The 72,089-nt window shown below is 46.3% G+C and overlaps 2 protein-coding genes across 2 annotated transcripts; one reads left to right on the plus strand and one right to left on the minus strand.

Moving 5' to 3' along the window:
• Positions 1 to 25,201: 25,201 nt before the first annotated feature.
• LOC125540214 lies at positions 25,202 to 30,193 on the plus strand. The gene is made up of 6 exons (XM_048703791.1): positions 25,202 to 26,079; positions 26,402 to 26,476; positions 26,997 to 27,232; positions 28,969 to 29,692; positions 29,782 to 29,936; positions 30,013 to 30,193. The coding sequence occupies exons 1-6, from the start codon at positions 25,315 to 25,317 to the stop codon at positions 30,047 to 30,049; spliced, it is 1,992 nt and encodes a 663-aa protein (XP_048559748.1). The 5' UTR covers positions 25,202 to 25,314; the 3' UTR covers positions 30,050 to 30,193.
• An 892-nt stretch (positions 30,194 to 31,085) lies between these two features.
• On the minus strand, positions 31,086 to 33,668 carry LOC125540215. The gene is made up of 2 exons (XM_048703792.1): positions 32,296 to 33,668; positions 31,086 to 31,430 (listed from the first exon to the last, which is right to left on the minus strand). The coding sequence occupies exons 1-2, from the start codon at positions 33,516 to 33,518 to the stop codon at positions 31,421 to 31,423; spliced, it is 1,233 nt and encodes a 410-aa protein (XP_048559749.1). The 5' UTR covers positions 33,519 to 33,668; the 3' UTR covers positions 31,086 to 31,420.
• Between the last annotated feature and the right edge of the window lie 38,421 nt (positions 33,669 to 72,089).

Here is a 72,089-nt window from a genome sequence, read left to right on the forward strand (position 1 = left end):
CTCCTTGGACATGAGCACTTCCACCCACATGTATCCAATCGCGTCATCAACAATGAGGAGGAAGTACTTGTTAGTTGTTACTTGCTGATGTCGCCGGGCCGGGGTGATCGGTCCGCACAGGACTCCGTGTGAGAGCTTCAGCCGCTCCTTCGCGTGGTAATCCATGGCGTGCAGGAACGGCGCCCGGTGCTGCTTCCCAAGGGGGCACCACTCGGTAAACTGCTCGATGCGATGGACCGCAGGGATGTAGACGGCCATGGCCTTGGCGGTGAGGTCGTGCAGGCCGTGTCCCCTATTTGCAGCAGCAGACCGACGACTCTGGCAGGATGAGGAAGACGGGGTAGAGGCGGTTGGGCATCCGCCTCACACGCGTGCACCATCTGATGGTCTTACAGGCTCATGACATCCTCTCCGACCACCGTCTTCACGCTGATCTTATACAGCTGGCCGATGATGATAATGTTGCTTCGGAGCCGCGGTATGCAGTACACCTCCGTCAGCACCTTGTGCTCGTCGTTCTTGCAGACGAACAGAACAAATTTGCCCGCGCCCTTGAATCTCAAGGACAGAGCCATCGCCAATTTCACCATATATACCGTTCACATGCTCGTCAAGGGTGGTAAAAATTGACCACACCCCTGTCATGTGATTGCTAGCGCCGGTGTCGAGGTACGACCGATCGTTAACGGACGACACAGGGATGACGCGCTCCTCATTCAGGACACTACAACACGGTAGTAATTAGGACTAGGAGGCATTAATAAATGCCTTTGAAGGCTGGGAAAATGCCTTCAAAAGTCTAACAGGGCGTTTCTGAACAATAAGAATCACTGCCATAGCCGCCATTTCAACTGTGCATGACGCTGGGATAGCTGCACCCATGGCATGCCTTCCACTCATCTTCGGTAAGGAGCAGGCGAGCGCCGTAGTTGCCACTCTGGGAAAAGCGCTCCTCGTTCATGAGTAGACGCCCCGTTCATGAGTAGACGCCCCCGATGGAGATGGCCACCCGTGCCCGTGCGTATATCTCGCTGGCACAACACGCGGTGTTTCCATGGCGCGCTCGTCGTTGTCCTTTGGCGGGGATGACGTGCATCTTCTCCGGTGGAAACCGACTGGAGAATCGTTGCCAGTGTTAAACATTGTAGAGGAGCATGACGCAGGGATCATTTCAATTGACATGGAGAATCATTTCAAGTGTGCATGACGCTGGGAGCCTGGGATCGCTGCTAACATAGCAGTTTGGGCCTCTTCAAGAATCATTGCAGTGGCATCCCAATTCGTTGACATGGAAACGTTTCTCCCGAAGCCGCCTCAGAGCGTTGGTCCATCGTAACAGTGATATCGCCAGCCATCACCAGCAGCAGGGCCCGGGGATCCTCCTGTCCTTGCACGGCTTGCGGCATTCCCTGACCTAGTGGCACTTGCCCGCACACCGCTGCGACTTGCCACGACCGCCAACCGTCGTCGTCATTCCCACCGCTACCTTGTCGATCGTTGCCATTCCCAACGCTACCTTCGAGCATGCAGTTGCGCGAGTTCGCATTGGTCTTTCTGTCCAGCCTCTTGCCACCACCGGAAGACCTTGGCACGCCTTCCACTCATCTTCGGTAAGGAGCAAGAGAGCGCCACCAGCGCACTTGCCACCCTGGGCAAAGCGCTCCACGTTCATGAGTAGACGCCCCGTGATCTCCTCGATGGAGAGGGTTCTCCTCTCCTCATGTCCACGAGTGTCTCCATGGAGATGGCCACCTGTGTCTGTGTGTATCTCGGTGGCACAACACGCGCTCGTCCAAGATCTCATCCGTGAGCAACCACAGATAAGTGACGGGCCCAGAAAGTCGTAATGTGAAATCCTCGATGCACTCACCATCACTGAACTCAAGGTTCTCCGTGTCCCGATGTAGCTTTTGCGCCTTGGCCTCCCGAACACGCTCGGCGAGCGCCCACACACATATCACGTGCACATCGTTCCATGCGTCCTTGTCATTGTCATTGTCCATGGCATTGTTCCGATTATGTACGCCAGCTCATTCTCTAGATGCTCATTTGGACTTACTTTTATTTTTATTTGAGAACATCAGCATATTCAAGTTTTATTGACAACAAATATACTACTACAAATCTCATGGCAAGTTAGTATAAAGTTGAGTCATCTATTTTAAAACGGAGGGAGTAAAAGTTAACCTTGCACCGCCGAAATGGAGCTTGTTTCTTCACACACTGCAGATAGAACTCGACAACCATGGTCGCAATACCACAATTGTCACCGGTGTACCCATGGTCGCAATACCACAATGGGCGAACCAATGCAACCGACCGCCGCAACGCATGTGAAAAGCGCGGGTTGGCTTGCGTCCACGTGAGATGAGGACTTGGTGAGAAGAGAAGGGTTGAGGAGGTGCATCAATGAGGTGATGGGTGGGGACGAGTACAAGAGGAATGTTTTTTTAAGTGGATGTAGGAGCCAGAAGGCCAAACAGGATATGCAAGAACAAAGGAGCTTTGACAAGAACATTGCAGGATGCACGCCCCCTCGTGTCACTCCCCCCGCGAGCGACCGAGGGGCAACCCTAGCCGCCGGCGCCTCAGACCCCCGCCCCTCTTCTCCCCTCGCCATCGCCGGTCCGCGCCGTCGGGCAAAGCCCGGTATGTGCTGGCAGCGGCGGGGGCCCATCTTCTCCTCGCGCGAGGGCTCGGCGCGGGCACGCATCCTTGGGTGGCGGCGGCGTGTTCATCCGGGGCGTGGCAGCGCGTGGGTAGGTCTAGCGGCGGTGTGCCTCGTCCTGCGCGTGGAGGGCCGGACATGGTGGGGGCTACGGGATCACCCGGAGGCGACAGGGGCGACTCCAGTGTTGGATACGTGAGCAGCAGGTAGGGCGGCGTCCCTTGCCTGTGCGGCGGCGGCCAGATCCATGGTCGGCATGGTGCTCTTCCCCTCGGTGGAGTCTATGCCTAGAGATGGGTGGACAGAAGCCACGGGTCTGGCGTCCCGTCCAGATCCGCCCCGGCGTGGCAACCGGTGGCGCGTGGAGGACCGGTGAGGGGCGGCTGGAGGCTCCCTACCGACGGCGGCTTTGGTCTTCACGGCGAAGCTCCGTTCGGTTTCAGTCAGCTATGAGCTCGGGGGGCCGTGATTTCCGGTGAAAATCGCGCCGACTACGGTCATGGCGGACGATGGCGGCGTCTATGACATTGTTCCCTTCTTGAGGCATCGCTGTTGTAGGTCATGGCGCCCCACTCGTGATGCTCCGGGGGAAACCCTAGATCTGGGCCTATCGGGTCGGACGATGATGGCACCTTCGATGCCGTTGTCCCTCCTGGGGGCATCATTTTGGAACACGTGCTGGCTGGAGGGGACAAAAGGAGGAGCGGTGTTACATCTACTATAAGGCCGACGGCGGATCTCGGCGGCATGGCATCGCGGAGGTTCGGCGATGGGCGCGTCTGGAGATGGACTCGCGCAGAAGGAGGAAACTGTCTGGCGTCATGGTGGCGTTGATGGCAGAGAGGCCTGGCAAGGTCGGTGCATCAGCTCTGCTCTGAGGATGGACCGAGGGAAGATGGAGGTGACGGCCCTTGCAGCGTGCGGTGCTCACTGGGAGTATGCCAGACCAGGGTGGGACCCAATTCAGGTAGTGGCTTGGATGGGACACTCGGCTTTAGATGTTACGTTTTGGTGTGATGTCTATTTGGTATTAGGCCCGGACATTTGGCACACCTTCATCAAGGGGATAGGAGTAGCAACAGCGTTGCCAAGATGGTGACTTCAGGCTTATTGATGTACTCCCCCTCTCCGCCAAAGAGTGGACGTTTAGAGTCCAGCGTTTTTCCGAAAATAACTGTACGTCTACGTTATACAGAGTACTTTTGCATTTGCCCCCTGGTCCATGCATCGAACGTCACTCCAGCGCAATCACTGCATGCAAACTCCCCCAATCCTCTTCCTCTCCGCCAACTATCTTCTCCCTTCTCATTTATTATTATCCAAGAATCAAAGCAGTGGCAAAACTGATGGCACCTTAATCGAGTGGTGGGAGGGCTTTTTTGCAAAATCTTTAATTTGTCTTAGAATATGCAGAAGTTCACTCTTTGGCGGACGGAGGGAGTATCACCTTGTATGGTCTTTGTGAATAATTAATAATATGGCAGCATGTATCGTCCACATGCAGAGGCCGAGGGTACATCCTCCTTTTAAAAAAAAACAATAACATTGCAGATTTTTCAGCCAAGTATTTATTAAAGTAAGACAATTTTTCAATTAGAGAGATCTTTCCAATTTCCTTAGCCCACACTGAACGTTAAGAGATCCCTTGAGTAGTTAAATTGATTGCTAAATCGATCTGTATAACAAAATGGAGCAGTAGCTGAAAAATCATTGCTGTAAAATCAAGTTACTTTAATCTTGAGAAAAAATCAAGTTATTTTTGTTGTAAAATCAAGCAGTTGCTAAGAACTACTACTTGTTGTAGATAGGAAGGAGAGAGTGCAGCGTTTCTGCACCAAGGCTCAGTTGCACCTGCCGATGAACAGTAATACAAAAAATAGCAAAAATGTTCAAAAAAATCTAAAAATTTTACGCATTTAAGTTCAAAGAATCTTCTAGGTGCGTGCAAAGTTTCATAATGTTTGGACATTTGACAAGCTCGTGGCAAAAATAACAAATTCGGCTTGTCAAAGAAACTTTCAAAAAGTGCACTGTGTAGACCGAATTTTGTTTCTTTCACCATGAGCTCGTGAAATGTCCCAACACCTTGAAATTTTGCACGCACCTAGAAAATTCTCTATCTTTCATGTGTAAAAAGTTCAGATTTTGTTGAATTTTTTGCTCTCTTTTTTCGAATGTACTGTTCACGGGAGCAAAAGAGCCTGGGCACCATTATTAATTATCGCAGAAATGAGATCAACTCATTCCATATAGCACTGTTGTGGGATCCAGACTTTTGAGGCCTGAATTTGCGATTTTCTCGCGTGTACCTAGCAGAGCATGTATGGAGATAATAAATTAGCACATGTTGGTTTACAGAATCATGCAGGTCGTTCATATGTTCCTAGAATAAGTCAAAGGATCAATATGCAAATAAATGGATCCTTAAGTCAAAAAAAAAAATTATCGGTACGCTTCCTCTTTGGCATGTCAAGAATCAATGCAATGTGAAATTAGAAATCAAATAATATTGACAAGTTCAAGCAGACATGCAGGTAAGGCCCGAAATAAAATGGTACCTCCTGAAGTTCAAGGACATATATAATCAAAACAATACATGCCTAAAGACCATAGAGTTCTGATGATAATTGATCTGCATGGCGATCAGGACGACATGATCCACAGAATACAGTTAAAACATGCTGCCACAATCAAAAAGTTGCAAGGAGCATATACTACAGGAAAGAGGCAAGCAAGCTATCATCAGTCCATAGTATTTCTGATTCTCATCAAAGATCAGACAACGAATTTAACACAAAGTCTGCAATGTAAGTACCACCAAAATCAGGTACCAAAAGAAGCAAATACAGATATTAAGCTATGTTGCGGATCTGCACCGCTGAGAAAGGGTCATCAAAGGAGTAATCCGTCCCTCTCTTGAAGCTCCAGGGGCTACCTCCTTCAGGACCTGTGCTCCCGAGAAGCACCATTTCGCAGGACCTGCTGGCCATGTTGTTAGAAGCTTCCTGCGCTTGAAAATAAGCATTGTTCTTGTCACCATTTACAATTTTACGATCTCTGGAGCGCTGCTAGAAAGCAGTTTCCTCTTTACTCCAAATACCATTAAGCTCATTTTTAATCTCCTCCATCCTATGCCTATCCACGTCATTGATTTGATTTCTCTCCGAAAAGACATCAAGAATATCAAATTCGAGCAGAAGCTCTCTCTTCTTCTTCTTAATACCTGCCTCTATGTTAATGCTCCAGCCTTTAACTTTCTTCCTAAATAATCTGCTTTTATTCATCCAATTATCCATGGCCGTATTGCCAGATACCGGGGTGTTCCAGATTTTGCGTACTAAATCTTTGAAATCAGGTTGGTCAAGCCACCATTTTTCAAACTGGAATATCTTGGGGGAGGTAATCCTCCGAGCACCAGTGTCAATAAGTAGAGGGGCATGATCACTCCCAACACGTGGGAGAGCTGTCACAACAGACAAAGGAAATTTGGTATCCCACGATCCCGAAGAAAAAACCCTATCTATAGTAGCAAAAATAGGATTATTCTGGTTATTACTCCAAGTAAATTTCCTATTGGCGCTCTTGATCTTCATAAGGGACCATTTATTGATCCAATCATTAAACAAGTAGGAAAACTGGTTATTAATAACCCCATTATTTTTATCGTCAGCCGATCTGACCAAGCTGAAATCCCCTCCCAACAAAACTGGATAAGTGAGGCTATCCACAGTATTATGGAGCTCAACAATGAACTCGAGCTTCTTATCATTGTAAGCAGTGCCATAAACAGCCGCTAAATGCCAAACAAAACCATCACATTTATTCTTAACCATAGCCACAATACAAAACTATTTATTAATAAAGCCTATCACATCAAATAAATCACTTTTAAGACCCACAAGGATCCCCCCAGCAGTATTCACAGCCGGCAAAAAATGCCAAACAAATTCCTCCTTACCAAAAATATATCTAAGTACATAGTTATCAATGTTTTCTTTCTTGGTTTCAAAGAAACACACAAAATCCAGACGATTATTATTAACAAAGTCACCTAGGCACTGATTTTTCCCAGTTTGGCCCATTCCCCGAATATTCCAAAAGGCCCCTATCATTTAATCTTAAAATGATGCGACAAGCCACAAGGCTTTTTTGTGTTCAGGACATGGCTTTCCATTAATGGTCCAGCAGTGCCATCTGAGCCATTAATGCGAAGGTCACTGTTATTAGATTCGACCTCATCGACCCCTGTTTCTAAATCAAGATTCTCAGGGAGAACAATCTCCGGATTATCATCAGCAAATTTAAGGCAACGATTTTTCTCCTCATCTATCATATCCCTGACAATATCTACTTGTTCTTCAATGTTACTACCAATGTATAAATCAACTCTCCTAGTGTTAGAAACCAGAATATCAGGGTCAAGGACAGCAAACGATTTACCTTTGAAGGTAGTAGGGATTTCCAGATTCTTCCTCTTCATGTACGCAGCTGCTTTGTCCATGATCTTAACATCTCCATGACGCCTAGTTGTTGGTTTGTTTGCGAGAACTGGTCCCCAGACCGGAGATTTTTTGACACTTGGTTTCTTCTTCTGCACTGATTCCACACTTTCCAGCAGAGATTTTTTGACATATCCCATTGCCAAAGCCAAATCATCAGGTAAACACTGCATTTCATCCACTAGTTCTTCCTCCTCTTCATCAATCTCAGCCATTTCAAACTTGCTTAGTTGTGCAGAGCAATATTCCATATGTGCTGACAAGGGATCAGGTCTTCCAGAAGAAAAGGTTTTTGCAGGAGTGGATTCTCCATTCTCTGTCTCTTTCTTCTTCTCAGGAGTTTTGCTCCTAATTTCTTCCACAAAATCCTCATGAATTGTGTCCAGCATGTTGGGAGGGTGAAAATCCACTGCAGAATCAGATCTCTGTGGGTTTGACTGACTAGAGCTTGCAGCCAAATTATTCTTGGAAGGAAAATTAGCCTTGTCCAGCTCATCAATAGGTTCCCCCATGTCTTCTTCTTGATTTTTATCCTTGCTAGTCATGTATTCATTATTGTCTTCTTCCTCTTTCTCCATATTGTCAACATCTGGGTCTAAATCATCTCCATCAGAGTCCTCCCCCAGTTGCTCAAAACCCTCCACAGTGAAGAACAGAATGTATAGCTTCGTTTTCATTTCCACTAACCTCTCAAAAGGAATTTTCCTGGGATCTCTACAAGCCACCTTAACTCTTATATTCTCATAGAAACTCTTGAATATACCATTCCAGTCCATATCTACTAGGATCCCAAAACAAGCTGTAATCTGGGCAAACACCTTCCATGCACACCACTTTGGAGGAATCCCTTCAATTTGAACCCAGGCCTCAGTAAGTCCTCCAAATTCATCCAACATCCCCACCCATTCACATATCTTAACAGAAACACCATCAATTGGGAGCTCAAATGCAGGAAACTCAATCAGATCTTCCACATTCTTCCAAGGTGGAAATCTCAGCAAGAATTTCTTCTCTCCCAAGTCCCTAATCTGCCAAGGCCATTCTTTATTTTTACAGAAAATCCCTTGAGCTGGATCAGCAACTCCGAGGCAGAAACCTCACCCTTAACGACTTTGAGAACTGCACAATTCTTGTAGTTAAGCCAACTTAGTTCAGATGCAGTAGGAACATCAATGTGGTAAAAACCAAGACCAGCCGCTGCGCTACCAAAGTATGTCGCTGTAGGATGTGGTTTCGCCCAGGCAGCACAGTTATTGACATTATGGCCTCCCGCGCAAATAAAGCATTTCTTCGGTTCAATGCAGTTCCCTACATAATGCCCCGGCCAACTACAATTAAAGCAGGTCATGTCCTTGTACCTTGGATCCAGCGCTTGAACTGTAGCAGCAGGGGGAGGAGGTGGAGCTGGGACTGTTGCATCGGCTACTTGCTGTTGCTGGATCCCCCGCATCGCCTGTTTGGGGGGCTGCTCCCTTGCTTGACAGCGCCTGCCACCGTAGCCGCACCTCCGACAGGCGGGGCCGCAACCTTCCCATCCTGAAGCGCAGGCTTCTTCCCTGGTGGCGGCCGGCGTTGCCGTTGCCCTCCTTGCCCCCGCTCCATCCCTCCCTTGACCACCTCGACAAACGATTTAGGAAAACCTAGCTTTTCGGTGGAAATTTTGAAGATAGTAGGAGTCGGATCGAATCTGCTCACCGCCCTAATCGGGAAACAATCTTGTGCTGAGAAATTTCTATCCCTAAACAGATCTTTCCTAACCCAAAACAATTTGGGAATTGCAAAGCTAGGGTTTGGTGGCGCCTGCTTCTCAATATGTAGGCGCTGGCAGCGACTGGGAGAGGGAACCACCCATAGCTGACCATAGAAATCCGCCACTTCCTCCCCGTCCCCGCTTACAGAAGCAGGAAGCGTATTTTTACGACCCGTTTTCTTCCCAACCACACGACCCGAAATCAACGGCGGTGGTTCAGTGATCGGCCCCGTTTGTGGGACCACCGGATTCGAAACCAAACTCGCCCCTCCCGCAAAAGCGAGCTCGTCGGCGGCGGCCTAGCTCACCGGAACCGCAGATTCACAAGAATCTCTCACTGATTCAGGAAAAATAGGAGTGGATACACATAAATTCTCACAAGGGACAACCCTATTTTCCTTAACATTCAATTCAACACCCAACTCACAACCAGATCCCGAACGAGCATGAGAATTGGGTCTGAATTTCCTCACCTTATCAGTGAGATGTGGGATCTCCCCGCGGTCGCCCGGCCATGGTGGAAGGTTGAGGAAGTGCGCCTCGCTCCTTCCACGCCGCGCCCGCAGGTTGGAGAGGCCCTGCGGGGCGAGCACGCCAGCTCCCCACGAGTCAGGGGACCCGCGGCAGGACGGTCCCCGGCGGCAGGTACTCCGGGGGGATGTTGGCGATCTGCACCACCGACGGCGGCCGGATGTTGAGGCGCGACGGATTCCTTGTCCTGAATCTCGCCCACTTCGCCGCCTGCCTCGGATTCGTTGACTCCGCTCCTGGATGGCCCAGAAGATGAGCTCGTAGTCCATCCCTCCATCGTTGCCGGTGAACCGCGCGCGTTCCTCGAACATCGCGTGCTGGATGACCTCGATGAGGATCGCCATAGGATCATATCACTTTCGGTCCATCCTCCCCATAGGACGGCCTGACCTCCTCCTTGTCGGTAGCCCCCTTCTTGTGCAGCTTGAGCCACCGACGCTCCTTGGCGACGTGCAAACCGATTGGAAGTGTAAGCGGGTGTGTGGGGGTAGTTGCAGTGCGGGCGATCGAGGGGGTTTGGGTGGCACTGGAATGGATGCGGTGTGAGCGAGGGAGAAGGAGATATTTTTTTTCCAGTAAACATGCCTCGGCCTCGGCCAAGTAAATATAAGTGGTGGCCGACGCGAGTAAGAAAAGTTCAGTCGGGGATCACTAGGTCGGTTTAACCCCTTAAAACCAATTTTTTACTCCTATAATCGGTTTTGAGGGAGCAGGAGGTCATCGCGGCGGACAGGAGCTCCGGTGAGCCGGCAGTGGTCGGGCAGGCGGAGTAGGAGGACGCGCGCGGACGGAGACGAAATGACCGTGCCCGACGCTGTCGATGTGCTCCAGGTCAGGTCAGGTCAGGTAGTAGTCGAGCTCGAGAGGGGCCCGCAGTAGCGTGCGACAGATCGTGTCGTAGTAGGCTGAGACGCCGAACCTGTCGCCGGCGTGCCCAACGAGCAGAGGAGAGGGGAAATGTCACCGCGCGCGACGGGCGGGCTGACACGGTGCGTGGGTAGAGCGTCACGGCACGTGTGTAGCCAGTGTGCTGGGATGGGGTTGGCAACCTCCTCACCTCACCTCACCTCACCTCACGCACGAGAGACAAGGCAGCAGCGGTGTCGAGACGAGACGCCGGGGTAGGGTATAGGGTAGGTGGATAGGCTTTCTCCGGCCGGCCGGCGATGGGCGGTTGTAGCTAGCTAGCCTGCGGTGGTGACAAGGCAAGGCGTGCATGGGTGAGGAGCACTCGAGTGCATGCAAGACCAGCATGCAGGCATGATGTCAGCGCCAGACCTAGGGTGGGTGGGGCGTGGCCCAGTCGCAGAGAGGAGCGGCGCATGGACGGCCTGAGATAGGTCCGAGGCTCATTAAAATCGGCTGGCTTTGTGGAGCGCGGGGATCGAGCGCGCCATCACAGGATGCGTCTCGTGTGTCACTCTCCTCATGTGTCTATCCAGTATGAGTCCACAGGCAAGCAAGATGGAGAAAGGTGTGTGCGTGTCGTCTCGAGCTGAGCCCGCGCCGGCGTCGCGCGCACCACCACCCGCAGGCCGCAGCACGGCAGCAGTCAGCGGTAATGCGGTATGGCCGGCCGGCCGGGTCGCACGCCACGCCACGGGCAGCAGCTAGCGAGGCGAGGAATGGGGGACAAGACAGGTCGGGATGGGATGGGATGGGACGGGGACGAAATCACTATTCTGACTCTTTGAACGAACTTTGTCACAAAATGAACTCGACGTGAAAGTATTTCACGATCTGACCCTTTTAGCAACGCCATAGCCCGCGGCGTTTCTGCTCAAAGAAGAAACGCCGAGATAGCTAGCGTTTCTGATCAAAGAAGAAACGCCGAGGTAGCTAGCGTTGCGGACCAGGTAAGAAACGCCGAAGGCGCTAGCGTTTCTGGTCATCATAGAAACGCCAAAGAACCATGGCGTTGCTGCCCTTTTTCATGTGCATGTGAAACCTGGATGAACAACCTAATTAATAAGGCTAATTAATTATGACCAAAGTGGGCAGCAACGCCATGGTCGTTCGTGTTTCCATGATGGGCTGCAACGCCAGCGCCTTCGGCGTTTCTTACCTGGTCCACAACGCTAGCTACCTCGGCGTTTCTTCTTTGGTCAGACACGCTAGCTACCTCGGCGTTTCTATATTGGACAGAAACGCCGCGGGCTATGGCGTTGCTAAAAGGGTCAAATCGTGAAATACTTTGACGTCGAGTTCATTTTGTGACAACGTTCGTTTAAAGGGTCAGAATAGTGATTTCGTCCATGGGATGGGCGGTTGATTGCTGCGTCTAAACCTACGTAGAGTGTACTCCCTCCATTCTACAATGTAGTGCTTCCTCTATACCCGTGCTTCAACTTTAACCGTAAATTTAACTACCAAGACCGATTGCGGCGGGAGCAAAAGTTATATTAGTGAATTCGTATTCGAAAGAAGTTTTTAATTATGTAACTTTTTCTTCCGCCGCAGTCGGTCTTATTCGTTAAATTTATGGTCAAAATTTAACCTCAGAAAGCGCGGGCGCACTATATTTTGAAATGAAGGAAGTATATATTATTACTAGCCACTAGGTGGCGATGGCGTAGGCGTACAGAACCCACCCACCCAAGTGTTGGCATCCTTGTCTTGTTTTCGGCTCGGGGATGCATGGCAACACCAAGACCCAGGTCGTCTCATCCATGTCCATGTGAGGCTCGGCTCCTCCAACAGTGGAGTGTGTGTGTTCCGACATCCTCTTGGCCTGTTGGATGGATGGAGTGTTGAGGCTCTTCTTGTATCGTCGGTTGACTTGTGCGCCTACTCCTGCTTCGCCTCTAGCTTCCTCCATGCATAGGCACAAACCTTCCGGTCGCTTGAATATTTTAACTTCCAGTTATATGCAGGGACTCACAGTCACAGGGAATCATTTTCTCCGTAGCAAAGGTCCGTTTGAGGCCAACTCCACCGTGCTGCGACCCCAAACGGACGTCTGTTTTGTCCGGATTCTGTTCAAGTTTGGGTAGAGATTTGGGGTCGTGTCCGGGTGTGTCCTGGGATGTGGTGGCCGTGCACCCACCGCGCGGACGCATCCCGGCCGCATCCTGTCCGCGTATTATTTTTTTGCAAGTCCTTAACTTTATTTCATCATTTATTTTTGGTACATGAAAAATGCATCATCACATTTTGACTAGTAAAGCAAGGCTAAAGAAAACAAGAATCACAAGAATACATTTTAAAAGATACCTAATTTCCATAACTGCTTCCTTGAGTTGGGTTAGGGTCTTCTCGATGCACTCGTTGTTGATCTGTGGAGGAGGGTCGATCTGGCATCCTCCTTTCTTCTTCAAGCCAGAAGGCTCGATGTGGCATCCTCCTTTCTTCTTCAAGCCGGAAGTCGATGTTGCTTCCTCCTCACACCTAGTCTCGTGTCTAGCCTCTAATCTAGCAACAAGTGTACTTGTCTCATTTACAGCCTCTATGCTAGCTAAAAGTGCACGAACATGTACTAAATTTCTCTCTATCAATATGTCAATGTACTCTTCTTCCCAATAACAAAACTTGCATCCGTTCTACACAACAAAATTTGAAGTTAGTACAACTAGTTAAATCTAGAGCACAAACCGAAGCTAAAAAAAGCGCATACCCCATCGTTTAAGCACTTGATGAACACCCATCCGGGATGTTCCGGCGTTGTAGACACGCGGCGCACGACCATCCTTGGGCAGTGGTCGCACTTAATGAGTGGCAACGGTGCGCCGGCGAGCTTTTGGGCAAGCACCGAGCCCGGCCGACCGCCATTCGTGTATCTGCCGGCGGACCACCGACAGTGTAGATCCGAGCGGCTAGAGGAGGAGCCACTGCCTGCATGTGGCTTTGCGGCCCTGCCAGGGCCTTCCGGCGAGGTGCCCGGCCAGTCCATGGCGCGGCCCGGCCTCCCACAGCCGGCCGACCTCAAGACCGACCGGATCCGCCCCAAAACCGGCCGGCGGGTGCGCAAACCAGGTGGCCGTGGTTGGGTAGCTCGGCGGCGCCGAGGGGAAGGGGTTGGGCGAGCTCGCGTCCGAACTGCACGGCTGCAATGGCGGCGGCGGCGACGGCAGCGAGGGGAAGAGTGGGGAAGAGTGGAGGGGGTGCGGCCGGAGGGAGGGAGGGGGCGGATAGAAAAAGGCCCGTCTTGTGCCACCGACAGGCGGGCCAGGGGAGGACACGCGCAGACGACCGACGCGTCCGCGTGGTGTCTGTTTCACCCCAAAAGCGGCACAAACTTGGGCCGTGGATGGGTCGAAAGCGGACAAAAGTCTGTTTGCTCCCGCGCGCTGGGCCGCCTTTTTTGTCCCTTTTACCCCAAATGGACGGGGCCGGACAGGATAGGGTCGCGCGGTGGAGTTGGCCTGATAACATGCATCGTGTGTCATGGCATGGCAAACGTAAATAATAAGAGCAACTCCAATGGGGTGACCCATTTCGTCCGTTTGGGCCATCCGGACATAAAAGCTGGCCCAACGGGGCGACCCAAACGGACGTTCGTGTCCGCATGCTGTCCATTTGTCCTCCGCCCTGACCCAAATTGAACGCAAAAATGGGCCACGAATGAGTCTGCGGCGGACAAAACGAGCGCTCTCGTCGTCCGCTCTCGTCCGCTGCTGCGCTCTCGTGTCCGCCCCTGGACCCACACGTATCAGTGACACAGCACGTGCCGCTCGACGGGGCGAGATCCCCACCTAATCCAGCGTCACCCACACGCGCCGTCCCACCCCTCACCGGCGTCAAGGCCCATCCCCATGCCAGCTGGTGCGCCCACTCCTCCTTGACCCGGCCCTGCCGCGGCAGCCCCGTACTCCTACCCGACCATGCCTGCGGGGGCGGCGGGGAGGCATTGTTGGCGTTGCCGTCGGTCGCGAGGCTCGCCACCTCGAATGACAGCGTGGATGCCGAGGAGGGCGGGCTAGGGCTGGGGTTGCGTCAGCGGTCGAGCACGGACGTCGGCTCTGCCCAGAACCGCCGCTCACCTCGGGTTGTCTGCCATGGCAGAGCAGCTCATCTGCGCCAGATCCGATGAGGGAGAAGAATGGAGGAGGGGGGCGGTGACGTCGGCGAGCCCGCGCCCTGGGGCTGGGGCTGCGGCGGCGGTCGAGCACGGACGTGGGCTCCGCCCAGAACTGCCGCTCACCTTGGGCTGTCGGCCATGGCGGAGCAACTCCTCTGCGCTAGATCCGGTGAGGGAGAAGAAGGGAGAAGGAGGGGCGGTGACGTTGGCGAGCCCGCGCCCTAGGGCCGGCAGCGGCGGCGCGGGGCCGGGGCACTGCCCGTCGTCTGGCTCGCTTGGTTCTGCTGCTGCTGTGCGCTTGCCTCTGTGTTCTGTTGTCCGTTTGGGTCCCTGCGTTGGATGCATCGCGTGTCCGTCTCATGTCCGCTAGGCGGACAGATGACCGATATGGCCAAAAAAGGGACAAAACCCATATCTGGTTGGGTCCGTGCGTTGGAGTTGCTCTAATGGAACCACATGCATGCATGCGTGGTCATTGTAAACAAGTGTGCTTCTCTAGCATTCAGTGCCTCACGCACACCCTCCTTCTTTTAGATCATCAGGGGAGTACACACCCTCCTTCTTGAGAGCATCTCCACCGGCCGCATAAAAATTGCCCAATAAAACTTTTAGGGCGCCACTGTAGCACTTTTAATGCGTCGGACCAACATTGCTTTAGAAGACGTTCAAAGACGCGCACTCAAAAAGCAGACAGTGCAAATTGTGAAGCACACGTAATCCGGAGCCCAAAATATGTTGCCCGCGATAGCATTTTTCAGCGCGCGCCCTAAATCTTTTAGCGCTACAGCATCTGCTGGAGCTGTTCGGCGCCCAAAAGAATAAATTTTTAGTGCGCGGAGTTTTTTTGAGGCGCCTGTTGGAGATGCTCTGATTAAAATACCGCGGGGCTCCTTCCCCATGACCGAGCATGTAGTGGAGGCGTGCCGGGGAAGATGAAGGCGCACGGGTTGTAGTTGGAGGGAGGGACCCGATCACCTTTTTTTTCTTTTTTTTTCTTTTAAGGAGGAGTCTTTCTGCAATAGAAACTTAGATCCGTATATATGCAATTGATATTATTATTTTGCCACGTCAACATCTGCAAGCGGGCCCGGTCTGTCAGTTCAGGGGATTACGATTGTTTCTACAAAACCCCTTAAACACATCTTCTCTTCTAGTGATGGCGCAAATGTGGTGGCTTCTTGCATTTCACTTGTTTTGCCTCGGTATACCAAGTTAAAAGTTTACTCGAATCTTAAAGTTATTTCAAAGGGTACTCTCAGACATTCACAATCAACTAATTCTAATTCTTTTCTTTTTTTGACAAACGATTTTTTATTTAATTATTTGTGAGAACCAGCGTATCAGATACAATAAACGAGACCACCTCAACTAGAGATGACTCCATCCAGGTACCGGGGGTAGAAAATCCACCTAACTTCGCCATCTCATGGGCAACTTGATTGCTCTCCATGTTACAACGAGTGAACAAAACATGCTTAAAGGCCTGGGTCATGTAGTAGCTATCATCAAAGATAGGTCATGTCACTGAACTCAATCTTCCCTCTTGCAAGGCCGAAACCACCTCGGCGTTATTAAATTCCAGCTCTACCTTGTTACATCCGACTATTCTAGCCAAGTTTAGCCGAAATCTAACCGTTGTCGCCTTTGGGGTGAAAGCGTCGAAACAGAAGCTCATCTTCTCATTGGTTGCCGATATAAACATCCCGTTATGATCATGGATTATAGCACCAACAATCCCTTCTAGTTGATCCTCGTTCTCCCAATGGACCGAATAAGAGATCAAAACATTATGTTTATTTTTATTGAAGGGGTAACTTATAATCTTCACCTTTTATCTGCATCGAAATATGTAAACTTTTTTAGAGGGATGTGTGGGTACCGAAAAGGAATTTCAGTGTTCACATCCCTTGATCTTGCGTGATTGGATGATGGCGGCGCCTTGGTGTCGTATTCCCTCTTGGGGGCTTTGTCTTTGGAGCTCGGCACCGGTGAGTGGGACCAGTGGATGGCGGTGGTTTTGGAGTTCAGATTTCTGTGGCATGGGAGCGACATCGGCGACGCGGAAATGGTTGAGGTAGTCGGCTCTTTTTTGGCATGTCCACGGGATTTCCTCTGTTTGTGTTGCTGTGAAGTCGAAGCTGCGGCTTCGGGGGCCCTATGGTATACGATGACTGGTGCAGGTGGACAGTTTGGTGATCTTCCGTGGCGCCAGTCGTACCTGGTTTTGCCATTCATTGTTCTCCGTGAGAGTCGGAGCTGCGTTGTCTGATCGTAGGTGGTTGAGTTTGGCGCGGATCTTCATACAACTTCACTCGGCCTCTATAGTGTGGGTTGAGTCAACGATCGCCTAGAACGGAATTGGAGTCGTTTGCTCAGGGTTTAGGGGTGGCGATGACACCTCTAGGGGAGGAATGATGACAATGATGCACATGCGCTGTCTCGACGAGGCACTCTTTGGAGTGGTATGTGCGGGGCATCTTGTGTGTGCCGCTCAACGGTTGTGACGGTTTTAGCCCGTTTTTTCGTTAATTAACCAGGCAACTCTCTTCTGCTTAATTAATAGACGAGGCAAAACCTTTGCCTTTATTTCGATAAAAAAAGATAGGTCACATTACTGCTTGAAAGGCCGAAACCACCTCGGCATTATCAAATCCCAACTCTAGCTTGTTTCACCTGAGTGTTCTAGCCAAGTTTAGCCGAAATCTAACAGTTATCACCTTTGCAATGAAAAAGCATCGAAATAGAAACTCATCTTCTCGTTGGTTGCCGCTATAAACTTCCCGTTATGATTAAGGATTATAGCACCAACGATCCCTTCTAGTTGATCCTCGTTCTTCCAACGGACCGAAATAAGATATTAGAACAATCTGATTTTTTTTGAAGGGGCAACTTGTAATCTTCATCTTTAACCTGCATCGAAATATGTAAACTTTTTTAGAGGGGTGTGTGGGTACCGAAAACAAAATTTCAGTGTTCGCATGCCGCAATGTTTTCTCCTTTATTTTTGTGAATATGCCACGATGCATTCCAAGTAGAGGATGCCTCCTTTTTTATACCCCCTTCATTTTTAAATATAGGGTGTATAGTTTTTGGCACGGAAATTAAAGAACGCACATGGAGGAAAAATTTCACAAGTTTTGGGCGAGATTACACCTGACTAATTGACATGAGAAAATAGAGGAGCTTGCCTAGTATAAGAAATGTAAACAAATCCTTAAAAAAAATTATTCAAACGAGTGGTGCAACGTAATACACCTTATATTTTGGATTTTTTTAAAAAAAATCTATACACCTTATATCAAGGAACGGAGGGAGTATAAAACTTGCATTAAGCAAGTCGTCATCTTTCATTGGAGGGCATTGTTGAGTGTGTAGTCTTTCCATGAACGGAGGCAGGGGCATGTACGTACCGAAGAGGCACGCACGAAATGGTAGTGCAGGGCAGGCCACTCCTGGCTGCAACATGCAAAGCGTCCACTGCGAGCTCCGGGAAGCCCGGGCACGCGTTGCTGGCTCCCTCACGGGGCGGCCTTGTCAGGTGCGCTGCACATCGTGACGGGGCCAGGTCTGAACACCTGCGATGGCCGGCCGGCCGGGCAGCAGGCTGGCACGCCAAAGCCTGGGAGCTCCTGTGCGTTGCGATCGCGCTGCGCCTCGGCTGCCGCCCGGTCCGTCCTTGCATGCATGCACGCACGCCGCCCCCGCCCCCGCTCCCTCCCTTTCCGTCGCGTCCACGAGCATGCACGCACGCACGCACGGACACGCCGGCCGGGCTTCCTCCTTCCGGCCCCGCCAACGCTGAGCGCCGACGAGGCGCTCACGGCGATCGACGCCCCCGCCGCGAGTGGAACCGGCCGGTGCCTCGCCTACCTACGTACGGCGACGTTCATCGGCCGCCGCGGTGCGGTGCTGCTTGCATTCGCTGCGTCCGAGACGAGCCGTATGTACGTATGTACGTACGTCGCGTGGGCTCCAGCTCTGTGCCGTGTATCAGGCAAGGCAACCAATCAATCAAGAGAACACAACGGCGGTCATGGGATTTGGAGACGGAGAGAGTCATGGGATTTGGAGACGGAGAGAGAGGCTGGCTGGGGGAGAGGAAAAAGCAGGCCGAGATTCGAGGAAAATAATGTGTAGAGTGAGAGAGATAGAGGAGGGGCTGACTTCTCGTTTGCCGGTTTGAGACAGGCAAAAGTTCTACCGCTCCGGTAAACAGGCGTACCACCTTACCATCTACTATATTACTTGTTCCCACTTTTGACTGGATGACCGTGTACGTCTGTGTGCGTGACCTCTCTGTGTATCACGGGCGCACATTTTTGTGTGTGTGTGTAGTATCACGGGTGCACATATGGATAAGCATCCATTTTCTCCTTTGAGCAAATAAGAAAATTGGAGTTAAAAAACTCTGAAAAAGTAAGATTTACTAAATGCCAGATATTATGTATTTGATAAAAAAGAAATAAAAAAGTTATTTTGCTCTTTCATTAAGCCTTCAAAGGTGACTAATCTGTAGTGCTTACTATAGTTTTAGAAAGTTTACATGCATGATTCTTTTTTGCATTACATTAACTGGACATCGTTTTCTTATGCAAAAAAGAAATAAAAGCCGAAGATTACACAAAAATATATTTAAAGTATGTATTTTAAAAACTAGCCTACATTATTTTGTTTTCCGTTAAAGGCTTCGAATTAACACGGTTAATATGGAGTACTTACTGTGTTTTTTGAAAGTTTATGTTATTCCTTTTGCATTACACCAGTTTTTCTTTGTTAAAAAGACGTACAATGTGAAAAATATATTTCTTTGTAACAAAGTCAGCGGAGAGGGACCCAGGTTTGTATTTTTGTTTTTCTTTACTTTCTTTTGTGAAAGAGGCATCACACCCCTCTAAAATAAACAAAAAATACACCAATGTCCCTAGGGTCTGATTCTCTTCTTCCTCGAGAACAGGCTGATGGCGCGCCACCCCTGATGCCTCCCCATCGGCAGAGCCAGCTCGCCATTATAAATTGCACGCGGCAAGCCATCAAGGACACATGCCCGCGGAACCAATGCTTTCAAGAGAAAAAAAGGTCGAAGTAATCGCCGGAAGATCCACACATCCAAGATCAAAATCTTTAAAATAAGTTCACACGCCTCATGATGATACCGGAGCCCGCACCAACATGACGAAGAGGAGTCCGTATGACCAAGTTGTAAAGGGGAGCTGTCGTCACTGCCACACCAACAAACTTACAAATGGCGAGGACATGGACAAAAAGTCCCAAATGGCAGAGACAACTAAGGATCATTACAATGTAGGGCACCGACTTCTGCACCGTGAGAGCAAGGACCAGGCCGACGGCTTCCTCGGTGAGAAGACGGAGGTGATAAGTACTCCCTCCGTCCGAAAACGAAGGGAGTAGAAGGAAGGCTAAAAGGAGTAATTGTACCTACGGTACATGAACTTGCACGGTGGGTACATAGTCATACGATAACTTAGGAAAGACACGAGTTGATCATGTAACTTGATGTTCGGGAACACTTGGGCAGATTTCCGTCACTCATGTTTTGTTGATTCCACCTACATGGCATGCCACCGTGGTAGCAAGTCCCACATGTTTGTGGGGGAGAGAAAGAGATATAAAATAAAATGGTGTGCCACACGGACTCGACGCGCGTGGGCTAGTCAACCCAACCGAAGAATGTTGTTGCCGTATATAGAGATGGATTGTTTTCTACTCCCTCCGTACGGAATTACTCATGAAATGAATGTGTCTATAACTAAAATATGTCTAGTTACATCCATTTCTCGAATAAGTATTTCCGGACGGAGGTCCTTTCCACAATACATGTGCAAACACACTTGTTAGTGGGCATGATTTTTTTTCCATTCGATCAAAAAATGGATCGTATCCCACTACCAGAAAGGTAACATAATGAAAGAAAGAAAAAAAGCATCCAAGGTGCAACAAACCAACAAACTCAAACGTTGCATAAGTTTTGCTGCGTGTAGATATAAGTCTATTGCGTCGAGTGGTACGCCACAATGTGAGTCGCTAGGTGAGCAGCATCGTTGATGGAGAGGAGGACATGCTCGATAAGATGCTCTGTGCTCCCATGCAAGAGGGTCTTCGTTTCCCCTGCTGGGGAGGTCATCGAGGAGCGGTTGATAACATCATCTTTAAGTAATGAACATAGCTTGTTCCCCTTCTTCAGGAATTTCCTTTTGTATTTTTCGAACAGTTTCTTCTGCATTAGAAGTTTGCTCTCCCAATTAGTGTTGCATTAAGTGAACATTAGGAATGAGCTTGCATGTATGACCATGCATCCACTTGTCTCCATACCTCCAACATTCTCCTACTTTCCCGAGTTTCTGAAATGTGCCAGTAGTGATTTCTATTTGTTTGACATGTATACTTTGTTGTATATGTGTTGTTGTGTTACTATTTTTGTTCTAGAAACTTCCATTGTTCTTTTGATAATAATTGACATAAGGACTGATTTGCTTCTTAGGGATTACACTAACTATAGGATAGTTGGGTTCCACTCCCTTGGCTAGACAATAAGCACCAGTGAGTGATTGTGGCCTTAATGGTCTAACCTGTAATTTAATTCCCTCCCTTAAATCATTCACATAACACCTGACAAACCACAATTCTCCCAGCTCAGCATTTTCTTCCAGCACATCTTCCATTAGCCCTTCAAAGGTTTCAGTTAAGTCATAAGAGCCTTGCTCTGAAAATATCCTCACCATCTCAACTCCAAACTATTTCAAGGAGAGTTGTTTCTTCGATTTCCCATGTCTTCTCAACCATATATCAGCTTCATCGGTGACATACATTTGAGCAAGAGATACTTTTAACTCCTCAGGTGCAACAAACATCTAAAAATATTCATTACATTGCCTTATCTAGCCTACTGGATATTCTCCAGAAAATATAGTTTGGGACTTTTAGTTAAGGATTTCATGAACTGTGCTTGCACCTCCCGTACATATGTTCTACAGTAACCTTGCCATAGTTGCATGTCTTTGTTCTGTTGATAAAACTGATTGAATGCAGGAGTGTGTACATTGTTTCTTGCAGTAATTGGGTTTCCTGCCACACTATTAGTGTCCTATCTCACTTAAATGGGAAACCCAGGAGGCATTGTTGCCCTGTTAGTTCTAATTGGTGGCAAATTCTGCATTTCTAAGTTCTCCAGTTGCTTAGACATTTCGTTCTCTGCTGCTAATTGCTTCCTCAACCGATTCACTCTTTCAACTTCTTCATGTGTTTGCTCATGATGCAAGGTAGGAGATCTAAGCACTTGAGTCGAATTGGAAGGGTTATCACTTTGAGGCATGTTCTACATTGGTTTCACCAATGTGTGAAGAACATAACTAATAGCTGAAAGTTGCTTACTGAAGTCCAAAAGTACTTTCTCTACATACCCAACTTGTAATGAAATTCCTCCCTGCTTGGAACTTATCGACTGTGCTTCCTCTTGTAATTTAGACACCCGAGTTTGCATTTGGGCACTATCTTTTAGCAGAACACCAAAATCATCGTGCAAGGATAGAACCTCTTGAAGATCCGCCTCATCGATTGCTTTTGCGCGTCCCATCTCCTTGATCTGAGGTGTAGGTTGGGAATTTACCACTAGGAATCACCTAGAAACCATCCCTAAACCTCTGATCCTGCCGCCACCGAGCTCCACGCCTCCCTGGCACACAGATCAATGCCTGAACGTGGGATTGTACCGCTCGAGCAGAGTACTCGAACAACCACCTCTGCTCTACTGATCCATGCCTGAACTGTCACCGACTTGAGCGCCTACACACTGCCACCCTGAACCTCAACCCCTCCGTCGGTGCCGCCTGATACACCACCTTCGCCGTCGCTCACGAAGAAGGGTGGGAAAAGGGGTGTGAATCACCGTTTTGACAATTTTTTCTCACCAAGAAACGCCTCTGCCAAGGATTGATGGCTCATGATACCAATTTGTCAGGACCAAAACAATATTTGAGGAGATGAATTATAACTTTACGAATAATTTGGCAACTATTGATTGGATCTGAACTATTATTTCTATAGGGCGAAGAGTGCAGGGTTCATGTGTTAGCCATGGCAGGTACCAATTAGGGAATTCAACAATGAACCTCTCGAGCCACATCTCCGCTGGTTATAGGCTGGAAAACAATAGCGAGCGTAAAACAGTGAAAGGTAGAAATGCTAAAACGTCAACGGTAAAGTAAATCATGCAATGGCGACTAGTCGTCTGAGTAAGGAGCCATCGCAGCCGTCCATTCCTTTGAATCGGTATTGCCAGATCTGCTACACCCCTTCTTTGAATGAACAATGGTGTTGACTGAACGTGCGACAGTCTAAGCCTGACATTGCCCCTCCCTTGAGAAACGACGTGTCCTCATGGCGCTTGTTGATTTGCACGCCAGATTTGAGTTGTTGTCTTGAAGAACTTTGGAAATATGTACTTGATAAATTTCGCGTCTTCCCATGTTGCCTCTCTAGGTGACAAATCCTCCAACTGGATGTACTGCTACACACATGCAAGTTATTTCTAGGAACTTGCCTCACTTGTAAGACTGAAGCAGGACCTGTTTTGATAGTTCGATTAGAAGTGACCATGGGTAAATTTGGGCTAGGTATGGATTTGCTGCCAATGTGCTTCTTTAGTTGACTCACATGAAAAACATGGTGGATTTTCACATGGTCACAAAATTGAAGTATGTGAGCCATCTTGACAATCTTCTAGATGATCAAGAATGGTCCATAATATTTGTTTTGTAAATTTCAGAGCTCCTCTGAATCCGAAAGCTGCTAGCCTATATGGTTCCATTTTAAGATACACCATGCCTCCAACCTCAAACGCTCTTTCATTTCTCTTGAGATCTACATATCTTTTCATTCTGTTCTAGGCTTGTTGTAAGTTGTCTTTCAGTTGTTCCAACATGTGTTGTTTAACAGACAAGAAGGTCTGAGTTCATCCTCAGGTTCCGGAATAGCTAGCTCAGAGATCAAGGGTGGAGTAAAACCATAAATAGCTTGAAAGGGAGACATGTTCAGGGTAGTATGATATGTAGTATTATACCAAAACTCTACCAAAGAAAGCCAAGAACACCATTTCTTGGGTTCATTGGTTGTCATGCGCCTAAGATAAGTTTCCACACATTGGTTTACCCTCTCAGTTTGACCATCAGTTTGAGGATGGGAGGAATAATGTACCTCAGTTCACTTTTCAAACTAGCAAAAATATCCTTCCACAATTTACTAGTGAAAATTCCGTCTATGTCTGAAATAATGAGCTTAGGAGGGCCATGCAATCTGATAATGTTGTCCACAAAGGCTCGTGCTACACCAAGGACAGTGTATAGATGTGCTAGTGGTATAAAATGAGCATGCCTAGTAAATCTATGCACTACCACCAATATTACTTCATTGCCTTGGGATTGTGGAAGTCCCTCTATGAAAATTTATGTTGAACACCCTCTGTTATTTTCTGATCAGTAATGAATTTAAGAGACCGTTGATTTGTTTCGATGATGAGTTCATTTCCAATTAGATAGTCTCCGTCTTTTAAGTGCTTCTAGAATAGCCACGGTCTCTTTTCCATGAGTGGAAAGTGCAATATTTCTAGGGCACAAGGAAGAGTTGTAGTATGTTGGAGGTCTTCCATGCTGCTTCAACATTGCGCCAAATTCCTTTACCAGAAGCATCAGTCTCCAAGATAAAAGGCTGAGAGGTATTTGGTAGGACTAGAACTGGGGTTGTAATGAGAGCATTTTGGAGCTGAGCAAAAGCTTTGCCATGTTCACTCTTCCAGGAAAATTGTCCTTTCTTAATAGATCACATACCCTTTAATAAATTTTCTATAATAACCTACTAACCCAAGGAAGCATTTTAATTTTGTAACACTATCAGGTGTTGTCCAGTCTGCAACAGCTTTGAATTTTTGTGGATTAGTGGCTACTCATGCCACAAAGATCATATGACCCAGATATTCTACTTGTTCTAATGCAAAAACACACTTAGATAACTTTGCACATAACTGGTTTTCCTTTAAAACTCTCAGGACAGTCTCTATGTGCGTCCATGTGATCTTTCAGAGTTGTACTGTAAATGAGTATATCATCAAAGAACACTAACACAAACTGTCTCGAATAAGGGCCAAAAAAGTTGTTCATCAATGCTTGGAAAGTGCCTGGTGCATTGGACTGCCCAAAGGGCATCACCAAAAAAGTCTTGACTCATAAAGGAAATGCCTCTGCCAAGGAATGATGGCTCATGATACCAATTTGTTAGGACCCGAACAATATTTAAGGAGATGAATTGTAAATCGACGAAGAATGTGGGAACTACCGACCGGTCCGAACTATTTATTTCTATAGGGTGAAGAATGTAGGGTTCACGTGCTAGCCATGGTAGGCAGCAACCGGGGATTCAACAATGAACCTCTCCGGCCACATCCCGGCTGGTTATAGGCTGGAAAACAACAGCAAGCGTAAGACAGTGAACGGTAGAAATGCTGCTATCGCGACAACGGTAAAGCAAATCCTACGGTGGGGACTCGTCGTCCGAGCAAGGAGCCATCGTAGCCATCCGTTGTATTTGCCGGATCTGCTACACCCCTTCTCTGAATGAACAAGGGTGTTGACTGAAAGTGCCACAGGGTAAGATTGACACTCCGGCCCCACCCACGTCCCCAAACATGAAACCCAGCCAACGGAAGGAAAACCCAAACACTCCGCGCCCCCAATCATTCACCCCCGCGCGGCCTCCTCGCCTTCCTGTCTCTCCCCTTCTCCCCTCCCTTTCCGCTGCAGCTGGGTAGGGTTTAGCGGTGGCTGAGGGAGGTCTCGGCGGCATGGCGCCGTCCAAGGGGGAGCGGCGGGGCGGCGACCCGGCCGAGGGGGAGGACGAGTATTCGGCCAGCGTCGGCCGCTGCGCCAGATCCGGCGGCATCTGCCCGACCCGGCGCCACGCGGACGACGAGGCCAGGTCAGCCGCTCGTACACCTGCGGTGAGGGCGGCGGGCGAGGGCGGGAGCCGGACGCTTGAGAGGCGCGTCGTGCCGGGGGAGATGCGCGGAAAGGGCGCGGCCGCCGATGTCATCCAGGAGGCGTTGCCGACGTGCGGGTGCCACATCGAGCGCTGCCGTCACCACGACGCGGTTCCCCGTCGACGCCCTGTACGGGTCGACGACGGCGAGGGCACGTCCGTGGCCGGCGCTGAGGAGGCCGTGCGGACGTGCGGGAGCTACACCGACACCCCGCCCCGACGCCCTACACCGGTCAGCACGTCGACGGCTCTCGGCATCAAGGGCGGCCGCGGAGGGCGGGGCCTGAAGAACAAGCGCGACGAGATGCCCGTGGAGGTGAGCCGCGACGGAGTGCACTCAGACGGCTTCGAAGAGTCGGTCGCGCGGTGCGGCTTCCGAAACCCGAGCCTGGTGCGGCGGTGTGCCACGCCGCCACGGAGGGACTCGACGCGGTGCGCGCAGATGGGGGCCTGCATTCCGGTGGCAGTTGGACGGGGTCGCGGCCACAAGGACACCCACGACGACTACTACGGCACCTCGAGGCCACGGGCTGCGGAGCTCCATGCCCCCACTGCAGATCTGCGCGCAGAGGTATGGCCTTCTCCCTTGTTCTTGTGTGCACGCGCGCGCTTCAAATTCTGCCGGAGTTACAATATGCTGGAAAATTTTACAGGAACTTGTTGTTGCTATATGTTGGAAAATGCTGTGTTATTATCTGTCCATGTGTGGTAGACTAGTAGCACCTTTCAATTAATTTTCAATAAATATGTGATTATAAAGGTGATATTTCTAGAAACAATACCTTAAATGACATTGGGTGGATTATGATTCTTCATACTTATTCAATTGTATGTTTGTCTGTTTATTTCAATGAGTTGTTACATGGTTTCATCAATTGCTTATGTTATGTCAGGGTTTTAAGAATTCCTCCAACAGCTCAAAGGGCCTAGGCCTAGTGCAGAAGATAGACAACGACTATTATACTGAGGTAATTTTGCGTTGCAATGCTTCATGGTAGTATTTTGGATGTTGGATGTTGAATCAAATGTTTGTTGTAAATGTGGGCAGTGGGTTCAACTTGATCTGGAACAATGCGATCTTGTCACCAAACCGTCAGCTCTATATAGATTATCAGGGTCATATCCATCCATTCTATGGTTGCCATTTGTGCATGCAACTACAATGGCTCCAAGGTTTTTACTAATTTGATTTGTTGAGAAGCATGCTACCTTTATGTCTCCAACAAGCATAACCGTTAAATCTAGTGAATTGTAGCTGTCTGAGTTTGTTATGGGTATTGATGATTGTAGGTATCATCATATTGAAGAAAATAGCCATAGATTGTTTTTCGGTGGATATTACATTAGTTTTAAATGAACGTCAAATCTAGATTTAAACTGAACATAATTATGTTATCTGCTTATTATGCCTTATATTTGTATAACTTTCTCTCTGCCTTAATTGTAACTTCCAATTTATCTAACATTCTATCCAACAATTATTTGCAGGGAGTTTCTCAGGTGTTTCTACATCTCTGTGGCACAACCATTTCTCATCAGGAAAATCTGTACACTTCAAATGTGAATATGTTAATGAAGGTGGCATGTGATAAAGTGGGTGTAAAATCCAAGGATTTTTACTCAATTTATTGTGGAAAAGTGTTGGATCCTGAGCAACTTCTATCCTATTATCAGATAAACAAGGATTCAAAAATCATAATTAATCCAAGACTCAGAGGTGGCTGGTATGTAATAAATTGCGCTAGACTAAATTTCAGAAATTATTTTTATTGGTAGAGGTTTATTACCAGCTTCTTGAACTTACTCTTCCTCACAGCCGCTTTCTGTCTTTAAGATGTTATTTTTTTCTTGCAAGTGGCATTACATTCCATTGGTGGATAGGTTCCACATTGTTATTTTGTTCAATTCCTGGTATGATGGATACTAAAATTGAAGTTTCACAAATACTGTTGCTTAATTCTGAAACTTAGGCTTCATGAATAATTGAAGTGGGTGATGCAATATGTGCCGATCATATCTATTTTTTCCCTTTAATTCTAACAATTCAAGTTGATAGATTATGCCCAACCATTAATCTATGTATGGCTCATGTGGATTTTAACTTCAGCATGCTTTCGATTCTGCTGTGTCAGGCTGGACACTATCGTTTACTGTTCAGCTTATACAATGGTTACCAAGGAAAATGGCCTTCTTCTGTATAAATATTAGATGATATGGGGTTGTTACCTGCAAATTCCTTCATGGCTTATGTTGAGTGCATACCTGTAGTCAATTGTACCATGTTTCTGCAGTTTTCTTGTCTGTGAGTTTATTTGTATACATAGAACATTGGCATCACTAAATTGTTAAGTTTCTTATAGACGCACATGGAAATATCCACCAACCTTCCTGAAAGTTGAGCTTATTTTGACTTTTGAATCTGTGTAATCCAAGCTTCGTATTCTAGATGGTGATGTTAGAACATGCATTGACTAGACTTGCTGAGTTATATACTTTCCTCTATAGCTTTCATGGGTCAGCCTGTCAATTTGCTTGCGGAATATTCGACAACACTTCTCTGAGTTTCGTTTGTCAACTAGTCAATTTATTTGTTTGCCATCTATATCTAGTAAAACTGGCCGATTAGGTCTCTGTTTAACCTCAGTATGCCTTTACTTCATTTTTGTCAGGCCGACATGGACAGTACTGTTTATTTTACGATTGTTACCCAGAAATTGGTCTTCCTATTTGGAAATATTGGATGATATCGGTAGTACTGGTTGATTTATGCAATGGGCTGTTATCTTTGAATTCCTTCATAGCATATGTTAAGTTCAACATGATTTAGGGGTCTGTGCTGTTGTAGTATGACTGGAAGAACACTTTTTTAGGGGTCTGTGCTGATTGGAAATTGATGTGCATTGTTGTCTTTTAACCCTAATAAAGGTAGAGACTTCATTTAGCTAGTGTGTGAGCCTCAACTCTGAAGGTGCTGTCCGAGTTCACCAATCTAGCTTAGTTATGATAATTATTGATTGGCATCACTCCATTAGTTGATTTAGCCCTAAATTGCTAATTTAACTATGATTTTATATAATAGTGATGTGATTATTATTTGCAGGGTTCATGTGTAGAGGTGCATAACTTGTTGTTTTTTAGAATCATGTTAGATCTATTTGAATATTTAGTGGTTATGGTGTAAATAAGTTAAGGTAAAGTGTCAGTTTGATGTGGCTAAACTATTTATACTAGCACAGTGTCAACTAGCCATCATTGATCGTAAAAGATTAATTTGGTAAAAGGAACACTATTTAGTTCTGTATGATTCTAGCCATCGATCATTTCTGGTCTTGGACAAACCATGCTTTTGTTATTTTTACCTTGACTGCGCTGTGCCATTTCACATTTAAAACATTTTTGTGACAGTTCTAAGCCTTTATTTCTTGTATTGGAAAAGACTGATTATGTTTGTTTTTCACAGTTCCTCAAACTGGGATGCAATAATTAGTGGTTTGGGTCTCTTCCGCTTGCACACCGTGTCTTTACGACGAGCACTAGTTCTCCCGTCCCTGGCCAAGCTAGGTCCAGTAGTAGAGGTGAAGTACTTGGGAGAAGTTTTGCAATTCTGTTCTCGAAAGGTCTTGATCTATTTATGCAGAAGGCATTTCAGTGGGATATGCTTTGGAGGACAATTTACTTCAGAGCAAATTTTGTTTGATGAGGACGGGAATGCCCGAATCAATGCTACCCGGCATCCATACACCAAAAGATTGGCTGTTCTTGACTACAACAGACTATATGACATATTTGACAAAGCGTTTAAATATGAAGGCAACAGATACCCTATGCATACCTTAAATTTGCTTAGTTTTCTGCAAGGTCCTCCTCCTGAAATTGACCCCCAAAGCGAGTCCATCATCGCATACTTGACCAATCACATGGCACTCTTGTCCCACACCGAGCGTATTGCTATCAGCGCTCTTCTGGATCTCTTGGTTGAAAGACTTGATAAGGAAGATAAGAAGCTGCTCAAAACTTACATGAAGTTTGTTAAATGGACTGTTAGGGTGCCATGGGTTCCAGCAATGAACACCACTTACAACCACTTTAAATTTATTAGGAAAGGGAAAAAATGTGTCCCGTATAAGGATAACAGAATCAGTTTACTCCGTTTTTCTACAAACTTCTTCAAGCATTCCCCAAGTGTACGTTAATCTTCTTCTTTGGATACAATCGCTCATATACTTGGGATAACTAGTAGATACAACAATGCTTATGACCTGTCTTGATGCAGTTCTCTCCAGAGGAACTAGAGGCTGCGTTCTCTTTAGTCATGGAATGGGAGAGTTTCATACCGCAGCTGGTGTACGATGCTCTAGTAACTTTTAAAGATGCACAGAAACCCTGCACTGCCAAAGTCCAGGAATTTGTGGACCAAGTTATTGCGATGTAAGTTACGAGCTTGTAGTTTATAATTTCACATAATATGAGAACTGTAGCTGATACTTTTGTTAATTATCCGCAGGCTCGGAAAGAACACAATTGGTTGTACCAAGGGTTGAGTTTTCTGAGCCGAAGAAAGGTGATCTTTTGAATGGAGAAGACGCATCAAGCGCATGTAGGGTTGTCTCCCTTTTGTTGCCATTTGTTTCTTGTGTTGGTTTGGTGGACCTGTGGTGTACGTTGGAGCTTCGTTTTTCTTTTTTGATACAACATCCCTCATTTATTCAGTTGTGATCAAAGTACAAGTAGATGGGTGATTGGCGAGGGAGCTTCATTTTCTTTCTCATGGCCATGTACAACCTTTCAGGATTGTGCACGCCTAAAGAAGAAAAAATAAGCTGCCCTATGTGCTGATAACCCAATTTACATCAGGTTCACGTTTGTGCTGTAATCCGCACAGCATCTGCAGATTCATGAATGAGAAAATGTCCACCCCATTTCTTTTTTAAAGCATAAAACTGAACCAAATGTTGGTCTTGATGGGTGTGAATGTAGAGCAAGGGGGGAGGGACGGAGTGCGGTAAAAGTCTTAGGGAGACGGGGTTTGGGTGGACCTGGTGTTTTGGAGTCCGACGTGGCGGGCGTCCTGACTCCTCCAAACCTCCCATGAGTTGTTTTCTAATATGCTGGATTTCAGATATCCGGACCTACCGCAGACGTTGGAAGTGTCCGAATTGCATGATGCGAACATTTGGGTGTGCTTTGGTGATACACGTTGGAATTACCCTTATCTAATACTACTTAAGAAGGAAAACAAAATTGCACTGAATTGATAGCAAGAAAAAGTGACACCATTGGTTGGATCGACTTGAAAAGAAACACCTGCAAATGCCCTCTTACCAAGATAGGTTGGGTTGGCAAAACCAAAGCCATGTCGCAAACCAAACCAAACAAAAGAACCAAAACTTATTAAATGCCTATCTTGTTTTGAAAGCCAGACTTTCATGTTTGGTTTGTGACAAGTCAGTATGATGGTCAAGCAAAGCAAACATCCAGATGCCTGGCTATCTAGTATTACTTCCAAAACAACGTTCACTTAAGACAAATTAGACGTACTAAAACAGTAGAAGACACAATCGCACACACTTTATACGGTAAGTATGAAGCCAGAATCAACACAATAAAAAATAATAAACCGTAAACGGCCACAACCAGCTAGTGCAATCCAAAAGAAGCACTCCAATAGGCATAAAGTCAGGACTGATAAGTTTAAACCATGCCCAGTTACAATCCAAAAGGAGCCACTCAATAGGCATAATGCCATGACTGATAAAGTTTATAACTACAACTAATCGATACAGATGACATTAAATGTCTTCATTGGGCCTAAGCAAAATCAAGTGGCCGCCATCGGTCCAAATTTCCTCATGATATGTTGCCAAGATCTCAAGACTTCATCCTCTTTCCTCTTAAAACAAACTGGCTTGCTCTTACCTCTCTCTGCAAAAATAAATAAAGATGCCTGTCAAATACAATACTTTTAATGTGACCACATTTGCCATTTCCTATCAAATGTGTTACTGATATTAATAAATTGGGCAACTCCAACACAATGTCTACCGTTAGTCCAACATGACCTTACTAAAAAAAATTGTGGAAACAGATGTATGTGTCAAAGGTACTCTCTCCATCCTATGATATAAGAGCGTTTTTGACACTACACTAGTATAAAAAACGCTCTTATATTATGGGCCAGAGAGAGTACATTTTTGACTTTTGATTGACATATTTCATTCAGACACTTGCCACTGTTCATCTATAGTTTGAAATTATGCTTCATCTGCTATGTGCATCTTTGAACGGCCATGGCTCATACAAATTCCAAGTTCAGAAACAACTACTAAAATAACACATACACTACTATATTCACCGAATGCCCATGTCTTCAAATGTTAAAGTGGAGATGTGAAGCTAATGATAACACTATCTCCATCAAGCAAAAAAGGAAGAAAAAACAGCCCTAAAACCTGAATAAGTGTCATCATGATGTGCAAGAAGTTGGGTCCTAATATGACAAGGGGGCAGAGTAATTAGGTAGTGACAATTGATTACAGAGTCATGATTGCGGATGAGCATCAATATCAGACATCTACTGTTCAACATGGGGAGGTGGCCAAATATCTTGATTTTTTTAGCAAGTAATGAAGCAAACTGGATGTGATAAACATGCATTGGAATTTTTATCATTTAAAAACCTAAGCATAATTACATTAGTATGCAAATGAAAGCATGTTTAGTGATAGTAAACATAAATAAAATGGCGGTAGTATGCAAATGAAACGGTGCTTAGTGGTGGTAGTAATACCGGTGATCCTGTAAATGCTGTCGGTGCGCACTGAACTCACTGGCAAAGAGCTGGGAATTAACAGAACTCTTTTCACCCTTTGGATAGAACTGGACCTTGTCATTGCCTATGTCAACACGAAGCATCCACTGGCCCATGTACTCTAGTCCATCGTCCAACTCCCTGAGATCATCTAAGACTAGGTAGACGACGCCGTCTTCATGGATGCTCAGAACAGGGAACGACGGAGGAAGATTTCTTATACCAGCAGGCTTGTAGGCCTCGTTTGCCCAGATGTTTTCAACATTGTACTTGCGGCTTTCCTTCCACCCTGAGAGGTCATGCGAGAGAGTCCAGATGGTCAGTTCCAATCCTTTTTCCGGCTGGTGTTCATCACATTCATCCAGGGCGACAAACTTGATTTCGCCACCAACACAGGCCATGGAACGGAACTCCTCGGCACAGGCGTATGTAAACTTGTTGCTGTCGGCATCATAGGTTGGACAATCTTTGGGCAACTGAATAAAGCTGAACTTGCAGTTTTGCTTCAGATCACAGAGCACCATGCCTTTGAGCAGATCCACCCAGCAGAGGACAGAGCCCCAACAAGAGAAGCACAAGTCAGGGGAGAAGTGGCTGGTGGTGCTGGATGGAAGGGGCAGGCGACTGGGATGCAAGTCCCATTTTTGGACGGACGACTTCCACAGCCAGAGCGCAGCTTGGGAGCCTTCTGGCCAGACCCTGACGAGCTCGGCAAGAAAGTAGTCGTTCCCGGCGGCGGCGGCGGCTTCGCACATGACGACGGCCGACTCGCACCCAATGGCTCTATGTGAGTGGTCGGAGGGGAGTTCGGGGATCCCAGAGATGGAGTCGTTCCTGGCGTCGTAGATGAGGTAGCCTCCCGGCAAACGGTTGCCAGGGCGGTACCCTCCGGCGTACATGGCGACCAGGTTCTTGTCCGCGCTGGAGATAGTGGCCAAGGTGAGGCTGTGGAACTGCATCGGGAGCCCGACAGATGCCGGCGGCCGCAGTATGTGGAGGAAGGAGAGCGCCGGCGGATCGGCGACGACTGCGTGCGCCTTGAAGGTCCGCAGGTAATCGGTGACTGCGTCACTGATCTCTTGGCGGCTTGGTGGATCATCTCGTCCTTCCCACGGGCAGCGGATTGACGACACTCGGCCGGATAACGCCGCGTCGTCGGAGAAGTAAATCTCGCGTTGGAGCAGAGCCGTGGAACGGGCCATGGCGGCTAGCTAGCTGAGGTAGGGATTAGGGTTGGGTGGAGGGTGGAGGGAGAAGGGATTTGGTGATCGATGGCGGCGGCGCGGCTAGGGTTAGGGCTAGGGTTGGGTGGAGCGATTTGATTTGGGGATCGAGCGAGGAAGGAGAAGCCGGGTTGGGCTTTGCCCAGATCTAAAATACTACGTAGCAGGGAAACCGGCGTCAAGGGTAAGAGGGGACTCGCTTGGACCGTTGGATCGACCAGCCAACGGTGGATACGATATCCCAGCAAACGCACGAGGAGGGCTGCGGTTCGGCGCTTCGCTTTTTCACACTCATCACGATGGGGGACTCAAAAAATCATTGGCATACCAATATATATATATATATTTATATATATGATGAAAATGCAAGTCAAAAAGAAAGTTATGGTGTATTTTTTTTCGAGAAAAACTTTCAATCTGTTCATCTCCAATCATGATACTACAACGAATATCAAAAATAATAAAAATCACATCCAAACTCATAGACCATCTAGCGACGACTACGAGGACTTGAGCCGTCATCGCCCCTCCATCGCCAGAGCCAGGCACAACTTTTTGTAGTAGACAGTCAAAAAGTCGTTGTGCTAAGGCCTCATAGGACCAGCGTGCCAAAACAACAACCGCCGCCGATGAAGAATAACGTAGTTCAGAAGGATACAACCCAAAGACACACGATCGTAGATGAACAACGATCAGATCCGAGCAAATCCATCAAAGATAGATCCGCCGGAGACACGCCTCCACACGCCCACCAACGATTCTAGACGCACCGCCGGAACGGGGGCTAGGCGGGGAGACTTTTATTCCATCTTCAGGGAGCCGCCGCCATCTCGTCTTTCTGAGCAAGACACAATCCCTAACAAAATTGAAAGGAACGACAAAAATTGGAGCCCTCCCGCTGGCGCTTGTGAGGATGCACCGCGCCCCATGACCCTAAGTCCATCGGAGACGAGGCGGATCTGCGGTGGCATCAACGAGAGGCAGGAACCCTAACTTTTTTGGAGGAGGAGGAGGCTGTTGAGTATAAGGATTATTAGGAAGTATAGGATAGACTAGGATTTGGTCTTTGTCTTATCTTGTGCTCCAAGTTGGTCTTTGTACTCCTATTTATATGCCCACGAGGCTCAAGCAATAAATTGAACTATTCCACCAATCCTCTCTCTCCCTTCTAACATGGTATCAGTTTCCGGATTCTAAACCCTAGCCGCTGCCGCTTTCGCACCTCCACGCCGCCCCGGGGCGGTCGGCCTCCATGACCGCCGCCAGGGGCCGCGCCGCCCGTACCTAGGATTCGTCCGCCGGCCGTGCTGGGCGGCTGCCCTAGAGAGTCTTTTTTTCCGATCCTTTGATCGGGATTTTTCTCTCTCTCGCCGGTCGCTTTGATCGGCGTCTACTTTTTGGTTTTTCGGTCTATGCGATCCGGTTTGCATCGCTCACCGCCGCCGTCGCCCCCGTGCGCCTCTACTCCAACACCGGCGCGATTGGCCGGCTTCTTCACCGACCCGGCGGCTTCGCGCTTCGTCCACGCGTCTGCCTGTCGGTCGCCCCGACTCGGCGGCCTCGCGCGTCGTCCACGCGTCGGCCCGCCGGTCGCCCCGACCTGGCGGCCTCGCGTCATGCGGCGGGCCTTCACCGCTGCCGTTCGCGCGACGGCGTGCCCGTCGATCTACGCCGGCCGTCACCGCCCTGCTCCGACCGAGACTCCTACATCACCCCGACCCGGCGGCCTCACGCCATGCGGCGGCCAATCATAGCCGCCCTGCCGCCCGCCGCCGCCAGCTTCATCTTGGACTCCGCCGCCACCGTGCCTCCACCGAGCGGCGTCCCCGACCTCGCGCGCGATCGGATTGATCACCCGCCCACCACCGCGATCTGCCTCATCTACGCCATGCGACCGACCTAGCCCGTCGGTTGCGCGCGCCTCCGCAGGCCCCGTGAAGATCGTCCCCGAGTTTAGCGCGCCTCTCCACCGATAGAGCATCACTCAAAACAATTCTATAAAATAGCACAATTCATAGCAATATCAGCAAATTAAAGTGTGGTGTTAATAGCGCCTGATCACAACCAAAAAGAGGTGTGTGTTCATAGTTTCTACATGCACCCAATCACAAAAGTTCCAGTCCAGCATTCCAGGCATAAAAAGGCATTTTTCCCCCGCCCAGATTGGTTGTCCGAGCCTCCTCGCTCACTCTGCCGTCGGCTCCTCCTCATTTGGCCGAGTACTCAAGCTAAAAAACGAGTAGTAGAAAAAAACTTTGCAACGACTTAGAATAAAACACTTAAAAATGACACATTTAAATTTAAGAGCCACCAGTTGACTTGGATAAAGAAAGTGTTTTAGGATGGTCTTTATTCTACACAAATATAATGCATGAGCGAGCTAGATAGAAATAATTCAAATGGTTTGTAGTCCACGACCTTGACGAGGTCCCAGCCCCCAAGCCGATAACGAGGTGGCGAAGCCCCCGGTCCAGCTGGCATGACGAAGCAGGTCAAGTGGGTGACGTCGAAGCTCCCGGAGCAGATCAATGAAGCGATGGCACCGAAGCCCCTAAGCCGGCAGAGGTGGCGGGGCAAGTTGGTGTGGTGACGTAGAGCCCCTACGTCAGCCGATGTGACAGAGCCGGTCGACATGGTGGATGTCGGCTTGATGAAGCGACGATGCGGCTATGCCAACGCAGGTCAGAGTTAGTGACGCGGTTGATGTTGGCTTGATGAAGTGATGGGGTGGTGATGCCTACGCAGATCGAAGTTTGCGACGCAGTTGATGCCCGTTTGATGAAGTGCAGGTGCGGCGATGCCAACATGCCCGATCCGCGCAATCCAAAGAGCGATGATGCGGTCTTGCCCATGCCGACCAATGACCAAGGTGACTTTCTCCAAGAAAAATGACGTCCAATAACCCGTTCATGAAGAAGGGTGAACTCAGGTTGGTATCGCATTTGTGCGGAAAACATATCCAAGATTGATGCACTCCTCGGGCTCCCCTTGTTGTTTGCAGCACCGGATCGTCCTCAAATTTGGGGGGTTGTTGACAAGAAAATTGGGGATGATTTTAACGATTGGACCTTTAGGAAGATGACGGAGTTGGCTGCTGGACCCTTTCTTTCAAACTCGCACGGATTTCTGTCAAGATCCGACAGGGTCTCGGTATATCGGACGTTACCACAGATTCCTCCATGGGAACGCGATGAAATTTTACAGGGTTGTTTTAGACTCAATTTCGCACAATCCCACCGAAGGAATTTTCGAAACAATGCTCGAGAAAGTGGCGATAGCAAAAATGAATCTGTTGTTTAGAAAATTCTGCACGGTCGCGCGAGGGCAAGGCTGGAGTTGTGCCCTCAAGCTCCATGTGTGAAAGTTTCTATGATCTCAGTTGAGATCAAAGTAGATGTTGATGAAGATGCCCATCGATCTGCGAGAGAGCCGGCATGGGGTGTAATCCTCAACCTGGCCAAGGTGACCAGTCGAGACGGCCATGAAGATGCCGAAGACGAAGATTCGTTCGAGCGCGTAGATCGTGTTGGAATCGATCTGATCTCCCATCGCACTGTGATGACTATGTAGCAGGACTTGTATGGGCCACCAGTGTTGGAGACGATTTCGGTAGATCTCAGGTAGAGGTCCTGGGCTAGTAGCCTTGATGCGATGATAACAATGGACACGGTGATTTACCCAGTTTTGAGCTATCTCAAAGAGATAATACTCTACATCTGCTTATGAGATGTGTTGAGATTGTTTTATCGACTAGCCTAACCTCGATTTATATAAGTTACCGAAGACTTAGGATAACAGGAGTCCTAGTCAACTACGTCAGTGGAAAGATGTCCTTTATTGAACGTCAAGGCTTTTGAATTCTTTCACGTATGCGTCATGGGGTGCTTCAAATGGCTCGCTAATGAACCGCCACGGGGATTCTTGGCCCGGTGCTCCTGACTGGAAGACGACATGCTCAGTAGCCCTAGTCCAAGACACATCAACATGTTTCCATGTCCTCGGCTCCATGAAAAGAAACACAAAATTCTCCTGATTTCACATAACTAGAAACGAAACTTCTTCCTCAAAAGGAGCCCTTAGCTGGCGAATAAAAACTAAAAACGCCATAAAAAAGGGTTTGTTTGCCATCACTCTCCGAGCGAATGGTTGCCAGATACGAGATAAGATTCCGCAAAAATAATACTAATATTTGGAAAGAACTGGTACATGACGTACAAGTCATAAGTAATTCGAATCTACTCCCTCCGTTTCATAATATAAAAACGTTTTTGACACTACATGTTCTTATATTATGGGACGGAGGAAGCTATCATACTCGGGCAGCCCCAATTTGGAGAGTTTTGTCGTTTTTTGGAAAGAACTTGGCGCGGTGGAGCGCTTGAGTCCGATTGGAACTACTCTAGACTAGAGGAATCCACGCGCCAATTCGCGCATATAAAATGTTGTCCTACCCGGCCCAACCCGTCAATCACCATGTAATCCATCCATCCATCCAAACGATCGATCTACAATTTCTACTACGCCTCTCCACAGACCCCCTCGATCGAGAAAGGGCGCACAAGCCAGCAACACCGACTGGGAGCACATCCTCTGTGCCGCTGGCCTGTTTGCCTACCTGAGGAGGAGATGGCTCCTGAAAGAGTTGGAGGTGGCCATCAAGGGCTTCTAGATGGGTAGGCGAATACGAGCATCACCGAGGAGTACCCGGCGGTGATCAAGGGCATGATCAAGGGAATGGTCAAGGGCCCAATGAGGAAGGAGTGCAAGAGGGTGATCAAGGGCAAGGGAGAGGAGTACGCGACCAAGGGCACGCCCAAGGAGGAGTACGAGGACATGCTCAAAATGCAGGCAGGCCTTGCATCACAAAAAATAGGTGTGATTTACACATATGCTTTCAAAAACAGTATATTCTCTAGTGAGCCAAATCTTAAATTAGAACAAATACAAATACTGTCAAACGACTAAACAACATTCGCGCAAGCAGGGGTGGGCCCAAGATTTCAAGAGTGTGCATTCAAATTTTAAAGGCAGTTTTCTGACGAAAATGCTCTTTAGAGCTCGAGCTCCATGGAGCCTGGGTTTGACTTGGTCAAAATTCAAACTTTCACGTTTCAAAAAAATTTGAAAAAAATACACACATACTTAGAGACATAAAGCATATGTATGTAAATTTTCAGGACAAAACACCTTAAAATGAGTGCTACACAAAAAGAATAAATCTGAGACTTTTTAGTAGATGCACTATTCATCCTCAAAGTCTATGGATTTGTCTTTTTTTCACAGATCGCATTTTAGGGTATTTCATCCTCAAACTTCACATACATACACATAACATCCTTGTTTACTTGTATGATTTTTTTCAAATTTTTTTGAAATTGAAAAATGCGAATTTTGATTTTTTCAAAAAATCCGGCCTCCATGGAGGCCGAGCTCCAAAACGCCCTACTCGTTTTATGAAAGCCTAAAGCCTTGTTTTGGCATATATAACAGATTCTAGTACCAGTTTACACAAATTGGTTAATAAATAAGGATATAGAAAAGTACAATAGGTCCACATAATTGATCATAACTTCAAATTGTCCATCATATAGAAAATACTAATTGTTCAACATATCAAAGTGGCAACATTTAAGATATATGGAGATAGAAAATAATGAATGATAAAAAAACTTACAAATTACAGGATAACTTCCCTATCCTTGATGCTTCAAAATGAGTTTAGTTCAACTAAGAATCTGCATGGTTGGCAACACTGGTGGAATTTTGGCTTCCCAGTCTGTTACTGGGTATTCTCAGTGGACTCTATCAAAAAGAGGAATAAGCTGAAAAGTATGAGATACAAAGAGAAATCAATAACCAAAATCTACTCCCTCCATTCCTAAATATAACTCTTTGTAGAGATTCCACTAAGAATCACATATGGAGTGAAATGAGTGAATCTACACTCTGAAATGCATCTATATACATCCGTATTTGGTTCATAATGAAATCTCTACAAAGATTTATATTTAGGAACGAAGAGAGTAATTAACAAGATGAATACATCTAATTTCGATGAACAGATCATATGTACTGCTAGTTGAACCTACAAAACATGGAGGAGCAAGGCGTGGCGTGTGCACGGTGATGCATATGGCGTGTGGATGGTGCAGTCTCCGGTTTGGGCCTATGGGCCATGTCGTGGGTGGTGAGGCAGAATTCCAAAGCTGGGCTAGACTCTTGTTTTGGGCTGAATTAGTTAGCTAGCACGTTGTTTATTGCATCAGTTTCATTCTTGTACATACACGGAGCTCCGCATTTTGCGGCGAATTGCGACCGCAACGCAGACAGGAGGCGTGCAACAGGGCCGGCCCATTGAAAGGCACCAGCGAGTTGTGTAGTAAAAATAACAAAAACAGAAGTGACGAACTGAGGAATCTCAAACATTTTCTGAAAAAAATTGGAACAAAATTCAAAATGAGAACTTTTATAGAAATTATGAACAATTGTTTTAAAACATGATCAAAAAATGAAAACGCAAACATTTATGAAAGTTAAAAACAATTTTTTTCAAATGAGAACATTATTTATAGTCTACAAACAATTTTTGAATTTGTGATTTTTTTAATAATGTGATCATTTTCTGAAATATGTAATTATATTTTTAAAAAATTTAGAACATTTTTATAAAAGAATAAAAATATTTTTTAGAATACTTTTTTTAGAATTTTTGAATTTTTTTTAAAACAAGAACATTTTTTATATTAAAGAATGAATTTGAAAATGTGAACACTATATAAAATTCATGAACAGTTTTGAATTTGCGGACAATAAATTTTAAACATCTATGTATTTTTGAACAGGAGCAAAAAAAATTGTAAATCCTATTCTTTGGAATTTCTGATTTTTTAGAGCAATATGATTTTCAAAATTTCTGAACAAACTTATAAAATGACAGCACTTTGTAATATTTCAAACGGAAAAAATGAACAAATTTTGAAAATGCAAACATTTTGAAAATTTCTAAATATCTTTTGAAGGAATTTAAATTTTGAAAAACAAAAATAAATAAAAAACCAAATAAAAGAAAAAGAAACATAAAAGATAAAAAGAAAAAGGAAAGGAAAGAGAAAGAGAAAAAAGAGAAACGAAAAAAAGAAAATTAAAATAACTGGTTCAGTTCCCGAAACCAGAAAAAAAACCGGCTGGAAACCTTTCCCAAAATTGGTAGAAAACCGTCCCTAATAGCTACGCTGAACTACTATAATGGGCCCTGTCCCATTGAGCGCTTCCCCTTGCTCGCCTCTGCGAAGGTCCGCCAATTTGATGCAGTATGCGTCAAATAGGGAATTCCGTACATATATACTCCTTGAAGTTCCTTAAAAAAACACCACACTCCTTGAATGGAGCTGGGCCCACCCCTACATGCAAGGCTCGCACCGGTGCGTGTATTAAATTTGCGTCGATATGTGAAGCTCACTGCAACTAGATTGACTTAACACAGTGCTGGCTCGAGCGAGATTGAGAGAGATCCAGTTGCTTTTTGAGAATTTGATGGATCAGGAAGAGATGTACTGGATCCAAAGAGGTAGAGCCAACTGACTATTCCATGGAGACCGAAATACCGCTTATTTTCACAATGCAGCAACATCCAGAAAGAAGAGAAACCAGATTAAGAAACGATTGGACGACGCAGGTGTTTGGCATGAAGGTACGGACCAACTAAAAGCTCATGTAACTAGTTATTTTGCTAATCTTTTAACATTGGAGGTCCTTGTTCCAATCCCGGTTGTCCTATCTCAGGTTAAAAAGAAGTGTTACCATTGGGATGAATGAAGCGCTATTAAAGCCATATACAGCAGAGGAGGTCCGAAAGGCTTTGTTTGATATTAGGAATCTTAGAGCATGATGCCCAGATGGACTACATTTTATATTCTATAAACGTTTTGGTCAATGTTTGGTGATGATGAAGTTACAGAAGTTCTTGCTGCTGTTAATACTAGAATCTTTCGTGAAGGATGGAACGACACTACAATAGTGATCATCCCTAACGTAATTAATCCGTAGGAAGGTACACAATTCAGACCTATCAGCCTGTGTAATGTGGTCTATAAGGTAATCTCTAAAATGTTGGCTGCCCACCCACTACACCATGACAAAAATTTAAGGGCAATTAACTGCCGGGAATGATCAAGAATTGGGGTCAATTAACTGCCTCCAAAGCTCTATATGCCGGGCAAGATTATGTGGTTAGACTAAAACTAAAGCATCCTTCCCTTTTGGATCTTCAATTCTGCTATGAATGAATATGCAGCAGCAACCCATCTAAGAAAAATGACACATATCCATGCAAATCACTAGCACCAAGTCGAGTGCACATTCCAGTACAATCTTATCAGTTAATGTTCTTGACAAAACTTCTATAGTCCTGAAAACGGCGGAATACAGTATTTTGTTGAGAAAAAAGTGCTATCTTGTTTTTCTGTAGAGGGATTTCACTCTTTGCTATGTGACAGATTGACAGTTGTGCTTACTATCTCCAATGTTGACATGGAAACTGCAGAATCATATTTGCGCACTGTGGAAAAAGCTGGGATTGTGATTGATATGCAGGTTAGATAATAAGGTATAAGGCTCTTATACGCTGCTGTATAAGGTTGCGATGAATGTCCTTTTGGGGGCTCTCATAGAAGAAAGTTATAATTTTCTCATACCCTGTTATATAAGGCTCTATACACTGCAGGATCTTTTGATTTTAGTTTGAATACCTTGTAATTTGTTTCTATCGTTGCATGTTATCGTTTGACTCAATTTCGAATACCTCAAAGATTGCTTTTTCTAGTACTTATGCTTTCAAGGCCTTATTTAGTTTTGTAAAAAATAATGATTTGTGTTGGCTTGCGATATTTAGGCGAGGATTGAAATTTAGTAGTACAAACAAACCGTGATGCAGTGACACGACATAGTAGGTAGTTCTAATACTATGGATGCAGATCGAGGTTGTTTGTAAAGTTATGCAGAAGCAACCATGACAGCCGGTAGCAGTCCTCACATCTAGAAGGTATTACATCTTCTTAGAATTCTTGAATATTACACTAATGAAAAGATATTTATGTTTCCATTATTAAATAGGCAAGGCGTATAATGAACTAGCCCTTGCAAAAATTAGACCTTACCATGGATCCCTTTATACCCATTTGGAATTACAAATTTAGTTCTGATCCCAAGGGCTATTCTATTGAAAAGCAATCATAGCTCGCCATCTTGTCTGAAAAGCAATCATAGCAAGCATCGACACTCTGGGAGCTAACATGAAATTTTCTCCTCTCACATGCTGAAGACTAATTATTTTTCTGAGTCAAGCATGTGTTTGAAAGTAGGAGCCTACAAGTTTCTTATTTTCTCCTGAGCAACTAGTACTTTTTTTGGTTTTCCTGGAAGATTAAAATTGTGCCTACTTTCAAACACATGCTTAAGTACTTTTATTCTGAATCAACCAGCAGCTCTGTTTCTTAAACAATTCTATAGCTACTACTGAAACTTTGCACACAATTTGGACAAACATCATGGATTAATAAGAGGGACCACACAACTATATGTTCAGCAAACCAACATTCTTTTATTTTGAGCAACCTATATTCATTTCAGCAAATGATTTATGTGCCTGCAAACTCTTCTTTTTGTTGAATCAACATTTTTATGAAACCCATGTAGCAGATTTAATCAGAGGGCTGTTCAGTTGGTATACATTCTCATAATTATTCTCATAATTATTGATTCTCACTGTCTAGCACTAGTACACACTACACACAGAACAAACATGTACAAAAAAAGACATCCTGCATTGCTACTGGATTGCCAGTAATTAATCCTTACCTACAGTTTTTGAATGTTTTATTAACTTGACAGCAATCAAAAGAAATTAATATACCAAAAGAAGGTGACTATTGGTAAATATTTATAGTGATAGGTTAAATTGGTCTTTCTGATGATCCATACATAGTGCATAATCTATTCTTATGAGTACATATAGGGTGACACACATGTGTATTTTTCATTTGGATGATTTGATTTTCTTTTTCAGCCATGCAACTTCTATGTTTGGAACATGGGTTCTTCCAAGCTGATCTATTTGGCCATTTCCTTTTTTTACAGGTCACCAGTATAATGCCCCTTTGCATCCACAAGTTTCTAGAGGTGTGTTTGGTGAGCTAAAAAGGATCTTCTGCTGGGATATGTTTCTACCTAAAACCAGATCTTATATTTTGCATTTTGTCTTTTATGTAATACTTTGACTTACGAACCTACAAATCTATGCATGTGTACATGTAGACCTGATGGATGTTCTGTTACTGGACTTGTATGCCTATGTGTGCACGTAGGCACACATGATGGAATTTTGTGCTTTTGGCTGTCCTGGACTTATGAACCTATGTATGGATGATAGATTGCTTATATATATACACGCACACATTATCTATTAAGTGATGCAATCTTAATTACTGGATGCATGTGTGTTGTTATATATAGATGACACAAAATAGACTGAAGATAAATGCTAGTTGTTGAAATACATGTATACAATATACAGGAGATCTGTTTGTTCGCAGTGGACACAAATACAGGCAGTTTACCTGCCGGGGAACTCTTCTGTCCGCCCTGAATTGTAAGCCTGCCGGGAAAAAGCTGTATGCCGGGAATAGTTCTAACTGCCGGCGAAGGTGTGAATATGAAGGGCAGAGAATCTGCCGGGGTTTATACTAACTACCGGGAATTGTTTTCCCCAACGGGACTTTCAAGGGAAGTTCCTAATTGCCTGCAAAAAGCATTCCCGGCAGTTAGTCTGCCTCCAATGGCTACTTTTCCCGGCAGATGTGGTGACTCCTAAATTTTGGTCATGGTGTAGTGACCTTAAGCTCATTCTTCCGGATGTTATTAGCCCTACCCATCTATGGCCATTCTGAGTGGGCTCCTAGCGATCCATCTATGGACTGGTGCAAGCATCTCGGAGTTGGAATATACGTTTTGATAAGTTGATCAAAGCATATAGTTTTATACAGACTTGCGGTGAAGCTTGTATTTACAAGAAAGTGAGTGGGAGCACTACAGCATTTCTGATAAGTATATGTGAATGACATATTGTTGATCGGAAATAATGTAGAATTATTCTGCAAAGCATAAAGGAGTGTTTTGAAAGAAGTTTTTCAAAGAAAGACCTCGGTGAAGCTGCTTACATATTGAGCATCAAGATCTATAGAGATATATCAAGACGCTTGATAAGTTTTTTCAATGAGTGCATACCTTGACAAGATTTTGAAGTAGTTCAAAATGGAACAGTCAAAGAAAGAATTCTTGCCTATGTTACAAGGTGTGAAGTTGAGTAAGACTCAAAGCCCGACCACGGCAGAAAATAGAATGAGAATGAAAATCATTCCCTATGCCTTGGCCATAGGTTCTATAAAGTATGCCATGCTGTGTACCAGACCTATTGTATACCCTACACTAATTTTGGCAAGGGAGTACAATAGTGATCTAGGAGTAGATCACTGGACAGCGGTCAAAATTATCCTTGGTGGAATAAGGATATGTTTCTCGATTATGGAGGTGACAAAAAGTTCGTCGTAAAAGGGTTACGTCGATACAAGTTTTGGCACTGATCCGGATGACTCTTAGTCTTTATCTGGATACATATTGAAAGTGGGAGCAATTAGCTAAAGTAGCTCCGTGCAGAGCATTGTAGACATAGAAAATTGCAAAATACTTACGGATCTGAATATGGCAGACCCGTTGACTAAACTTCTCTCACAGGCAAAACATGATCACACCTTAGTACTCTTTGGGTGTTAATCACATAGCAATGTGAACTAGATTACTGACTCTAGTAAACCCTTTGGGTGTTGGTCACATATCGATGTGAACTATGGGTGTTAACCACATAAAGATGTGAACTATTGATGTTAGATCACATGGCGATGTGAACTAGATTATTGACTCTAGTGCAAGTGGGAGACTGAAGGAAATATGCCCTAGAGGCAATAATAAAGTTATTATTTATTTCCTTATATCATGATAAATGTTTATTATTCATGCTAGAATTGTATTAACCGGAAACATAATACATGTGTGAATACATAGACAAACAGAGTGTCACTAGTATGCCTCTACTTGACTAGCTCGTTAATCAAAGATGGTTATGTTTCCTAACCATGGACAAAGAGTTGTTATTTGATTAACGGGATCACATCATTAGGTGAATGATCTGATTGACATGACCCATTACATTAGCTTAGCACCCGATCGTTTAGTATGTTGCTATTGCTTTCTTCATGACTTATACATGTTCCTATGACTATGAGATTATGCAACTCCCGTTTGCCAAAGGAACACTTTGTGTGCTACCAAACGTCACAGCATAATAGGGTGATTATAAAGGTGCTCTACAGGTGTCTCCAAAGGTACATGTTGGGTTGGCGTATTTCGAGATTAGGATTTGTCACTCCGATTGTAGGAGAGGTATCTCTGGGCCCTCTCGGTAATGCACATCACATAAGCCTTGCAAGCATTGCAACTAATGAGTTAGTTGTGAGATGATGTATTACGGAACGAGTAAAGAGACTTGCCGGTAACGAGATTGAACTAGGTATTGAGATACCGACGATCGAATTTCGGGCAAGTAACATACCGATGACAAAGGGAACAACGTATGTTGTTATGCGGTCTGACCGATAAAATCTTCGTAGAATATGTAGGAGCCAATATGAGCATCCAGGTTCCGCTATTGGTTATTGACCGGAGACGTGTCTTGGTCATGTCTACATTGTTCTCGAACCCGTAGGGTCCGCACGCTTAAGGTTTCGATGACAGTTATATTATGAGTTTATGCATTTTGATGTACCGAAGTTTGTTCGGAGTCCCGGATGTGATCACGGACATGACGAGGAGTCTCGAAATGGTCGAGACATAAAGATTGATATATTGGAAGCCTATATTTGGATATCGGAAGTGTTCCGGGTGAAATCGGGATGTTACCGGAGTACCGGGAGGTTACCGGAACCCCCCGGGAGGTATATGGGCCTTAGTGGGCTTTAGTGGAAGAGAGGAGAGGTGGCCAGGGCTGGGCCGCGCGCCCCTCCCCCCTAGTCCGAATAGGACAAGGAGAGGGGGGCGACGCCCCCCTTCCTTCTCTCTCTCCTCTTCCCCCTTCCCGAATCCTATTCCAACTAGGAAAGAGGGGGAATCCTACTCCCGGTGGGAGTAGGACTCCTCCTGGTGCGCCCTCCTCCTGGCCGGCCGCACCTCCCCCTTGTTCCTTTATATACGGAGGCAGGGGGCACCCCTAGACACACAAGTTGATCCACGTGATCATATTCTTAGCCGTGTGCGGTGCCCCCTTCCACCATAATCCTCGATAATATTGTAGCGGTGCTTGGGCGAAGCCCTGCGACGGTAGAACATCAATATCGTCACCACGCCGTCGTGCTGACGGAACTCTTCCCCGACACTTTGCTGGATCGGAGTCCGGGGATCGTCATCGAGCTGAACGTGTGCTAAAACTCGGAGGTGCCGTAGTTTCGGTGCTTGATCGGTCGGGCCGTGAAGACGTAAGACTACGTCAACCGCGTTGTGCTAACGCTTCCGCTGTCGGTCTACAAGGGTACGTAGATCACACTCTCCCCTCTCGTTGCTATGCATCACCATGATCTTGCGTGTGCGTAGGAAAATTTTGAAATTACTACGTTCCCCAACAGGACATACCTTGACAAAGTTTTGAAGAAGTTCAAAATGGATCAAGCAAAGAAAGGATTCTTACCTGTGTTACAAGGTGTGAAGTTGAGTAAGACTCAATGCCGGACCACTGCAGAAGATAGAGAGAAAATGAAGGATGTTCCCTATGCTTCAGCCATAGGCTCTATCATGTATGCAATGTTGTGTACCAGACCTGATGTGTGCCTTGCTATAAGTCTAGCAGAGAGGTACCAAAGTAATCCAGGAGTGGATCACTGGACAGCGGTCAAGAACATCCTGAAATATCTAAAAAGGACTAAGGATATGTTTCTCGTATATGGAGGTGACAAAGAGCTCATCGTAAATGGTTACGTTGATGCAAGCTTTGACACTGATCCGGATGATTCTAAATCGCAAACCGGATACGTATTTACATTAAACGGTGGAGCTATCAGTTGGTGCAGTTCTAAACAAAGCGCCGTGGCGGGATCTACATGTGAAGCGGAGTACATAGCTGCTTCGGAAGCAGCAAACGAAGGAGTCTGGATGAAGGAGTTCATATCCGATCTAGGTGTCATACCTAGTGCATCGGGTCCAATGAAAATCTTTTGTGACAATACTGGTGCAATTGCCTTGGCAAAGGAATCCAGATTTCACAAGAGAACCAAGCACATCAAGAGACGCTTCAATTCCATCCAGGATCTAGTCCAGGTGGGAGACATAGAGATTTGCAAGATACATAGGGATCTCAATGTAGCAGACCCATTGACTAAGCCTCTTCCACGAGCAAAACATGATCAGCACCAAGGCTCCATGGGTGTTAGAATCATTACTGTGTAATCTAGATTATTGACTCTAGTGCAAGTGGGAGACTGAAGGAAATATGCCCTAGAGGCAATAATAAAGTTATTATTTATTTCCTTATATCATGATAAATGTTTATTATTCATGCTAGAATTGTATTAACCGGAAACATAATACTTGTGTGAATACATAGACAAACAAAGTGTCACTAGTATGCCTCTACTTGACTAGCTCGTTAATCGAAGATGGTTATGTTTCCTAACCATAGACATGAGTTGTCATTTGATTAATGGGATCACATCATTAGGAGAATGATGTGATTGACATGACCCATTCCATTAGCTTAGCACCCGATCGTTTAGTATGTTGCTATTGCTTTCTTCATGACTTATACATGTTCCTATGACTATGAGATTATGCAACTCCTGTTTACCGGAGGAACACTTTGTGTGCTACCAAACGTCACAACGTAACTGGGTGATTATAAAGGTGCTCTACAGGTGTCTCCAAAGGTACATGTTGGGTTGGCGTATTTCGAGATTAGGATTTGTCACTCCGATTGTCGAAGAGGTATCTCTGGGCCCTCTCGGTAATGCACATCACTTAAGCCTTGCAAGCAATGCAACTAATAAGTTAGTTGCAAGATTATGTATTACAGAATGAGTAAAGAGACTTGCTGGTAACGAGATTGAACTAGGTATTGAGATACCGACGATCGAATCTCGGGCAAGTAACATACCGATGACAAAGGGAACAAACGTATGTTGTTATGCGGTCTGACCGATAAAGATCTTCGTAGAATATGTAGGAGCCAATATGAGCATCCAGGTTCCGCTATTGGTTATTGACCAGAGACGTGTCTCGGTCATGTCTACATTGTTCTCGAACCCATAGGGTCCGCACGCTTAACGTTACGATGACAGTTTCATTATGAGTTTATATATTTTGATGTACCGAAGGTTGTTCGGAGTCCCGGATGTGATCACGGACTTGACGAGGAGTCTCGAAATGGTCGAGACATAAAGATTGATATATTGGACGACTATATTTGGACACCGGAAAGGTTCCGGGTGAGATTGGGACAATACCGGATCACCAGGAGGTTATCGGAACCCCCCGGGAGGTATATTGGCCTTGTTGGGCCTTAGTGGAAAGGAGGGGAAGGGAGCAAGGGAAGGCGCCCCCCCAAGCCCAATCCGAATTGGGAGGGGGCCGGCCCCCCTTTCCTTCCTCCCTCCTTCCTCTTCCTTCCCTCTCCTACTCCTAATAGGAAAAAAGGGGAGTTGTCGGTGTCAAAACCGGCGGATCTCGGGTAGGGGGTCCCGAACTGTGCGTCTAGGCCGGATGGTAACAGGAGGCAAGGGACACGAAGTTTTACCCAGGTTCGGGCCCTCTTGATGGAGGTAAAACCCTACGTCCTGCTTGATTAATATTGATGATATGGGTAGTACAAGAGTAGATCTACCACGAGATCGGAGAGGCTAAACCCTAGAAGCTAGCCTATGGTATGATTGTTGTTCTGTATGTTGTCCTACGGACTAAAACCCTCCGGTTTATATAGACACCGGAGAGGGTTAGGGTTACACCAAGTCGGTTACAATGGTAGGAGATCTACATATCCGTATCGCCAAGCTTGCCTTCCACGCCAAGGAAAGTCCCTTCCGGACACGGGATGGAGTCTTCAATCTTGTGTCTTCATAGTCCAGGAGTCCGGCTGAAGGTATAGTCCGGCCATCTGGACACCCCCTAATCCAGGACTCCCTCAGTAGCCCCCGAACCAGGCTTCAATGACGATGAGTCCGGCGCGCAGATTGTCTTCGGCATTGCAAGGCGGGTTCTCCTCCAAATTCCGTGTACCTGTTGAATAAAGTCCGGTTTCTTGTAGATGTTGCGCTCCTTGGCTTCTACGCCCAATAATGGCCGCTTCCCACATGTCAAACGAATATGAAAAGTCTGAGTGTTTTTACATTCACACCCCTAGCCGCGTAAATCAGCTGACCTATTTAAGGGGACGAGGATTTAGATCCAAACCACATCTTCCCCCCTTCGCGAGTGTTCATCAGAGCGCATCCGACAAAGGTACATTCCACCATGGCCAGCCGTCGCGACTCCTCCTCTTGCCCTTCCAGCCCTCAGCCTGGATACTAGGAGAGATGCTCCGTCCCGCATAGCAAGCTAGTGACGCTCTAGACCAGGGGATTTCTCCCCCGGCCTATATGGTCCCGGTTCGAGCCGGCCTTGCCATCTATAATGGCGGAGAGCAAGCGGAGAGTGCCCATAATCCCTCCAAAGGAGAGCGGGTGTGCCTCGTCCCTTATTTAATAAGGGGGCTCGGATTTCCAATCCATCCATTTCTCCGGGGGCTCCTGGAGTTCTATGGCCTCCAGCTACACAATCTCATGCCTGCCTCCGTATTGCATATCGCGGGCTTCGTAGCCCTCTGCGAGCTGTTTTTGGATATCGAGGCTCATTTCGGGCTATGGAAAAGGTTATTCTGCCTTGTGCCCTGCTCTAAGGAGGGGTCAATGTATCAAGTGGGCGGAGCCGAAGTGTGGCGCATCGCCGGGACCAGATATCTATCCGGAACCCCGAAGAAAGCGTCCGAAGACTGGCCCTTGGAATGGTTTTATATAGAAGATGTCCCGCTGCCGGATCCTGTCCGGATCGGCCTCCCTGAATTCGACAGTGCTCCCTTAAAGAAGCGCCTAAGCTGGCATCCACGGAGCCCTCAGAGGGAAAGTGATAGGGACATCATTTACCTGATGGGACGAATAAGATTGTTAGCCCATTCCGGACTAACCATGATCGGGGTTATGGCCGAATCCATTATGCGGGGGGTGCAACCGCTTCAGTATAGAAGCCACCCCATGTGGAACTTCAACGGGGAGGACGACGCCACCCGCTAGGCCGTAAGGGGCCGGATTCAGCTGCTGCTCTACTAAAGATCTTGTCCACTTTGTATAAGGGAGAAGAGGAGGAATTTCTCCGCGTCAACCCACAGGGTGGATTCTCTATGCACAATCCCCCAAGCTGGGTAAGCAGTCGTATTTACTTGCCCATCCGTTTTGTATTCCCATTGTTAAATATTCAGTCTGACGACTTCAACGCAGGAACTGCACCGGGCTGTTAAGGAAATAAGCAGCCCTCCTCCACAACCTGAGGACCCAGGACGGTCCCTCGACCCGGCCTCTCAAGAGGATCCGAACATATCTGTGGAGCTGATTGATGGAGTGTTCCATCAATTGAGCAAGGACAACGCCTTGGTGGCCATTACGGCCGATTACCCAGGGCTAATCCCGGCCTCCCAGGTAACTGAGATCGAAGTCCAGTACCCCGAATAGGTGTCCGCCCTCTCGTGTTTTCAGTTTCTTGATTACAACTGAACTTTGCAGGGGAGGTTTTTAAAGCGGAAGGCTGAACCTGCGGCGACAAGCCAACGAGGGGCTGCAGGGCCCCGTGGGCAGAAAAGAAGTGCAGTCCGGACCGAGGCGTCAGCGCAAAGGTATGGCGCGCCCCCTTATCCCAGGTGTTATACCTTCGAGGCACATTGACACTCGTGCTTTCTTCAGGACAAAGAGACCTCGCCGGACTATATCCGGAGAGGCTGCCAATCGCGCCTCCACCAGCCAGGCTCAAAAGCCTGGCCCAGAGGCGGAGGCGAACGCAAGGCGCGCGCCAGACGCTCCTCCGACGGAGGATGTGGACGGGTTGTCTGCCACCAACTCTGAGGTGGAGAGTGCCATGAACCACAGGCGTCACCGGACAATTCTTCGCGACGCTTGTTTCTCTCAAGGGGCGTTAGATGCCTTCAACTCGGGAGATGCGTACCTCCGTGCCGCTCAAAATGGTCTAGCCAGAGCCACGGGGCAATATGTAAAAGACATACGGGTAAGAAAATTTTGGTAATTATATATATATACCAGTAGCCCTGGAGACTTGAAACAGTTAGAATAACTGATTTAAGGATCATTTGTTATGCAGGTTCTTACAGAAAAGAATTCCCTACTGTCCAAGGAGCTGGAAGAGTGCAGAGCCCAACTTGAGGCCGCACTAGCCGCAGCAGGGGAGCCCAAGGAGACCCCCTCTGGTAATATACACTTCGAAAGATAAGTATTTTGCGAAGCACGGCATGGGTGCGAATCTGACAAATGAAATTGCAGATGGCGCCGGATTGAATCCGGAAAGGCAACACCTCCTACGCCAGCTAAAGGCTGGTGAGAAGGTGCTGACAAAGGTGAGGCGGGAGAAGAACGATCTCCAAGATGCCAACACCAAGCTGGGCGTCGAGCTGAAAGATGTTCGTGCCCAGCTGTCAGACTCCGTGAAGGAGAATCAGCGGCTTCGGCGTGACATATTTAGTAAGTGCTTGAACGAACCTTTGAAAGAAAGTTCGGCGGGGAAGTCGACTAACAGAGCAATGTCTGTAGGTGTGCTAACATGTCGTCCTGCAAAGGAGATGCCCGGTTCTACGGGTGACCTTCTTCCCGAGCTCTCGCAACTGCTCGATTGAGTTTGGCAGGCGATGCAAGGCGTCGCCCAGGCCCTGTGGCCATCCATTTCCATGCCCGAAGGTCTTGGAGAGCTTGCGGAGAAGCTAAAGGGAGCATGGCGGCGCTTCCAATTGTGGAAGATATCGGCCTGCCGTCAAGGCGCTAGGGATGCCTGGGCCATGGCGAAGACGCGGTACGCAAAGGCTGACCCCAACCACATGGCCGAGGTCGGTCCTGTAGGGTCCGATGGGAAGGAGATCCCTCTAAGCTTAGTATATGGCCAAGTAGAGTTGGCCGCAATGTATTCCCAGCAGGACTGTAAATTAGACAGCCTGTTAGATGGTATTGAAGAGGAATACAATCAGTCAAAATGACTATGTAATTTAATTGACATTTATAATGCCTTCTAGCCGGATTGTAGATCATTTGTCATGGCCGACCTTTTCGCTTCAGCCTCGGGACCTGACAGTCCGGAGTGTGTCCGAATTCCCATGCGATTATATAGGAACCGAGGAATGCATGGAGACCAGGCGTAGGGGTCATTAGTGCGTGAACAGACAAGTGCCCGACTAGTTATGTTATATTACATGGTTAGTAAGAAACATCTTCCAGGGAGAATAGTTCCGTTAGGGGTTCCTTTCCCTAGGAGGCATGCCCTAAGGTGCATGTCCATGCTGCAAAAAGAAACGCAGGAAAAACATCTGGGGGCGTATTGATAAAAATGAACAAGGATCATCTTTAGTTCACCGACCGAATATTCCCTTAAGAACGCTAGCTTTCGGCTTCACCCAGTCTGAGGTACACGTCCGGCTAACTCGGCAGTAATAATCGTAGAGGTGCTCCCTTTACCACCTAGCCGAACAATCGGGAACGTAGGGGTAAGCACAGGAGCCAGGCAACCCAGCTTGGCCAAAACTTAAGTCATATCGATGCATATAATGGTGAATAAAAGGTACATGCGGAAGTGTGACACATGTGTTGGGCATGAAGCCCGTATGAATAAGCTTCTGTTTAAAGAAGCCCCCAGGTTTAATGAGCGCGGATAGCGCGTCACTTTATGAGCCTTTAAAGGCTATAAGAGAGAGAGAGAGAGAGAGAGAAGAGAAGAGAAATGTAAGATAGAAAATAGATAAAAAAATGGACGGAGGATGGAGACGAACACAGAGTCCGGCGCTAGGCATAGAATCTTCGGAGACGGGCTGCGTTCCATGGGTTCGGCTCGAGTCGGTTATCCGATGCATCCCGCAGGCGGTACGCTCCACCAGTCAGGACTTGGTCAATTATGAAGGGACCTTCCCACTTGGGCTTGAGTTTGTCCTTTTTCTTGTCCGGTAGTCGTAGAACTAATTCGCTAATGTTGTAATTTTTGGCCCGTACTTCTCTGCTTTGGTATCTTTGAGCCTGCTGTTGATAGAATGCGGAACGGGCTTTTGCCACGTTACGCTCCTCCTCCAATGCGTCCAAGCTGTCCGGCCGATCGAGCTCGGCTTCTCTTTCTTCGTACATGCGCACTCGAGGTGAGTCATGAATTATGTCGCAAGGCAAAACTGCCTCTGCGACGTACACAATAAAGAATGGTGTGTATCCGGTGGTAGATTCGGCATGGTCTGCAGCCCCCAGAGTACGAATTCGAGCTCCTATACCCAGTGCGTGTTAGATTCCTTGAGGGACCGCACTAATCTGGGTTTGATGCCGCTCATGATAAGACCATTTGCACGTTCGACCTGGCCGTTAGTTTGTGGGTGATAGATGGAAGCATAATCAAGCTTGATGCCCATGTTTTTGCACCAAAGTTTTACTTCGTCAGCCGTGAAGTTCGTGCCGTTATCAGTGATGATGCTGTGGGGGACGCCGTAATGGTGTACAACCCCGGATATAAAGTCTATCACCGGTCCGGATTCGGCCGTCTTAACAGGCTTGGCTTCTATCCATTTGGTGAACTTACCCACCATGACCAGTAAGTATTTTTGCTTGTGGGTTCCGCCTTTAAGGGGTCCAACCATGTCAAGCCCCCAGACCGCGAAGGGCCAAGTAATGGGGATAGTTTGGAGGGCGGTGGGTGGCATATGGCTTTGGTTTGCAAAGAGCTGGCAACCGGTGCATCGTTGGACTATGTCCTGAGCGTCTGCCCGGGCCGTCGGCCAATAAAAGCCTGTACGGAAGGCCTTACTTACAAGGGACCGAGCTACAGCATGATGACCTCCGAGTCCGGCATGAATTTCAGCCAGGAGGTTCCGCCCCTCCTCTTCGGAGATGCACCTTTGAAGGACTCCGGTAGTGCTTTTCTTATAAAGTTCTCCCTCGTGGACTCTGTAGGCTTTGGATCGCCGCACTATGCAGCATGCCTCATTTTGGTCCTCGGGGAGTTCCTGCCTAGTAAGGTAGGCGAGGAATGGTTCTGTCCATGGGGCGGTGACGACCATTATTACATGGGCTGAAGGTGTTATTTCATTGGCAGAGCCTCCGATTGTGTCAGGATGTTCGGTGTCGGGTAGTGCGGTTGGGTCCGGGCTGTTGTTGTTCGGCTCCCCTTCCACACTACGGATGGCTTGAACAGCCTTTCCAAGAAGATGTTGGGGGGGACTACATCACGTTTTGCACCGATGCGTGCCAGGACATCTGCCGCCTGATTATTTTCCCGGGCTATATGGTGAAATTCAAGCCCCTCGAACCGAGCTGACATTTTTAGGATGGCGTTGCGGTAAGCTGCCATTTTTGGATCCTTGGCATCGAAGTCTCCATTTATTTGGGATATTGCGAGGTTCGAGTCCCCGCGCACCTCTAGGCATTGAATGCCCATGGATACTGCCATCCGGAGACCATGTAAAAGGGCCTCATATTCGGCTGCATTGTTGGAGTCCGTGTACATAATCTGGAGTACGTATTGAACTGTGTCTCCTGTTGGGGACGTCAAAATGACGCCGGCCCCCAGTCCGGCCAACATCTTGGAGCTGTCGAAATGCATGATCCAATTTGAATATGTGTCGTACTCTTTAGGGAGTTCGGCCTCCGTCCATTCTGCGACGAAGTCGGCCAAGACTTGCGACTTTATGGCTCGCCGTGGCTTATAAGTTATGTCGAACAGGAGGAGCCCAATGGCCCATTTTGCAATCCGGCCCGTTGCGTCACGGTTGTTTATAATATCGTTAAGTGGTACTTCTGAGGCTACTGTTATTGAAAACTCTTGAAAGTAGTGTCGTAGCTTCTGGGATGCCATGAATACCGCGTACACAATCTTTTGATAATGCGGGTACCGTGATTTGCAGGGAGTGACACTACTAGGGAAAAGGCTAGCTGCAGCGCGGGTTTTAGACCTATCAGTAGCGCGGGGTGGTGCGCTACTGATAAGGCGCTACAGCTAACGAATAGCAGTAGTGTGCCTCCACCCACACTACGGCCAAATCGACTTAGTAGCAGCGAGTTCCAGGAGAAGCGCTGCTGGTAATTAGTAGTAGCGCTTCTCTCTGCCCGCGCTGCTACTATTATTTCGTATTTTATTTCTTTTTTATTTCATGTTGTATTTGTACACCTTTACACAAATTTTCACACAATAGGAATTTACAAATTGTTTTTACATCATAATGAGTTATTACATCACAGGGTGAAAGAACCGTGTGGACTAGTTTCAAGTGGACGGACATCCACTTGAAACTAATCCGCGGTTCTTTCACCCAATGATATAATAAATATCATCATCATCATATCATTAACAACTTATCATCATCATCATATCATTGGTCACTAGTCGTAATCACAAGTACTCCTGACATCTTCAACTCTAACACATTGTATCACATAATAAACATATTGTACCTCATAGGACCTACTACATTCTCTTAGGACCTACTATATTCTCTAAGGTAAAATAGCAAAAAACAAGATAGCCCCTTGCTCTCCATTATGGAGAATGCAGATTATCCTGTCTCCAATTCTTGCCTTTCGCTTAATGTTGCTTCCAAGAACCTCCTTACGAATGTCCAAACATTTTTTCCACTCTTTGATTAGAATGTGTTCACCGGTTTCAGAAATTCGATATGCACAGGTGAGATCCGTAGGATGACCTGGCTGTAGGTTCAGAACTTCAAGGCGACCATTGTAATACATCAGATGAGGCACACAATCCATCGGGATTTTCTATTGAAAAACATAGTAATAACTTTGTAGTTAGCAATGATGTACTAGTTTTAGAAGTATGCAAAAAGATGCACGGATGTCGTAATAGTAAAATATCTTACCAGGGTATCTCCATAGAAGTTATCGTGGTTCAACACGTGCACTAGTGGCACGTATTCACCATAATTTGAAGGAGTTCGATAATAGGTATTGTAATTCTCAAGAAAAGTACAATAAGCAATCAGATGGTTTTTCTCCTTATAAGTTAATTCGGAGCCATCAGTATAGTGGGTTTTGTCTACCATCTTCTGCACATTATTTGAAGATTCAAAATAAGCTGTCAACTATTTTGAAATAAACAATATAAATTAGTTAATAACTATGTTTGAGAAACTCACATTGCGGTAGAATCGGAAGCGTATCAACAAGGACCCAAATGTCCATATTGTCTTGCTTGATGTCAGGATGACCAAGATCCATGGTGACAATCATACCCTCATAAAAACCATACATTTTGCAAAGTGCTTCCCAATTTTGACAACCAAAATGGGTTACGCTCTGAGAATTATACAGATTTACTTCAAAATCGATATCATGATGGGTCCTTAGGTGTATTTTCTTTGTTTGAAAATTTTCATGGTCTTCAAAACCCATCCTCTCCAAGACATAGCGTCTTGCATGGCATGGGATAAGCTAGTCGAATTGTAAAAGATAAAAATTAGACGTTGAAATAGTTGAAGTCATGCTTAATTATGAAAAAAACACTTGTCGTTGTTGCGTACCGTTTCAACATCGAAGGTCTCCTCGAGCTTAATGCTGAAGCGCCGATCTTCGTCCAGCTCAACGAACCTGTCGCACATACCTCGATCGTCGTGGCACCAGCCGCACTCCCCCGGGAGACTATCGTCGTCCGAGTACGACATTTCCTACGTTCATAATTCAAAGATTAAACTTGTACAATTAAATATATGTACTAAAAACCTAAATTAGATCATTATTTTTCAAAGAAAATCCAGGCCACTCGATATTTCCCACATATTGTAGCACAAGTCATGCCAGAATTCATGGAAAAATCCGGCATGACCTTTGCTAAAAAAGGACATATCAAGCGCCTGAAATTTGCCGGAACGGAAATTAATCAACACTCCGGCAAAACATAGGCCACTCGGAGGTGTAACCAAAACATGAAATAATTGCTTAAACTAAAAAATAACACCAAATATGGCATGTTCAACTAGTTCTATTAATTCAACTAGTTCTTACTAAGTATAAACTTAGTATAAAAAGAAAAAAACTAGTTCTTTCTAAAAATGAAGTAGTTCAACTAGTTATTAATTTACTTACTATACTAGTTCAACTAAAACTTAACTAGTTCAACTAAAACTAAACTAGTTCTATTAATTCAACTAGTTCTTACTAAATATAAACTTACTATAAATAGAAAGAAACTAGCACATCTACTACTACTAATTAACATCTAACTACTACATCTACTACTAATTAACATGTACTACTGCTAATTATACATCTACTACTAATTAACATCTATCCACTACTTCTAAAAATCATTATCTATGAACCCTAAATTAACATCTACTACTACTAAAATCATCTACTAACTAAGCAAAGAGAGAGGGGGTTGGGGAGGGGTGGGGGCCTTACAAAGGGAGAGACGATGGCGGGGAGGTGCTCGGCGACGGAGGGGCGGCGAGGGCGTGCTCGGGATCGGGAGGGCGGCGGTCCTGGGCGGCGGGCTCGGCGGGCTCGGTCGAGGGCGGCGGCGGTGATGTCGAGGGCGGCGACAGTGTGGTCGAGAGCGGCGGCGGTGAGGTTGAGGGCGGGCGGCGGCGGCGGCGGTGAGGGCGCAGGCACGCTCGGGCTCGGGCGGGGGCGACAGGGAGTAGGGGAACAGGCCGGTGGGGGGGAGGACTTAGCGAAATTTTGATGCGGGGGGTGGTTAACTCGAACTAGCAGTAGCGCACGTACAGAAAACGCGCTATAGCTAACTTATCTACAACGCGTTTTGGGAAAAACCGCTACTGCTAATGGAAGCAGTTATTTCTTTTGTTTAGTAAAAACATCAAAAATATACATTGGTCATCATTGATCTTTTTGTGTATAATCTAAATATTCAACATGAATCCTCACTGTACCTGTATAGGCAGAAGCGAGGATTCATATTGCAACCACAAATCATACACATATAGTTCAATGAAGACCAAGTGCTCGAGATAGGTTGAGAAGCAACATATTTAAGGTGGTAAACACCTTGTTCGCTTAGCAGTATGGGACTAAACTTAATTAGTTGCGGTCATACTTACCAGCAGCGAGTTTTGAGCAAAACCGCCGCTACTAAGTTCTTTAGCAGTAGCGCGTCCACGGGAAGGGCGCTACTACTATATCTAGCCTGGAGGTAACACCGTGGCAATTATAGTAGTAGCGCTCTTTTCACCTAGAGCGCTACTGCTACTCAGTCATTAGCAGCGCTCTTTCCTAAAGCTCGTTGCTGCTAATTAGCAGTAGCGTCTGTTTTTATACCGCGCCGCTGCTAAGATTCTGTGTATAAGGTTTTCCCTAGTAGTGTGAGGACAGTGGACACATAATAGACCGGCTTTTGAAGGGGGAATTTGTGTCCGTCCGCTTCTCGTTCGACGACGAGCACTGCGCTTACAACCTGATGTGTTGCTGCAATGTATAATAGCATTGGTTCGCCAATGTTTGGCGTGGCCAGGATTGGGTTTGTTGCCAGTATGGCTTTTATTTCGTCAAGTCCGGCGGTGGCTGCATCCGTCCATTTGAAGTGTTCGGTGCGCCGAAGGAGGCGGTAAAGGGGTAGGGCATTTTCTCCCAAGCGGGAGATAAAGCGGCTTAGAGCCGCCACGCATCCGGTTAACTTTTGTATTTGTTTGAGGTCCTTTGGGATATCCAGTTGCGACAGAGCTAGGATCTTGGCTGGATTTGCTTTAATTCCTCTACCGGATACAATGAAGCCCAAGAGCTTTCCGTCTGGAACGCCGAAAACGCATTTTTCCGGGTTGAGCTTGATGTCGTATGTTCGGAGGTTATCAAATGTGAGCCTCAAGTCATCTACTAGAGATTCAACATGTCTTGTTTTGACAACCACATCATCTACATATGCCTCCACTGTTTTGCTGATCTGGCTTGCCAGACATGTCTGAATCATGCGCTGATATGTTGCGCCGACGTTTTTGAGCCCGAAGGGCATCATGTTGAAGCAGCATGGGCCGTATGGTGTGATAAATGCCGTTGTGGCTTGGTCTGGTTCTGCCATCTTGATTTGATGGTAGCCGGAATATGCGTCGAGGAAACACAACGAATCGTGTCCTGCGGTAGCGTCGATAATTTGATCGATGCGGGGGAGGGGGAAGGGATCCTTTGGGCAAGCCTTGTTAAGGTCTTTAAAATCAACACATAGGCGCCATGATTTGTCCTTATTTGGTACCATCACCAGGTTTGCTAGCCAGTCCGGATGTTTTATATCTCTGATGAATCCGGCCTCCAATAGCTTTGCTAGCTTCTCTCCCATGGCCTGTCTCTTAGGTTCGGAAAAACGCCGAAGAGCTTGTTTGACAGGTTTGAATCCTGTTTGGATATTTAAGCTGTGCTCGGCCAGCCTGCGTGGGATTCCTGGCATTTCTGAAGGGTGCCAGGCGAAAATGTCCCAGTTCTCTCATAGGAACTCTCGCAGTGCGGTGTCTACATCAGGGTTTAACTATGCCCCGATGGAAGCTGTTTTATTGGGGTCCGTTGGATGGACTTGGAATTTGACTATTTCGTCCGCTGGTTTAAAGGAGGTGGACTTGGATCTTTTGTCGAGTACCATATCGTCCCTATTCACCGTAGAGCGCAGCGCAGTCAGTTCCTCAGCCGCTAGGGCTTCGGATAGTGCCTCGAGGGCCAGTGCGGCTGTCTTGTTTTTGGCGCAGAGTGCTATGTCCGGATCACTAGCGAGAGTGATGATCCCGTTAGGCCCGGGGCATCTTGATCTTCATGTACCCGTAATGGGGTATTGCTTGGAAGATTGTAAACGCTTCCCGCCCTAGCAGAGCGTGATAACCGCTACTGAACGGAGCCACATGGAACGTGACCTCTTTGGACCTGTAATTATCCGGCGTGCCAAACACCACATCTAGTGTGATTTTTCCTATACAGCGCGCTTCCCGACTGGGGATTATTCCTCTAAAGGTTGTGCTACTTCTCTCAATGCACTTCCAGTCTATTTCCATTTTTTGAAGGGTTTCCTCATAAATGAGGTTCAATCCGCTGCCGCCGTCCATGAGTACCTTGGTAAGACGAAAGTCGTCCACTATTAGACTGAGGACCAATGTGGCTGGTGCTCGGGCTGTTTGGAATTTAGGTTCATCACTGGCGTTAAAGGTACTAGCCGTGTCACTCCATGGGTTTATTGTTGCTACTTGGTAGACTTCGGCAAGGCTGCGGAGTGTCATTTTTCGCATATTATTTGATGCGAAAGTCTCGAAGACTGTTAATACCGTATTGGTGTCTCTGGGGTGGCTTTCTGTGGCCTCCGGAATTAGGAGATTTTCGCCAAATTTGGCCACCTGCCGGAGTATCCAACATGCTCTGAGGCTATGAGTTGGTGTGGCGTCCTCTGTATTGTGAATTTTACAGGGTCCATTGAGCCATCCTTCCAGTACGGTTCCATGCCCTGTAGAGGGTTTTTGCTTTTTAGTGCTTGACCCGGGTGTCTGGTGATGATGCACCCTTTTATTTCGGACTGGGTTTGTATTCAGGGCCGGATTGTCCCGAAATTTGATTTTGGTTTTCCAGGCGCTTTCCATCGCACAGTACTTTTGTACAATGGACGCCAAGTCAGCGAAGTTTGTAATATCACGGCGACTTATGGCGTTGAGTATTCCCTTGTCCATGCAATTATTGTAGAAGATTGAGATTGCGTCTTCCTCGCGGCAGTCCCTTAGCCTGTTCTTAACCAGGAGGAATCTGGCCCAGTAATGATGTACTGTTTCATCGGGCTCTTCCCTGATTTTGGATAGATCGCTTATGTTGGGGTGGGTGGGTGGAATTAAATCCCAAGCCTCACCCCATCTGAGGCTCAGAGGCCGAGGAATTTCCGAACTCGAAAATTTGGATTCCTGGATGTTGTCCAATGAATCCAGCCCGTCACCTGACTCTAAGTTCAGGTCTTGAGTGATATCCTCCCCTCCGCGGGTATCCGGCTTGGAGGGATCGGGAATCCGGACGTAGCGAGTCCTTAATATAGATGAAGGGTTGCCGCGCTGTCCCTCTACCACGGAAACGTGATGGGTGACTTAGGGAGAGTTAATCTCTCTCAGATCGGGTTTAGGCCCAATCTGGTCGTAATCCGTAGCGACTCCCAGGGCGGCGAAGCAATCCAAGAGCTCGTTTATGGAGGTAAAACCCTATGTCCTGCTTGATTAATATTGATGATATGGGTAGTAAAAGAGTAGATCTACCACGAGATCGGAGAGGCTAAACCCTAGAAGCTAGCCTATGGTATGATTGTTGTTCTGTATGTTGTCCTACGGACTAAAACCCTCCGGTTTATATAGACACCGGAGAGGGTTAGGCTTACACTAAGTCGGTTAAAATGGTAGGAGATCTACATATCCATATCGCCAAGCTTGCCTTCAATGCCAAGGAAAGTCCCTTCCACGGGACGAAGTCTTCAATCTTGTATCTTCATAGTCCAGGAGTCCGGCTGAAGGTATAGTCCGGCCATCCGGACACCCCCTAATCCAGGACTCCCTCAGGAGTCCTACTCCCGGTGGGAGTTGGATTCCCCCCTAGGGCGCGCCACCCTCCTTGGCCGGCCCCCTCCTCCACTCCTTTATATACGGGGCAGGGGGCACCCCATAGACACAACAGTTGATCATTGATCTCTTAGCCGTGTGCGGTGCCACCCTCCACCATAGTCCTCGATAATATTGTAGCGGTGCTTAGGCGAAGCCCTGCGGACGGTAAAATCAAGATCGTCACCACGCCGTCGTGCTGACGGAACTCATCCCCGACACTTTGCTGGATCGGAGTCCGGGGATCGTCATCGAGCTGAACGTGTGCTAGAACTCGGAGGTGCCGTAGTTTCGGTGCTTGATCGGTCGGGCCGTGAAGACGTACGACTACATCAACCGCATTGTGCTAACACTTCCGCTTCCGGTCTACGAGGGTACGTAGACAACACTCTCCCCTCTCGTTGCTATGCATCACCATGATCTTGCGTGTGCGTAGGAAATTTTTTGAAATTACTACGTTCCCCAACACCTCCATCATTGGAATTGCCATGAAAAGCTGCATTTATGTTGATCTTGAGAATTCCAGAAGGTGGTCTTGACCATTGGAGTTTTTGTTGCCGGGTTAGCCTCCTTCCTTCATGTGTGCCTTCACGACATTCAAAAAGTGGTAGTCAATAGAAGAGCAAATCTCAATAAATGATTTTAAAACATTCCCTTTATTTGCACAGTTTCTCTTATACCACCAGCGCCAAAGTAATAAGCAAGTTTTTAACTTAATGTCCCCCTGGAGCTTAAAGATTTTTTCTACAAAGTTCAAAGCATTAACACATGGAACTATTTGCAGCCTGACATGCTCAAGTTGTGGCATAACTACTAGGGAAAAACCTAGTAGTAGTGCTGGTTTTTGGCCCAGCAGTAGCGCGGGGTACCGTGCTACTGCTTTGACGCTACTGCTAAAGGTTAGCAGTAGCGTTTGTTTACACGCGTTACTGTTATACCTACTTAGTAGTAACGCGTCTTGCAGAAAGTGCTACTGGTAAGTACTAGTAGCGCGCCTCTCTGCCTGCGCTACTACTATTATTACGTATTCTATTTCTTTTTTATTTTATGTCTTATTCATACACCATTATACAAGTTTTCATACAGTAGCAATTTAGAGATTGTTTTTACATCACAATGAGTTATTACATCACTGGGTGAAAGAATCATGGATTAGTTTTAAGTGGATGGATAGTTTCAAGTGGATGGATAATCCATGACTTGGTCACTTAGGATCCATCCACTTGAAACTAATCAGTGGTTCTTTCATCCAATAATATAATAACTCATCATCATGATCATATCATTAACAACTTATCATCATAATACATCATTTTCATATAACAACTCCTCATGATCATCATTTTTGTCCATGGGACATCATATAACAACTTGATCTCTAGTCATAATCACAACTCCACCTCATCATCATCATAAACTCTAACACATTATAGCACATAATAACACATTGTACCTAGGACCTACTACCCTCTCTAAGGTAAAATAGCATAAAACAAGATAGGCCCTGACTCTCCATTATGGAGAATAGAGACTGTCCTGTCTCCAATTCTTGCGCTTTACACAATGTTGCTTCCAAGTAGCTCCCTATGATTGTTCATACATTTTTTTCCATTCTTTGATTGTCATGTCTTCACCGGTTTTAGAAATCCGGTATGAACAGTTATGAAGCCTAGGCAGACTTGGCCGTAAGCTAATAACATCGACCCGACCTTTCGGAAACATCAGGTCAGGCACACAATCCTTCGGGATTTTCTGTTGAAAAACATAATAATAACATTGTACTTAGCAATGTAGTTTAGCTTTAGAAGAATATATGCAAAAGATGCACGGATGTCGTAATAGTAAAAAATCTTACCATGTCATCTCCATAGATGTTACCATAGTTCAACACATGCACTAGTGGTACGTATTGATCATAATGTGCAGGAGTTTGATAAATGATATTGTAATTCTCAACATCAATAATAAATGAGATAAGATGATCTTTCTCCTGATAATTCAATTCCGCGCCATTCGGTGTACTAGGTTCTATCTACCATCTTCCGTATATTTTTTGAAGAATGAAAATAAGTTGTCAATGGAAATAAGCTGTCAACTATTTTGAAATAAACAATATAAATTACTTAATAAATATGTTTGAGAAAGTCACATAGTGGTAGAATTGGAAGCGTATCAACAAGGACCCAAATGTCCATATTCTCTTCGCCGATGTCAAGATCATCAAGATCCAAGGAGACATCATACCCTCATGAAAAGCATACGTCTTGCAAAGTGCTTCCCATTCGGGCAACCAAAATGGGATACGCTCTCAGAATTGTAAAGATTTACGGCAAAATCATAACCATGATGGGGTCCTTAGAATTGAACCTATTCCTTTTGTCTCCATATTTTCATGATCTTCAAAATCCAGCTTCTCCAAGACATAGCGTCTTCCATGGCATGGGATAAAGCTAGTCGAATGGTAAAATACGGAAATTACACGTTGAATAAGCAGAACTCGTGCTTAATTACGAAAAAAAACACTTATCGTCGTTGCGTACCGTTTCAATCGAAGGTCTCCTGGATCTTAATACTGAAGCGCCGACCTTCTAACAAGTGAGGCATGTCGCACAGACCCCGGTCATCGCCACACCAGTCGCACTCCGGGAGCCTGTCGTCCTTCCTGTGCATGTACTACAAAAACTAAATTAGATCATTATTATTCATCATGGGTTGACTATTGGTCTATCGAGTCTTTTTCTTGAAAACTCTGAGCTCACGTGGTGTATATATTCGACTGTCGGTGATGGTAGCTTCTCCTGTCATTCCAAAGTGCATTACACCAAAATGTCTAGCACCTTGGAATGAAGAAGAAGCTACCCACCCGACAACAGTCGAGATTCTTCGTCCTCTCATATATGATGGAGACTCTCCCTCACTGATTCCTCTCTAACATTTTGCGACTGTAGGTGATGGTCGTTCTTCTCTTCCTTCCCGTGCATTACCAAAAGGTCTATCACGAGAAAGAAGAGGAAGAATGAACATCACGAGAAAGAAGAGGAAGAATGAACCCCACGATAACAGTCGGTATTCTTCTTCTCTCATATATATGGTGGAGTCCCGACAAACTTAAAGTCAACCCAAAATGTCATTTATTATCTTTCTACAAAATCCAGGCCACTAGATATTTCCTACATATTCTAGTATAAGTCATGCCAAAATTCATGGACAAATCCGGCAAGACCTTTGCTAAAAAGGACATATATCGAGCGCCTGAAATTTGCCGAAACAGAAATTAATCAACACTCCGGCAAAACATAGGCCACTTGGGCAAGCACTAGTACTACACAACACTATAAGCTACTCATCTCCATCATATTTGAAAAACCTACATTGAAAATTTTCTATTCCATGGAAATTGTCACAGCTACTCATCTACTACTCTACTACATCTATGAAAACATCTAGCACCTTGGAATGAAGAAGAAGCTACGGGGACGACGGCGAGGATGATGCAGGGCTCCTTGATTTCTACAAAAACAAAATATAAACAAAAACACTATTATCCTCATTTTAGGACTTAGTGAAACCCTATAAGCTATCAAGTAAATATCCAATTTGAATATAACTTACTGTCCACTTCTTGAACCATAGAAAAATGCCCTAATTTCACAATATAACTTAGAGTTTGATTGCTCGAATTCCTATTACTAAATTTGATACCTAAAAATTTGTCATGTAGAATTCCAATACATTTCTATAATTCAAAAAGTTCTATACCTAAAAATTTATATTACTAAAATTTTGTACTACTAAAAATTTATATCTACCTTCTACAACAAAATTTTACCTATCTATACTATTCAAAAAACCTACATTCTACAATCAAAGTGTTACATATCAACTAAAATTCTACCTATCTATACTATCAAAAAACCTACATTCTACAAAATTCTACCTATCTATACTATTCAAAAAACCTGCATTCTACCTATATATACTATCAACTAAATCTATGGAGGGAGGAGGGGTTGTGGATGGAGGAGGGGGAGGGAGGAGGGGCAGCTAGAGAAGAGAGGAGGGAGGAGGAAGAGGAGAAGGAGGAGGCTTACCGAGGCTGGAGGATGGCGGCGACGGCGGCGGCAATGCAGCGACGGGGGAGACGGTGTGACAATGACACAAGAGAGTGAGGAAACGGGCGGGCGCGCGGGGGGATAAGGCTGGATTAGCAGTCGCGTGGGTTAGGGGAAAGCGCTACTGCTAAACTACCTAGCAGTAACGTGTTTCATGGGAAATCACTACTACTACACTTAGCATGGCAGCAATGGTGGGGCAATTTTAGTAGTAGCGCTCTTTGTCCTTGCAGCGCTACTGCTATGTCTATAGCAGTAGCGCCTTCTGTGAACACGCGCTACTGCTATGTCTATAGCAGTAGCGCCTTCTGTGGACACGCGCTATTGCTAAGTACCAGTAGCGCCTCATTTTATCCAGCGCTACTGCTAAGGTTCTGTGTATAAGGTTTTCCCTAGTAGCGCATTCTCCACACTTTTTTTACTTTCTTGCACTTTATAAAATATTGCCCCCAATCCTCATCCAATCTAAGACACGGAGGGAACAGAGTGTCAACTTCCATACCTCTGCTTATTAGTTTTGTCCGAAGCGGTAAGCTATTTGTAGCAAGATGCCATAGGAAATGAAGCACCTTGTTTGGGAGGGGCATCGACCATAGTTTTCGCCAATCAAATCCGTCCTCTCCTTTAGCTGCATTTGAAGTAGAGGTTAGTCCTGAGCTAGATTCCCAAGCTGCAAATCAATTGCAACTTTATATGCAGATTTAACTGAAAATATACCTTTTTTATCATAGTGCCATGCCATGAAGTCCTCAATATGGTCTTGGACTGGGATCTGAAGGATAATTCTTGTATCTTCCGGAATAAATGTCTGCTTCACTAGTTCTTCGTCCCACTTGTTCGTGATTGGGTTAATTAGCTCACTGACTTTAGTTATCAAGTTATTACCCTTTTGGGTGATGACCTTTCTGGTGCTGCCTCTCGTGATCCGTGGGTCAGACCATATGTTAATATCCTTGCCGCTCCCTACTCTTCATATGATCTCCTTCTTCGGCAGTTCAACGCCTTTTAGAATGCTTCACCATACATAAGAGATGCCACTTCTTGGACTTGCTTGTACAATTGAACGTTCTGGGTAGTATCTTGCTGAAAGCACCTGAGCGCATAATGAGGTGGGATTTGGGAGCAGCCTCCATGCTTGCTTTGCTAGCATGGCCAGATTGAACGCGTGTACATCCCTAAACCCCATGCCTCCACCTCTTTTTGACCTGGTTAGTCTCTTCGAACTGACCCAATGCACTTTATTTTCCTTGTCCATCTAGCTCCACCAGTACCTATTAATCATGGTGCTCAGCTCTTCACATAGGCCTTTGGTGAGATCAAAGCACGCCATGGTGTAAACAGGAATAGCTTGTGCTACAGCCTTTATTAGTATTTCCTTCCCTGCCTTTGAAAGTAATTTCTCCTTCCAACCTTGAATCCCCTTCCATAATTTTTCCCTCACGTATTCGAACATCTTTGCTTTTGCTTTGCCAACATATGTTGGAAGTCCTAAGTATTTTGAAGAGAGGCCTTCTGACTAATGTCCAGACTACTCTTCATTTCTTCCTTCTGCCAAGGCCTTGTATTTTTGCTAAACAAAATGGATGACTTGTCCTTGTTTATTATTTATCCCGAGCAGCTCCCATATATGTTAATTATGCATTCTACTTCTTGAGCACTGCTTGCATTAGCCTCCATTAGCAGCAAAGAATCATCTGGAAAAAGAAGGTGACTTACACTAGGAGCTCTTCTGCATATTTTGATCCCTCTAATTGACCCTCCCATTTCAGCATTATGCAGCATGGCTGATAATCCTTCCGCACAAAGTAGAAACATGTATGGGAGAGTGGGTCGCCCTGTTGAAGCCCTCTGTGAGGTGTGATTGTTTCAGTAACAACCCCATTTACTTTGATTTGGTATTTGACCAAGTTGATCCACCCTCCGTCAAAGCCCAGTTTATGCATCATCTCCTTTAGAAAGGGACACTCGATGTGGTCATATGCCTTGCTCATGTCTAGTTTTATTGTTGCATAACCCACCGAGCACTCTCTTTTTCTCTGCAAGAAGTGTGTTAGCTCATATGCCAGCAGTGAATTGTCAGATATAAGGCGCCAAGCACGAAGGCACTCTGGTTAGGGGAGATAATGTTGGGGAGAATTACTTTAAGCCTATTAGTAATTACCTTTGAGACCAGCTTGTATACCACATTACATAGGCTTATTGGTCTGAGATCATTCATCTTTGTTGGATTTTGTTCTTTGGGATTAGAACTATGAGTGTGTCATTCCAACCCTCTGGCATGTCTCCCCCTCTCAGAATATTGAGTGCTTCCTTGACCACTTGTTCTCCAACATTTTGCCAAAACTTTTTGAAAAAGATAGAAGGCATTCCATCGGGACACGGTGCCTTAAGGTCACCAATGCAATTTAGTGTTGTTGTAACTTCTTCTTCTGTGTACTCAGCACACAACACACTGTTCATATGCTCTGTCACCTTCAGATCTACACCCTGCATAATTTCCTCAATGTTGCTCCATATAATCTTGGAGGAGGAGATGTTCAAAAAATAGTTTGTAATGTGTTCCTTGAGTGAGTCTTCCCCTTTAGCCCAGCTTCCATCATCTCTTAGTAATTTTTGGATGGTGTTTCTCCTTTTCCTTTCTGAGGTAAAAGCATGAAAGAAAGATCTATTATATCCCCGTCTTGTAGCCATTTGACATGGGCACATTGTCTCCAATGAGTGTCATGTTGGTGTTCAAGTCGATCCAATTTCTCTCTGAGAAAGTGCTCTCTTGATACTTGGTCTTGATTAATGTCACCTCTTCTTACCTCCTCCAACTCTTTCTTTAGAATTTTTTGTTCTTTTTTTAAGATCTCCCAACACATTGACGCCCTAGTTTTTCAAGTCCCCTGCAACCCTGCTCGCCATACCTTGAATAGTAGTCTCCCTTCTCAGCTTTGCTATGGACCATGCATTGTTTACAATGGTTTCACAATCTTCCTGATGCAACCATCTTGCGTCAAACATGAAGTTGTGTGCCCTTCTTCTGAATTTTTGTGCCCCAACAACACCTTTTATATGGATAGTCACCGGCCTGTGATCTGAATGGCGCGGGTCACCATTCACCACTTTACAATGTGGGAACCTTGCACACTAGCTTCTCGAGCCAACCACTCTATCTAGCCTTTCCTTGATGTATTGGCCATCCTCCCAGCTCTGGTTGCGCCAGGTGTATTTATCCCCTACACAACCCAAATACTTAAGGCCACAATCAACAAGAGCCAATCTGGATCTCTCCATTTGACTTTGTGCTCTCGTTGGTCCTCCTTTTTTCTCGTGATTAAACAATATGTCATTAAAATCACCTATGCACATAACCAAGGAAGGTTCAATTGTTGCTTAAGTATGCGCGTGAGCCTCCAAGTTACTTTCCTTGTATCACTAGATGGTTCCCCATAAATGCCTATGAAACACCATTTGAAACCATCCTTTTCTATTACTTCCACATCAATATGATATTTCGAGTAGTTATGCAACTCCAAACTTATCTCTTTCTTCCAAGTAGAGCCAGACCTCCAGTTTTTCCTTCATAGGATCTTACGGCCATATTACTCATTCCTAACATCCACTTGAATTTCTCCATTCTCCTATCACCCATCTTGGTTTCCAACAAGAAGAGGATGTCGGCGTCCTCCCGCTTCTGAAGATACAGAAGCCCCCGAACTGCCGGGCTATTCCCCAGTCCCTGAAAGTTCCAAGCTACTACTTTCATTTTGATTCGCCGGGCTGTCCCTGCAGCCCAGCGTTTTCTGCATTCAATCTTGTGTTTCCTTCTTTTTCCCCTTGCGCAGCAACCTCACCATCAACTTCCATTCTAGCTCTCTTTAATATGTCTACCTCAAAGTCTAGCTCCATAATATTTGTGTTTCTCTTCTTTAGTACAGTCTCAAGGGACTGATTTTTTTGTTGCTTCTCCTTATTTCTTTCACGTCGCTTAAAAGTACCAAGCTTATGATTTGTACCTGAGCTGATTCCCTTAACTCTTTCCTTGTTATGTTCATCTTCTCTCCTCTGGCCCCTCTCCTTTTCCCCTAGGGTAATCTTCGTTAAAGTTGTGTTACCTTTTGGCATTTCCATTTCCTATGTCCCCACACCGGGGTCCGCAGGGTGTACGATCTGTTTAAATGGACTAGGCTCCAAATTTTTATCCATAGTCTTCCCTGACTGCTTGTTTTCATCGAACACCAACTCCCTTCCTTACACAACTCCATGCATATCATCCTGAGCTTTCTTTAGGGGGCTGGTGACTTCTTTCTCTTAACCTCTTTTTCCTGATTTGTCTTCGTTCATACCCGCTGGTAGGCTCTTTCTCCATGATGGCTTGTTTGCTGCCTTTTCTACCTGCACTATATGTGGTCCAGAAGTCCCCCCAGTCACTTGAGCTTCTACTTTGTTCATCACTTGAACTTACACTGTACATGATTGCGCACAACCAAGGAACAAACGGATGATCACTTCCTCCACTAGTTCTAGATGGGAATGTTGGGGAACGTTGCAGAAAACAAAAAATTTCCTACGGTTTCACCAAGATCCATCTATGAGTTCATCTAGCAACGAGTGATCGGATTGCATCTACATACCTTTGTAGATCACGCGCGGAAGCATTCAAAGAACGGGGATGAGGAAGTCGTACTCGACGTGATCCAAATCACCGGAGATCCTAGCGCCGAACGGACGGCACCTCCGCGTTCAACACACGTACGGTCAGCGTAACATCTCCTCCTTCTTGATCCAGCAAGGGGGAAGGAGAGGTTGAGGAAGATGGCTCCAGCAGCAGCACGACGGCGTGGTGGTGGAGCTGCAGTACTCCGGCAGGGCTTCGCCAAGCTCTATGGAGGAAGAGGAGGTGTTGGAGAGGGAGAGGGAGGCACCAAAGGTGTGGGTGTGAGGCCCTTCCTTCCCCCCACTATATATAGGGGGCCTAGGGGGGGCGCCGGCCCTAGGAGATGCAATCTCCTAGGGGGGGGCCAAGGGGAGGGGGCTTGCCCCCCAAGCAAGGGGGGCGCCCCCCTCAGGGTTTCCCCACCCTAGGCGCATGGGCCATAGGGGGAAGTGGCGCCCCAGCCCACTTTGGGCTGGATCCCTTCCCCATACAGCCCATAAGGCCCTATGGGAGAGGTGGCCCCTCATGGTGGACCCCCGGAACCCCTCCGGTGGCCCCGGTACAATACCGATATGCCCCCGAACCTTTCCGGCGACCGTATGACAACTTCCCATATATAAATCTTTACCTCCAGACCATTCCGGAACTCCTCGTGACGTCCGAGATCGCATTCGGGACTCCGAACAACATTCGGTAATCACATACAAGTCTTCCTAACAACCCTAGTGTTACCGAACCTTAAGTGTGTAGACCCTACGGGTTCGAGAGTCATGTAGACATGACCGAGAAGGCTCTCCGGTCAATAACCAACAGCGGGATCTGGATACCCATGTTGGCTCCCACATGCTCCTCGATGATCTCATCGGATGAAC

Source organism: Triticum urartu, chromosome 2 (genome assembly GCF_003073215.2).
Source record: "Triticum urartu cultivar G1812 chromosome 2, Tu2.1, whole genome shotgun sequence".
NCBI lineage: Eukaryota > Viridiplantae > Streptophyta > Magnoliopsida > Poales > Poaceae > Triticum > Triticum urartu.

What these genes read in the sequence shown, in the direction of transcription:
- LOC125540215 (XM_048703792.1), bottom strand. Translation starts at nt 33,518, where the DNA reads ATGGCCCGTTCCACGGCTCTGCTCCAACGCGAGATTTACTTCTCCGAC.
- LOC125540214 (XM_048703791.1), top strand. Translation starts at nt 25,315, where the DNA reads ATGGCGCCGTCCAAGGGGGAGCGGCGGGGCGGCGACCCGGCCGAGGGG. An exon ending in CTGCAGATCTGCGCGCAGAG is followed by an intron (nt 26,080 to 26,401) that starts GTATGGCCTTCT and finishes ATGTTATGTCAG; the next exon opens with GGTTTTAAGAATTCCTCCAA. An exon ending in TCTTCAAGCATTCCCCAAGT is followed by an intron (nt 29,693 to 29,781) that starts GTACGTTAATCT and finishes GTCTTGATGCAG; the next exon opens with TTCTCTCCAGAGGAACTAGA.